At 50.4% G+C, this 68,510-nt stretch overlaps 7 protein-coding genes across 9 annotated transcripts; 4 read left to right on the forward strand and 3 right to left on the reverse strand.

Annotated features, from left to right (window-relative positions):
* The first annotated feature begins 13,440 nt into the window (after positions 1-13,440).
* Positions 13,441-18,390, forward strand: LOC125951051 (mucin-5AC). The gene is made up of 3 exons (XM_049679561.1): positions 13,441-14,726; positions 14,799-15,719; positions 15,759-18,390. Exons 1-3 carry the CDS (start codon positions 13,441-13,443, stop codon positions 18,388-18,390), a joined length of 4,839 nt encoding a protein of 1,612 aa, XP_049535518.1.
* A 1,164-nt stretch (positions 18,391-19,554) lies between these two features.
* On the reverse strand, positions 19,555-20,714 carry LOC125951211 (coiled-coil domain-containing protein 124). Its single transcript, XM_049679878.1, has 2 exons — positions 20,364-20,714; positions 19,555-20,301 (listed from the first exon to the last, which is right to left on the reverse strand). Exons 1-2 carry the CDS (start codon positions 20,517-20,519, stop codon positions 19,819-19,821), a joined length of 639 nt encoding a protein of 212 aa, XP_049535835.1. The 5' UTR covers positions 20,520-20,714; the 3' UTR covers positions 19,555-19,818.
* A 203-nt stretch (positions 20,715-20,917) lies between these two features.
* LOC125951125 (xaa-Pro aminopeptidase ApepP) lies at positions 20,918-31,114 on the reverse strand. The gene is made up of 7 exons (XM_049679727.1): positions 30,533-31,114; positions 24,252-24,352; positions 23,113-24,174; positions 22,264-22,711; positions 22,126-22,194; positions 21,882-22,054; positions 20,918-21,808 (listed from the first exon to the last, which is right to left on the reverse strand). The coding sequence occupies exons 1-7, from the start codon at positions 30,609-30,611 to the stop codon at positions 21,569-21,571; spliced, it is 2,172 nt and encodes a 723-aa protein (XP_049535684.1). The 5' UTR covers positions 30,612-31,114; the 3' UTR covers positions 20,918-21,568.
* Positions 31,115-35,832: 4,718 nt separating this feature from the next.
* LOC125951190 (lachesin-like) lies at positions 35,833-37,373 on the forward strand. Its single transcript, XM_049679851.1, has 4 exons — positions 35,833-36,028; positions 36,172-36,425; positions 36,494-37,157; positions 37,253-37,373. Exons 1-4 carry the CDS (start codon positions 35,974-35,976, stop codon positions 37,276-37,278), a joined length of 999 nt encoding a protein of 332 aa, XP_049535808.1. The 5' UTR covers positions 35,833-35,973; the 3' UTR covers positions 37,279-37,373.
* A 1,388-nt stretch (positions 37,374-38,761) lies between these two features.
* LOC125951083 (intermembrane lipid transfer protein VPS13B) lies at positions 38,762-54,168 on the reverse strand. Its single transcript, XM_049679621.1, has 7 exons — positions 50,958-54,168; positions 47,713-50,886; positions 47,481-47,637; positions 45,709-47,400; positions 44,970-45,638; positions 41,952-42,169; positions 38,762-41,890 (listed from the first exon to the last, which is right to left on the reverse strand). The coding sequence occupies exons 1-7, from the start codon at positions 53,966-53,968 to the stop codon at positions 38,851-38,853; spliced, it is 11,961 nt and encodes a 3,986-aa protein (XP_049535578.1). The 5' UTR covers positions 53,969-54,168; the 3' UTR covers positions 38,762-38,850.
* Positions 42,965-44,782, forward strand: LOC125951174 (alanine--glyoxylate aminotransferase). The gene is made up of 3 exons (XM_049679821.1): positions 42,965-43,855; positions 44,008-44,103; positions 44,175-44,782. Exons 1-3 carry the CDS (start codon positions 43,182-43,184, stop codon positions 44,596-44,598), a joined length of 1,194 nt encoding a protein of 397 aa, XP_049535778.1. The 5' UTR covers positions 42,965-43,181; the 3' UTR covers positions 44,599-44,782.
* A 3,088-nt stretch (positions 54,169-57,256) lies between the features above and the next one.
* Positions 57,257-67,524, forward strand: LOC125951159 (facilitated trehalose transporter Tret1). 3 transcript variants are annotated; one of them, XM_049679794.1, is made up of 6 exons: positions 57,257-57,385; positions 63,607-63,734; positions 63,851-63,982; positions 65,154-65,339; positions 65,413-65,657; positions 65,727-67,524. In XM_049679794.1, the coding sequence occupies exons 2-6, from the start codon at positions 63,629-63,631 to the stop codon at positions 66,498-66,500; spliced, it is 1,443 nt and encodes a 480-aa protein (XP_049535751.1). In that variant the 5' UTR covers positions 57,257-57,385; positions 63,607-63,628; the 3' UTR covers positions 66,501-67,524. The 3 variants fall into 3 exon arrangements, with proteins under 3 accessions (XP_049535751.1, XP_049535750.1, XP_049535752.1); XM_049679793.1 differs by lacking the exon at positions 57,257-57,385 and adding an exon at positions 59,230-59,478; XM_049679795.1 differs by lacking the exon at positions 57,257-57,385 and adding an exon at positions 63,277-63,369.
* The last annotated feature ends 986 nt before the right edge of the window (positions 67,525-68,510 follow it).

Here is a 68,510-nt window from a genome sequence, read left to right on the forward strand (position 1 = left end):
TAAGCCGACTTAAGCGTTCAATGGGAGGTATTACTCATTCGGTCCTGGTGCGTCATATGATCGCGGCGCACCAGCGTAAACGACGGCATAAATAATGGACAATATGAAAACGGAAACTTTCACCGGAAACATCCGGCAACGGCTGCTAAGGCTCACCTCACACGCGCACCCTCGCTCAATGACATCATTTGGCAAAAGGCAACACCAACGCGAAGGACCACTCCTGCGAGTGGGAGACCTCACGAGAGCGCCCCTTGTTGGTGAATTGTCCTCCAGGCAACACTCTGGAACATCGCGCACCGCGTTCGTGCCGCGTTGTGACACTTCAGAGGCGGATTTCCGCCCAATTTCTCCACCAGGAACCATACCCCGTACCGTACCGGGTGGAGACTTCGTTTTCTATTCAATCACGCCGGAAAACGGCCATTTTCCCCTAAAACAATTCTTCTCTCCGGCGAATGGCGCGCGCGAGAAAAAACGAAGAAACTTCTCCGGTTTTCGGGCTCGTTCCGGCCGGCCCTAGTGCGCGAGCCGAGACTCACGATCGATTTCAATTCACATTCCGATAGCGCGGTGCGTGCGTAGGCCGTGGCCCGTGGGGGATGCCGATGGCGGTGTTTTGAAAATGAATCAACACCCATTAACCCAAATTTCACCGCGGTCGCCATCGCGCGACTTGGAGAGATCATCGACGCGCGCACACACACACACACGAGCAGACAGGCGTACACGATCGCCGAGAGGGAGTCTGTCACCCGGAATCGTTGCGAAATGTCAACCGAAACGGGCAGGAAGCGAAATGGAATCGTCGATGGATTTCGATCACTTTCGCTTCTCGGTTTCGGAATTTCGATTGCTGAGCGGTGTGCGAGAGAGAGCAAGAGAGAAAGAGAAAGAGAGAGAGAGAGAGAGAGATGGACTCAAGAGATGGAAAGGAAATGGATTCATCCATTTTTGGCACGGTCACTATCATCCGGCGGGCCGCATCCGGGACCGGGTCAATCCGCCCGAATGCTGCGATCGCGGCGATCGGGATGAATAATCAATTTGGTGCGATCCGTGGTATCCGTGGGCGCACTCTCGAGGCCAAGGGTATCTCTACTCGCACTCACCCACACACACAGCCAAAGACATTCGCCGGAACAAAACAAATCACGGACACGATCCCGCCAGCTGGCGATGGTGGCATACACTTTCACACACCCGGGCCACCCGTACGGCGGCCAACAGCCGAACTGCCGAACTTTCGCCGGCTTTCATGGGCCGGTTGATGGGCGCACATGGGAGGACCACGCCAGGCCGCGAGGGCCACCATTATTGTGCACGAACACACGAGAACGGCCGATGGCGAAGATCGTCTCGTGACGTTGCGGTTTCGACCTTTCACGACGACTCTACGCCACCGGCAGAGCAGCTTCTTTGCCAGCAGAAGAAGAAAAAACAGAAGAGGAAGATGGTTAGTTCCGTTTGGTGCGCCCTCGCAGGTTGCACGCGACAACACTCCAACAACAACAACAACGACGGCGAGGCGGCAACAAAAGATGCACTTTTTTCCACCCAACCAACCGGCCACCGAAAAGCCACGACCTCGGGGCGATCCGCGCGGCGGAAAAGTGCGGCCCAAGTTTCCCATCATATCCCCGGCTGGTGGTGGTGGTGGTGGCCGGTAAGAGAGGAAAACAGAGGCCCCCTCCTCGGCGCATAGTGGAGGAAAACTTTCATTTATTTTAATCTCCAATCTCCAGGCCATTGTCTGTGGAAGTGTTCCTTCTCGCCTCCCCCTCCCCTTTGGGGTTGCTGACTGGCTGCCTGGCCGCTGCAGTAAAGCATCTTCAGTTTCGCTTTCTGTTGGTGTGAGGCGTGGGATGAGAGTTTGCGTCTTGCCTGCCCGGCCCCTCCCGGACCACCGCACGGATTCTTGTGCAGAATCGAGGAAGGTGAAGGTCGACAGTTGGGAGGACGGTACGAGCGGGTACGGCCATTTCCCGACAGCTAATGACAAGCCGGGCGGTCGGGATTGTGGTTGGAGACTCGAGCTCTCGAGTCTTTCTGCCACCCAAACCCCTCCCCCCACACCCGGGGGGCGTGAAGTCGGCAAAAGATTAAATTAATTGTCTTTAATTAGAAGATGATGGTGCTAGTGTTGGTGGTGACGATGATGGTGAGAGTCGCAACGCGTTTCACCGGCTATGGACTTTCGGTTTTGTTCTGATGTTACCTGCCGGGAGGTTCTCTCGCGGTTCAACCTGCGTCAACGCTTCATTTGTTTTCGTTGACCAAAAAAGGAAGAGAAATGACAACAGAGAAGTGTCAACAGTGACCATCGTTCACAAATTTGATGTTCCCATTACGATGAAGTTGCTCGCCGATCGTCGTATCAGTTGTAGAAAGCTTCTCTGCGAAGGTTGGATTACAATCCATCGAAACGAATGACGCGTTCCTCTGTTTCAGGTTAATCCAAGTCGGCTATTGGTTTTCTAATTGTTCGCCGCCAACTAGACAGAAATCCATACACCAAATAAATTCTCAACGAGATCTTCTACTTGATCTGCTTTAAATCCGGGAATAGACTTTACGAATTCTACTGGTTAACATTCTTGTACTATTGACAAGGAGAAAATGTTTAACCTATAATGAAATCGGTACTTGATGGTGTAGCAATTTCATCTTTGAACTTTGAACCCTGCCCATCAATCCACGGGCCGGTTTTGAGCTGTGAAGCGCAATAAACAAAGTGTCAAATGACTTTCAAATTACATTAATCGTCCTGATGCGGCTCGAATCGTCTACCGGTTAAAGGCAGGTACAGTCGACATTATAATAATTGCGAGCCCGGCACAGCAGCAGGCCATTTGCATAAATCAATGCCGTGTGCCGAGCATAAAACTTGATTCCCGTGTGACGGGACAGGAAGAAAGGCAGGCGATTGATTGGAGCTACTAAATATGTATAAATCCACCATAAACGATGGACGATCGTTGGACAAATATGTGATCAGTGGTCCCGACATGCGTGTGTGTGTGTGTGTGTGTGTGTGTGTGTGTGTGTGTGTGTGTGTATCGCGTGTCGACCAATAAATGCGCCAGCCAGCCAACCAGCCAGCTAGGACAGTAGTAGAAAGTTCCGGCGGGAATGTGACTAAAATGAACAGATTAGTACCTCGTCGCCACCACCACCACCCGCCGTCGCCTATCATCCTTTTCGTTCATTAACCTCCGCCGTGGCACGTGCCTTATGGCGAGAGTGTGAACCGTACAGGAGATGCAGTTGCCAGACAATTGCAAAAATGCATAAATCAACAATCGTACCCCGGCTGGCCGGCCGGCTGGCTGGCTGGCCACTACCGAACACCGAGCGACACCACGCGACAGCTCGGAAGTAGAAAGTGTTTTGCGGACATTCCTCACCGTGCGGTGCGGTGCGCCGGTCGATGATCAGCCGCGATGCGAAAAAGATGAATAATCAACTCTCTCATCATGGCACACAGGCAAAAGGAAAGCCAGCGCGGCCCACGGTAGATTATTAATTGGTCAACCTCTAATTGGACGTGGCTGCGAAGTGGCTGCGGTCTGGCCATCAGCGGCATCACCATCAGCATTCGGCACCCACCAACTCTATCGCGCTATCGGGCGCGATGGGAAATCGCTTGTTGTGCCAGTGTCTCCAGCTGATGATGATATGCCTGATAAGAAGCGATGACGATGACGACCGCAAGGGGAAAAGCCAACCGGCCCGAGATTGATTAATGGCCTGACGATCGTTTCGCCGTTCGTACAATTGACGGTGGCCGGCAAGATGCGGCCGTTTCCCACGCACACGACCATCGGCATTTGGGTTTTTTGGGGTCACTGTCACTTCCGGTGAGTGCCATCAATCATACGTTGTTGGCGTGTTGTTGCGTGTGTGTGTATGCGCGGGAGGCGATTGAGACCCGGTCCGAGTAGAAACCGCTGACCGTCAATGCGCCAAATGACAGTTCATTGCGGCCTGAGAGATCGATCTTTTGGCATCTTGTTCAAAAGATCTAATCGATCTTTTGGCATCTTGTTCCCGAGGGGTGTAACTACGTCGTCTTCATTAAATCTGAACAGAGCGCGATGCTCGCGTTGCTTTGATGATCATGTTTTGAGTCGCAAAATGGCCTGCCGGCGGCAAGTCGTCATAAAATTGTAATCTCCGGGTGGGGGAAAACAATAAAACCATAATGCCATCCCAGACCCAAACAATGCGCTGGTACGCAGCCACGTTCAACCCGGGGATAGAGAGAGAGGGAGAGAGAGAGTCGTAAAGGAATTTCGCAGAATAAGCCATTATCTGACGAGCAACAACTAGCTGCGGGAGTTGCCTTCTAATTAGTGCGATGATGAGCTGCCAAATGACCGCTTGCCAAAAAAACGCGAATGGCGGAAACACAATGGTGGACGGAAGTGCTGCATAAACGGTGGACCGGAAGAGATCTCAGATGTTGTGGCCATCGAATGACGGTGCATCGCAAGATAGGATCGAGGTTCGAGTGCATCCAACGGAGCAGCGGGACCGGGAAGAATGCAACTTGCCGTTAGGTTCATGAACTCCGGTGACCACAAGCTTTCTATGCTACTTGACTGGCCGTCATGACAAGTCGGACATAATAAGCGCACAAACCGCACGACAGAGGCATGATTGCCCGGGACCGTGTTTTGACAAGCTTAACAATCTAGCAAACGACACCGAAACCTCGCTGGCCGCTGAATGGCCATTTGTTTCCGCGAAAGTAGCGGCCGAAAAAACAAAAACCGTAGTTCCCAAGGTTCCGGTGGCCGTCCGGAGGCTTGACACTCTCTTTCACTCTCTCTCTCTCTGGTGTTATTGTTAAACGACGGTGCGTGATGATGCTGTTTAGCGATTTAGCGCGCCCGGGACAGAACTGTCACTTTGGTTGGTTCCGGTACTGTGCTGCGCACACACACACACGCTACATCGATCGATATGATTTGAGGTTAGGGGTTTTCGACGCTCGCGACGATGACGTTTCTCGCTTTCCGGCCTGAGGGGGGATCTTGTGATTTCCGGTCCGGGCATCTTAAGTGTTGGACCCCGAAAAAGAGCGAAATCCAATCCCCAAGATCTCTGTCAAGAGCCTTTCGCTTTCCAGTGGAACGATTTAGCGACAAACACACACATACACACAGCGGAACAGAGTCTGTTCCTTCACCGCAACGGTCGGATGAACTTCCTTCCTCTTCTACTCTTTCCCGGTGGCTTTAGGCTATGGAAAGCGTTTTGTTTCCTCCCGCTCCACTCCACTCCACACCGCTCGCCAACGTGGCTCCAATTGTCACATTTTCACTTCGGCATGCCCAGCAACTGGGTGATAATGCGACCCAAATGGAGATCAAATTCAAAACAGAGGTTCAAGGGATTGAGTGGCGTGGAGCGTCTTGTTGCGCTCTGGCGACCGTCTCGGTGTCAGCGAACGGACGATCGGTCCAAGGGCCTACACACACTTACACGTACATAGATAAATTGGACAACCGCTTCATTAATTGTGCAAAATGTGATCTCGTTTGCGTTAAGGCGAAGGTGTTGATCGTGGCGATGGACTTATATGCAGAACCGTCCGGGCAACCCCCCCCCCCCGGACACGCGGTTTTCCCAGAGGAAACACACCGTTTCGTTGGCTGGCTAGCTGTCCGGGACCAAGTACCGTTCGTACTCGTACTCGACTCGACTTCTCGTTAATGTGCGCCGCCACCATTATTATTATTATTGTTATTACTATTTTTAACATTTTTGTTGTTGTTGCTACCTTCAGCTTCTTCTTCTTCTTCTTCTCCTTGTACTCCACTTGGAGGTGCGTGCGTAAACACTGGCCAACGGACCACGCCAAGAAGGTTTAACTGATGCACGACGGCGTGACCAGCGAAGCCAGCAATTTCGCAAACATGTGTCTTTATGCGTGTGTGTGTGTCCGTCGATCCCGTGAGATCATATGAGGTCTTCACTGGTAGGGTTGGGCAAGCACAGCTGAAATGAGAACGAACTGTGAGGTGCCGCTGCTTCGGACCGGGAACTGAAAACTAAAAGAGAAGCCATCGCTGCACCGTTTAATACCGTGGCCGATGGTGTTGATAAGTTGGTTCTCCGACAAGCACCGTTCTCTCACGTCCTCTCGAGACACCGTTAGCCGCAGGAAAATTGATGGAGGATCACGACGCGTAGCGGCTGAAAATGGTCGCTTCTCGACTCCAGTTTGTTGCAAGATCGTGGCGACATCGTGTCATGACAAGACCGCTTGAGGGGTTGTCAAAATGATGATGACGCAGATGATCTACTGTAATGTCTACCCGCAACGTCATACGGATAACAATGGATGTCGCTGCTGGTGCCTGGTTTTTGTAATCCCGCTCGGCGTTTAAACAATTAACGTGGTGATGGAGTGTCTGTCACGGTTGTGCATCCAGCCGTACGAAGTGCTGCAGATGCTTTGCACTGACAGTGGGTCTGTGGTTAGGACAAAGCCATCGTCCAGGTTGACGATTCTGGAGATCTACAAAAGCTTGCCTTTCCTTTCATTTCAATCCGATTTCAACTCGGAGCGCACATTAATCCGCTACTAAATCTGCTTCTCAAGGGTCTCTAGCCCTTCTCCGTTCGCCCTCGCCACTTCACCGGAAGCCACCATGACAAACAGGCGAAAAAGAGAGAGAGAAAGGGAGAGATTTGCTTCATGGAACGGCGCAGATCGTGCATTTAAAACCACTCCAGTTCAAGACGAGCACCAGGTGTTTTAGCGGCGGCCTCGAATCGCAACGGCAGCAACGGCAGCAACGGCGGAAGGGCAGTAATAACTATCATAAACAAAACGTAGCAAAACAAGCAAATCGGAATAGGATGAACTAGTTTCAATGGCCGCAAACCCGGCCGCAACAAGCGAGTCCGGCGCGCAGCGTAATGCAGGTTCCGGTCGCTCGCTCGCTCGCTCACTTACTCTCCCGCTTCACAGGTTTTTATTCCCTTCTTTGGCCGCCGAAGACCGTCGTCGTCGGCGTCATCGTTGGAGAAATGTTGGTCACATCGTCGGGAGTCGGGCTTGCCGGGCCCTTTAGCGCCTTATTTAGTGCACCATGGGCTGGGCATCATGGAGCGCCATAGCGTGCACGACATGCTTTCGGTTCGGTTCCGGGTTCGTCACGTTCGTCCGGTTCAAGTCTTTCATTTTCATTGAAGCAATGAACGCGAAAGCGTGGGCCCGGTCGTCGGTCGGTCGGTTGCGGCCGTGTTTGTCCAGATTCTTCGATAGAAAATGAAAAGCGGCTCGAGCGAAGCGGTGCAAGTGGAGCATCGCCGGGGACACGGGTGTAGATCATGCGCGCAGCTGGTTTATCGCGGTAGCCGCTGCGTGTAGATCAATTGACGACACAGCCTGGCGGGGGGAGCTACCTGGATGGCCACGTATCGGGTCGGGTTGAATGAGTGCAGATCGCGGAAGAGAAGAAAGTGCTACCGAACGTCTCGAAGGGCAACATTGGAATGTATCGATTCATCTCACGTGGCTTGGTTGTGATCGCTTGTTTTGGTTTGCTTTGTCCACGATGCGTGGTGCATGATTTTCGGTGATTGTGTGGATCATCGAAGAGTCATATTTCATGGATTGCTGCTTTCTGTTAATAACTTGATCTTGATTAAGACAACATTTCTGAATAAAAATCATTCCAATTTCCAGAGCATTGTCCCATTTGTATCATTCGAAGAGGGATTTATGAACTATGAATACACTAATTGGCGAAAGGATGCCCCATTGTTATAAAGAGTACTGCGACCACCGAGCCGGTTCAAAAGACTAGTTATTTAATAGTTCTTTTGAATATTTAATAATTTAGTTGGAATGGTTAAACACGTCATGGCCCAACCCTCAAAGTCTTGGTAGAGCTAAACATTGAACATTGGCGTGCTGCTTAACATTGCATTTGCGAAACTACGATTTTAAACATTTTCCATTGCATTGCTAATTGTATAATTGTTTGAATTTAGACATTTGATTTAGTTTAGACATTTGATTAGCTTCCTCTCTGAAAAAAGAGTAATCCAGCTGAATCATTTATCATCATTTGATACTATGGACATCAACAACTAATACACAACAATCTATGCAAATGTTGAGCATTTTGAGACTGTCTGCTTTTGCTGCTCACAGACAGATTAATTTTTTTCTGCCATAGACACAAAATGCTTCCAGGTTTAACCTTCACTTCTCAGGCATTAAGAATTGCTTGATTCGATCCTTCTGAGAACTGTAACAAGAACATCAATTTATTCTTCGCTTTAACTACGATTGAAGAGGGAATGGTGAGGGAAAATACCATCAACTTCAATTACCTCTGATCTAATCAACCACCAACCGAATCCAAGGGGAAATGAAAAACGAGAAAAACGTTCTCAAGAAGTGCCCTCCCTTACTTTGCATTCCACCGTTCCAAGCTTCCTAACTAACCTACGTCGAATAATGAAAAAGTGAAACCCATTGGAATCAACTCCGATTAGAGCTGCTCGTTAGGGTTCTGCTTAGTCCGTTGCTTCGCTTAACGTAGCAATTACCCAAAAACTGCGCTGCTGCTGCACCTCGTTATAGTAGTTGTTTCGTGCATACTCATTACGCCGCTAGGCTCCATCCAACGCCATTCAATTCTCAGCATTTCACTCTACCACAAGTCGATCAGACTGAGTGTGTGATACGTCCACTAACGACACAACCAGCCCCGTCTTGGTGTGTCATTTGTAGTAGCGAGATTCGAGCTCCACCTCGAGTCGAGCGGGGCCAACCATCGCATTCCAATCGCAATGACCTAACCCCTCGAGCGGTCTGATGAGCTCGGGTGGGCGAGAAAGCGCGAGATGCAAACCGCGATAACCCAGACTACCGGAGCGCCGCACACCATCCGAAAATGGTTAAACAAATGGATGGACGAGGCGGAAATTACAGGCAGTCAGGCAGGCATCCAGCCAGCTTCGCACGCCACCCGTACTCGTCGTACATTCCGCATCTTCTCTTCTCAGATTCTCAGCACTCAACACTCCGACGATGCCGAGATGGATGGAAACTTTCACCGCGATAATCAGAATCACGGAACACGAGAGGAGATTCGTTCGTGGGATTGCGTGTTGTGCGCGAAAGCGAGGAGGGTAGAGGTAGTGGGAAGGTGGTCAGTGGGGGGGGGGGGGGTGATTTCGTCGATCATCCTCGAAGGTGCTTGGAATCAGTTTTGGTTTTTGTATTGTGGCCAACGCGAAGCGAATGACCTCAGGGAGCTCAAGGGATCACGAGATGAAAAGTGAAAACAACGCCGTTCTGGACGTTGTTCTGCCGCCGGGACACGGCAAGGAAACGAGTTTTCGATGATGATGCTGCAGCGTCAGTAACCTAGAACCGAGAACGCTGTCTGCAGGAGTCACAACTTTCACTCGACAACAACTTCTCCTAGAAGGGCCGCTGCTGCTGCTGCTGCTCCGATGATGGCGGCCGCTAATCAGGGAGAACCATTTGGTAAAAACCGGTTCTATCAGGCCGGCCCTTGGCTGGAATCCCAATAAAAATGTTTATTCCATTGTGCCAAGGCATCAACTCCAGCGAGGGAGAGGAGGCTTTCACGTCCGTTCCTTTGGAGTGAACCTTGATCTACCTCGATCCAACGGCCGGATGGACGTCATCACGAAGCCATCCAGCAACGGCAAGATGGCCAGCGCGATGATGGTTCACCTTGACCCATTTCATGCTTTCACGACGGGAAAGCCACAAGCGCGTCTCACCAACGAGCGATGATCGAGCGATCGCGCTCGCTCCATCAACATCTCATCTCAGAATCGAAAGCCCGAACCGGACACCGAAGCGCACCGATGGCGATCCGATCCGCGGCTGCGGTTCACGGTCCACGATCCGGTTCAGTGCGGTGGAAGTTTAGGGAAACCTGCGATCGTCACGCATCTTCACTGATCAAGTGATCATCGCTCGCTCGCTCATTCGGTCGCCATCTTGCTCAGTTGCTCGGTGCGTAATCATCGCCCGGGCACTAAACGATGGTCAGTCAACTTTCGATTCGCAGCGGACGGTGTCGGCGTCGTCGTCGTTGTCGTCGTCGGAGCGAGTCTCGATTCCGGGCCAAATGGTAATGCAATCCCTACCCTCCTCCTACCCGTTGCTGGTCTTTTACTTCTCCTCCTCCATCTCTGCAAACGTTTTGGACCGAGGGGAAAACGGTCATCATATCAGCCGTCAACCGGGCGCAGCAACTCTTTCGCTTGACCCAGTTGAGCGCCGAACATGGACGGTGGACGGTTCAACAGGAAGTCCGAATACCGAGCCGAAAACCACACAAACACAGACATGCGTACGCAGTGAAACCGGAGCATCGTTTCTCGCCGCGATCCGCTGTTAGGAATAGTAATTGGAGGGTGTCCAAACGATCATGATGATGATGATGCGGATGACGTGGATGACGTGGATGATGGTGGCGTAGTGCATTGATACCGTGGCCGTAGCCGTGAATTCATTAGGGTACGTCAGGTGCGTCTAGTAGAAGGTTCGATTCCCGGTGGGGATTCTCCGGAAATATGCCTCTTCTGGATTCGACATCGCTCTCCTTCTTGTGTGGGGATTATTTATGTTTCCCGAGACAGAGTGCCGGTGCTCTTCCGGCCGTTTAGATAAACGGTGATGCGGTGCCTGAAGCTGGAAATCACTTCCTTGGGGAGGGGATTAATTAGAGGATTCATGGAGCGGATTGACATCTTTCTCTGCTCGGGCGAGCTTACCGTTCGGGGTTTCTTTTCGTGGGAAAAGAATTGGCCTGGAAGCTAGATCCATTTCGGGACCTATTTCGGGGCCGGAATTTCAGTATTTTGTCTACACGGTAGACGAGGGAACGTCGATCATTTCGTGACCTCTTCGTAGGCAAGCAGCAAGAGAATAGAATCTTGGATTCAATCAATTAGTGCTTGGAGTATATGTGTTCGATGTTTCAGCATGTTATGAATCTATTTTTCATTTGAAAAAATTATCTATTAATCAGTATCTGTTCCAAATATAGTATTTTATGAGTATTTTGACAATATTAGATCTCACAGCCTACTTTTCATTGTGAAATTTCAACTGATAGTCGAAGTTCGAATCAAAATTCTAATGGTCAAAGTTTTCTTAACTCTTCCGTTAGTTTTTTTTAACCATATATAAGAACGAACAAGCCGTTAGCCCTACATTTCTGTTAGTTATGGATTGGCAATTCGTAAACGCTTAAATTACGATAAGCGACGAGTTCTATCACATCTCATGCTGGCTTCGTTTCCAAATTTTTGTTCTCAAAAGTTAATTAACAAATCAACGAGGTAATTTAATTCCAAGAAGACATCTCACGGCCCGCTCGAAACATCTGTTTAGTGGTATGATATTTTTTTCAAAATTCTTGAATCAGCTATCAGTTGCTTCACTTTCACAACCACTTAGTGCTGTTTGTTCCTATCCTAACTTTCTACCATTTGTGACCTTCAAAATCCTCACAAATCCTTTCAACGCAACCTTCCTAATGACCTTATGAAGAATCTTCATCATTTCTCCAAGCAGAATACGCAAACGAAAGGCGTTAACTTAATTGACACCTTCAATACTTCACCCTCCTTCTTTTGCCACGCCGTGATCGAGGGGAGTGTAGCTTTCACTCGCGATTCTTCGCGACAAATAGTGGGCTGTTCGTTGTCGTACCACCTCGTATCGACATACCACACCTCAACCCCCCCGAGAAAGACCTTCTTCACATTGGAATGCCTTCCAAAGTAGCCACAACGCTCCGTACAAACAGTTCTCGAGCGGAAGGAGGTCACCTCCCGCACTGTCGCTAGTGGACAGAGCGAACGTTACATCCTCCCGCAACCCATCCTGCACGCGGAATTTGCCAAATAGAAATATCGATTTCATATTTACCGCTAACCGAACCTGGTGTGGCCGCTTGGGGCGGCTTTCCCAAATTCGTCACGTTCGCCACCCAAATACCACCGCACGGACGCACCGCTGCCGGGACAGACCCGCCCAATTAACATATTATGCTGCGCCACGAATCGGTTTTTGGCCACCGGAGAACGAGGTCTCCTTGCGGCCAACACCACCCGGGGGGCATCGCGGATCGATGATCGTTGACGATGATGCCGCGTCAGGTGTCAGCTGTCCGTCAACGTCCTAATCGATGTTCTTCGGCCGGGTTTACTATTCCACGTGCGTTCCACCGCCATCGCCGTGACGTGAGGCCCTTCATTCTTTTCGGAACTCGGTTAGCAGGTTACCGAACGGTAGATCGCGATGACGTAGTTGTCCTCCCGCCCCGGCGCGGGAGGTATCGCCAATTCCCGGGTTCGATTGATCGATTGCACGGTAAGGGATTTATGCAAATTATGCTGCAACTCACTTCAAAAGTCCGTGTTTTTTTCCCACTTCTTTGGCACTCAGCTTCTTTACATTCATCATGGCCTCGCGTGAGGTTCATCATCGTCGTCGTCGTCGTCGTGGTAGTTCTCAGACCCCGGGAGAAAACCATTGTGTGCCTTTCTTTCACTTTTCATTTGCTCTCGCGGGGCGAATGCGTGTTGCTGGCACCACAATTAGTCCAGTCTGCCGCTGATTGTTTGACTGACGACTCTCGGAAACGATAACACTGGAGAGAGAGAGAGAGGAAACGGGGAGGTGGACAATTTCGTGGAAAGGGAAAACCCGTGGTGCCGCCACCGCAGCAACCACCGAATGGAAAGCGTCGAGCCGTGGTCTGTCGCACATTTTCACGCAATTGATCTGGCGCTCGATTACCCTCGTGGCGAGCCAATTGACGGCCGTGATCGTGATTAGCGTCCGTGTGTGTATGTGTGTGTGTGGTCGTATTCGATACTGATTGAACGCATCGTCAATGTTCGAATTTCCCTTTCAATGGCGGGCCGTGCTAATGGTCCGCTCCGCAACATCATCATCATCATCATCTTCTGGTGCGGCTGCGTGCGTCGTGGTTTATGTGAAAGCGAAAAGTGCCATCCAGTGGGTGTCGACGAGGGTGGAGGCGTGTACGAGCATAGAGAGCTGGGAGGGGGGCATGTAAATTTGGTTTCCGGGTCTTTAGAGGTCTGGCCGCCTGGCCTGGTGGTGAAATCGCGAACAATGATCACCGACTAATGTGCGGAAGCTGTGCGTTCGACTAATTGGAATTTGGCAGAAAAGCGTTCGGAGGATTTCCAGTTTGATTTCTCTAGAGAAAGAGAGAAAGAGTGAGAGGGAGAGAGACAGAAAGAGCGAAAGATGAATAGCGCACTTGATTAGAGGATTGGATTGTTTGATGCTTTAACTAAAGTTGATTCCTCTTATCATCCATTTCCAGCATCACCAGCACCAGGAGCAGCAGCAGCTGCCGCAACTACAGTCAACAGCCTCGAAAGATGAACCAACGGAGGGACTTCGTCGTGCCGAGGAGGCTCTGGTTGGTGGTGCTGCTCGCCATCGCTACCACCACGAGCGATAGGGCCCGTGCCTACAACTTCGACGATGATCTGGAGGATCTGATTGCAGAGGAATCGAACGTGGACGAGGAGCTACAGCTAGGCCCTGGTCACGCGGTACAGCTCCTCCCCTCGGACGTGTTCAACGATGGCAAACCGTTCTACGTCGAGCGTGATCCATCGACCGGTGCGATCGATTTCAACCACAAGAAAACGGTCAACCAGCTGCCGACGGACGATCGCGGCGGTGATGGTGGTGGACTGGCGGGACTGTACGGCAGCAAGTTACCGTTCGGTGCGTCCACCAAGGAAAGCTACGTGAGCGATAAGAAGGACGTGATCGTACACCATTCGACGCCCAATTTCCACGATTTCCTGAACCTGCCCAAAATGTACTCACCGGAGAACTTTGTCTCCATCTCGAGTTCGTACGCGAATCTGAAGTATCAGGGTATCAACAACAAGGGCTCCTCCTCGAACCATCGCGACCAAACGTTGACGCACATTGTGGCCGCTACGTCGGCCACAACGCCAGCCTCGACGACGACACACGCGACAACGACCACGGGTGCACCGGCGGCATCGACGAAGCACTTCTTTAACCGTCCTCAGTACAGTCCAGTCGGTCGACCGGGCGGAGGACCTACCTATACCTATCCCGTCACATCTGGACGTCCAATCACGACGTCGAGTACGACGACAACGAGCACAACGACGACGACGACGACAACGACGGAAGCTCCGATAACGACGACGGAAGGACCAGCGTCGAGTACGGTGAATCCGCAGAAGCAGCAACTGTTTACGCGCTACCCTTACAAGAGCACGATCAAGAACAAGTATCTGGAGACATCGGAACAGACGAGGAAGAAGTTCTTCCTTCCCTCGACGCTCGCATTGCCAGGACCAACGACAACGACGACTGAACGCGCACCATCGACACCGATGCGCTCCTCGACCTACTATTCACCCTCGGTGCGACCACACTGGCCAACGACAACGAGCACAACGACGTCGACGACGACCACGACCACCGCAGCACCTACTTCCACACCACCTGCCAATCCCGTTCGCTTCGTGGACGACTCGATCGAACAGCAACAGCAACAACTTTCCGGTGGATCGAAGATCAAGTTTACGATGCCGGCGCTCAAGTACGAGGGTTCACGGCCAGCGCCGTTCCGCCGTATGCCAACGCCTCATCCAAGCCAACAGCAACACCAGCAGCAACAGTTTGGCGGTCAATCGATCGAATTGCCGAAGAATCCGGCCATCATGTCCCTGTCGGATATCTTCAGTACGCTCGAGCAGAAGAAACGTCTCGAATCACAGCAGGCTGCGGAGAACAATCGTGTCGAGACGGTCGAGGAGGACGATGAGGCGCCAACGACAACGACGACACCAGCGCCTACGATCGTATTGTTGGACGATGCGGCCTACCACCGAACGACACCGGGAGGACCAAAGATTGAACAATCGATCGATCTGTCCGATCAGTACGTCCGCTACGAGGTACACCAACCGCCACCACCGTTCTCCGGTGCGTCAGTTCCAATGCGACCACCACCACCACCACCACCACCGCAGTACGGTCAATATCCAGTCCAACAACCGAACGGTCATCGTCCACAGCTTCCACCGCAGGTAATGGATGGTGCAGCCGGTGGTGGCCAGTACGTTCGCTATGAGGTTCAGCCACCGCAGCAGATGAATGTGGTCAAGTTCGGTTCGGTGCCGAGCATGAACAACGTTGTCATCAGTCCAAACCAACACTCGGCTACGTTTGTGCTGGGATCGCATCAATCCGTTGGAAGCAGTAGCAGCGCCAGCAACAGCGGTAGCGTCGGCCACGTCGGTGACGGTCTTGGTGGGGGACACTTTGTCGGTTCGGTATCGCAGGATTCGATGCAGGCTGGTGCGTCGGCGGCAGCGCTCAGTGCGCCGAGGCCATCGTACCAGATGGGACAGGTGCTCGACGAACCGAACGAACAGGCCGCCATTGTGGGATCCGCTTCGGTGAGTGTTCAGGTGAAACCCCAGGACATCATCAAGACGACGAGCGTCCGGTTCCCGAGCGAATCGGATGATCAGTACGACAACGCACCGATCATCAGTGGAACGCACAAGAGTGAGGTGTTGCCACCGAACGGGCATTCGGCACCGGTCCGGGGACCGGACCAGATGTCGGTCGTATTCCCACCAGCTTCGTCCTCTTCGGCGTCTTCCTCGTCGTCCTCCGTTGATCTGGAGACGGGCAGTACGTTGCACGAGGTGTCCAATCGGATCGTGTTCGATTCACCGTCGCCACCGGCCGAGACGCTCAACCGGAATGAGCTAAACATCGCACCGAACCCGAACTATCCGGCCGATTTGCCGGAGCAACTGACACCACCGGTACAGCAATCGACGGGTGGTCCGGGTATGCAGCGTCCACCGCGGCCACCGGTCCCATCGCAAGGACCACCATTCCGTTACAGCGAGATCCAACGTCGTCCAACGTATCCGAGTGGTGGTGGTGATCGCGTACGGCCAACGCTTCAGCTACCGAACATACTGCCCCAGTTCCGTCCGAACGCCAAGATATCGCACGGTCATGGACCGTATCTGAAGGAACCCGGTACGTACCGCGTTCCGGCCACGGGTATGCTCGTCAAGACGGGTCCTCCGGCACTGCGTAAACCGCCTGGTTCGACGTTCCGGATACCGGCACCACCGACACGCATCATGACCCGGCTCGGTCCATCGTCACCCAGTCGGCTACCGACGGGAGGACCACCGGTGGCATCAGCGGAACTGGAGAATCGCCGCTATTACCGCCTACCACCACAGCCACCGGCCATGATCAAGGATCGTGTCTACAACATTCAACCGCCACGTCTACAGCCTCCTCCTCCGCCTCCTCCAGCATCACCAGCCACAAGCGGAGCATCGTCACCGCAACCACCACCGCAGGTCAACGGAGTGTCCGAGCAACCGAACGAACCGCTCGAGGACAACGAGTTCCACCGTAATCCACCGCAGATCCTGAAGAACATCCTGCGGGACGAACTGAACCAGCAGCGGCCCAAGCTCGAACCCGTCGTTACACTCCAGATGCTGCAGTCCAAGAAACAATCGACGGCCAACGGTCCGAACGGGTTCCAGCAGGCGGCTGGACCGGCCGGAGAGACCGGTGAGCAACCGGAGAGCTTGCCGTTCGTTGGTGCCGCATCGTCTGCATCACCACAAGCACCACCACCAGCCCTTCGATCGGCCCATCCGATGGCAACGGCACAATCCGAGAGCAAGGATCGACCCGTGTACGTCGTGTATCCGGTCAAGAGTACGGCGGGTGGTGTGCGACCTCAACACGCGGCAACCGATGCACTGATCGGTCAGCAGCCACCACCGATGATCATCAGCCCGGGCACCGAGTACCAGAACACACCGTTCTCGATCGCGTCCCACTTCGAACAGGAACCGATCCTCGGGGCCAAGCACAAGAACCGTCATGGTGGGCATGCACCGAAGCCCAACTTCCCCTACAGCCTGGAGAAACCGGATCCGTTCGCGTTGACGCAGCAGACACTCGGCGATCATCATCACCAGGCGCCAGCGCAAGATCTTTCCGATGGCGCCGCGCTCACCTCGGAGTACAATCTGGGCGAGGAACCGACGGGTGGCCAGCAGCAGCAGCAGCAGCTGCAGGCGCACCAGGATGATCAGGATTTGATTTCAAGCAAACTGCAACGTTTCCACGGACTGCAGCAGGTCAACGGTGCCTCGGGAGATAGCACACCGATCGCGATCGCCTACACACCGACCGAATCACCGAGTGTACCGGATCGAACCGGGGCGAACAACATGCGCTACAACAAGCCGGCCAACGGTGCTGGGGCCAATAGCTATCCGTACTACTCGGTGTACGGTGAAACGCAAACCGAGGTGTCCCATCTGCGGATTGACGATGTGGACGAGTTCGGTAATCCATCGCGACGGTACGAACAGAGCTTCCAGGCACCGTTCCAGGCTAGCATTAGTCTCGATCCGGTTAAGGTAACCAACCCGTACGAGGGTTGGGCGGTTGTGACGTCCTCGCCGTTGCAGCAGGCCATGCAGCTTCAGCAAAACCCCAGCAAACCGGCGGCAGCACCGGTCGCGACGAAGCTTGTCGGGCTGGAACCGGTAGCGGCGGCACTAGGTGCTGGTGAGCTACAGAATACGATCGATCGATCGGACACTTCATCGACCGGAGCGGAAGAGGAGGAAAGGGATCAGGAACAGGGTGCCGAAGGTCATCAGAAAGCGTCGATCGTGACACCGTCCTCGTTCGATCCGAATAGCTTCCAACCGGAACTGCAGGGTGGCTTCCGGCCGATCTACGGTGCGGACATTAAGCTGAGCGAGCAGCAGAACCCGGATCCACAGCGATCGAGTCTTGCGGATCTGTTTGCGGTCGATGATGCAGCGACGCAAGGGGAGCAACATTCGGCCCCGGAGCAGCCAACGACGGAAACGGAACGACCGCTTGCGACGAAGCTACAGTTGGTGACAAAGGACAGTAAACTGGCCACGGTGGCGTCGTCGGCGGTGAAGAAGTCACCGGAACCGGAAGAACATTCCGAACCGGCCATGGACCTCGATTTGGAGGCATTTTTCGATCAGTTCACCAAGGACTACGAGGATGAGGATGGTGGCGAGCTGGACGATGTGACGATGAGCGATGAGACGAACATGACTGGTGGTAGCAGCGAGCAGCGAGCGGCCGCGGTTGGCGAGAGCCGCAGCAGTAAGGTGACAATCGATGCGGAGAGCAGCAGCACCGAGAAGGCCAGTGCAAGCACGGCATTGGTAGATGAGACGACGACCAGCGCTGTGGCCGGTAGCAGCACGACGAAAGCGACGACGTGAGGGGTAGTGGAGGGCCTCCGAACCGGACATAAGCCGGTCAATGTGAAGTTTAGCAAGGTACTAATTTCCTCCCAAAAAGGGAGGTCACTGACTCGTACACTTCCGCTTCTGCAATGGAAGATTCATGGTATTCAAATACTCTAACAACCCTTACACAGGCACATCTCATGGCAATAGACCATCCCGCACACTGGACAGACACACTATCAACGCCGACGCAGCGAAAACCGAATCTTGAGTATCTAATGTTAAGCTAACGCGGTACGGGGCGGCCAGCATCCGTTCGTGGTTCCAGTGAAGATGGAAAAGAGGGGTTTGGGGCACGTTTGGGGTGCATCCTGCACCGTGCTAGTCAACGGACGGATTCCACTGGGCTGCAAAAACGCCTGCGAACGACAGTCATAAGAAAGGACGACGCCAGAAGCAAAATGCAATGTAGAAGTGTAGAGACAAGCAAGATATAGCGCTCTGGTGGGCTTAATATTGGATACTTGATAAACGATGGACGAAGGTAGAAGATGTACCTCCCCTCCCGGAAGAATCCGAATTTTCCGCCGACATACACATACACACAGGAACAGTCGAAGGGCGATAGTGCACCACGTGGCAGTAGGAGAATCGTAGAAATACGTGGTTGTAGTGCATCGAACGTCGTCTGCAGCCTTCTTAGGTCGCGCTGCTAGACTGCTGCGATTTAATTTATTTATTTATTTAAATTAGCCGTATAGCGTATTGAATGGGCTATGCCTTAAGGGAAAGAGACATTAAGCTCGTCCGCGAGAACATTGAAGCACGTCGTGTAGAGATATTAAACCAAGCAGATTCACCATCGGGTATGGGAATGACTACCCTAGATGGGAAGACATGTAGACAGTAGTGTAGAGAAACAGAGAGAGAGTGGTAGTGTATTAGGGTGTTTTGGGAATTCAAAATAGCATGTGGTGAGCTGGATCGCGCATGCGATGGAACCGCTCGACACGGCTGCCGGTTCTTCATTAGCCAGTAAGAGCTGCTTTGATAATAATTTTGTAGGACATGCGTACCGTACAAGCGGTCGTGCGTATTTCTGTAAGAAAGCGAGATAAAAGAGAAACAATAAAATAATTTATGAAGAATGGCATGTGGCAATTTCTTAAGACAGCATTCAGATGACAAAATGTACCATAAGTCTTAGACTTGCAGTTCACGGTTTATTTAGATCATTTCGAGCACAAACGCTGCCCTCTCGTTGGTACGGGACCGCAGCACAGGCAGTGCCATCGGATAAGAGCAGCGCCTGCTTACCATTTCGCAATGAAACAATGGATTTCTTGAGCTCGGAGAATGAAAATTGTGACTCGACGTTGATTGCACTGGCGCACAGCACAGCACCGCGAAGTATAGTTCATCACACAATCACACCTGTACCGGACACCGGCCGCGGGGTGTTCAGATTTGGTTCATTGGATTCTCCGGTGCCTTCTGCCAGTTCTTGAAGATCATCTGCTTCAGCTGCGAGAGCTTCAGCGAGGGATACTCCTGCTTCAGTCGCACCAGTTGCTCCTCCTCGTACGCCTTGTACGCGGCCTTCATACGCTTCTCGGGATGTCGATCGGTACCACCTTCCCCGCTCACGCTCAGCACCGCGATCGCCTGATCGATGGTTTGGGCTACCTCCGTATCGGCCATCACCCGGTTAAGGTTTTCCTCCAACGGTGCCACCTTCGGTTCTGCGATGGTCTTGGGCGGGTGAGAGCTTAGCGTTTCAATCGCACGGTTACGCTTCTCGACCTCGGCATCGATCTGCGACCGCGTAATCTTCTGTACCGACACCTTGGCCGTTGTCTTGATGGAGTTCATCTCCTGCTCGAGCAGTGCCTTCGTTTCTGCCTTCTTCCGTGCGGCTTCCGCTTTACGGCGGTCTTCCTCCTCCTGCGAAGAAACGAAGAATCCACTTTATATTCAATTCATCCGCAATCGGTCGGTTGAGCTACCTTTTGTTTCTTTTTCTTCGCTAACTGCTTGTCGTCGTCCACCCAGAGGGCATCTTCGGCAGCCTTGGCCGCCTTCTCGGTCGCGGCTTTCTTGGCATCCGCCTTCCGTTCCCGGGCCTCGGCGGCTTTCGGGTTGATTCCCATCTTTTTCGGCATCCTGCAGCCGGTGTCGCTACGTGGCTAAACGTTCACAATCCGCAGCTACAATTCACGTGGTGTACCCTAAACACAAATCATTTCCGTTTATCCGTGAACTGACTATCCGTGAAATAAGGATTTCCCACTTTTTAGAGAGATTCCGGATTCTTAAAACGCTGGAAATCACAAAATCCTAAAGTTGTTTTGCGAGACTTGTTTATTTTGTTTTGACAAGAGAAAAGTCGAGCAGAAATATTCGAGCAATACTTCGAGCTGCTGCATCATCGAAATTTGAATAACCGTTGCCCCCACGTGGTCGACCGTTCAATATTCTCGATATTCCCAAAAGACTAGTCATGGAAAGCAAGTCTTTTATTGAGCAACTGTACGCCAAAAACAAAAGAACCACGATGAAATAGTATTGTAGACTAGTTTATTGCATTATTATGTCGATAATCTACTCTCTACTGTATAGCATCATCGGAACCTGATTGTTGAAACAAAGAATAAATAAAAAATATCACCTTTTCACTTCCGACCTTCCGTTAGAATCGCTTTTCTCACAAAGCGAAACACCTGCTACCTCCTACATAGTCCAGCTGGTGGACACAACATGGATGAGTTGTAAATATTGTTCATCGTTTCGATTTCTGGTTTTCGAGTGGCGGCTTGGTATTTCTAGTCACCCATTCACTCAAATACATCTAACAATTATTATTGCCATTTTAACACTGAACAGCGCTTCTTTCACCGTTGTGCGGATGAGTAATTCGATTCTCGATAGCATACCGATAGGCGACCGAGATGTGGTTGTATAATGTGCATTGTGCATTACAGCTTCAAGCTCTAACACAGCGAACAACGTGGCAGACATCAACGTGGGGAAGGACAGGGGAACCTCCCTAGGACGTGGTTAACATGGTAATGGTTTTGCTTAGTGTAGTCCCTTCCAACATGGAACAGGCCGGTGTTTGGTTGGTAGGTTGGTTGGTTGGTTGGTTTGTCAGTTGGCGACATTGGACATCTGGCACTTCTGGAACCCTCGAAGACGATCGCGACAAGCGAGTTTAAAACAGTGCGATAGCGTACTTTGTAAGCAGCACCACGATCGGTAATATTAGTTGCAGTATGGCACACGGATTGCCCATGCTTACGGCTCTACCATTATAGTCCGATTCGCTAATGTACTCCGGTACGTAGCGTGTTTTGTTCATCATCCAGTAGAAGGCATCCATCTTGTGCTTGCGCTTCAGCTCTTCGCCAACCTGCTGCCGGATGCGGGCGTTGTACTCATTAAGCCACTTTTTCTGCGGAGTAAACACACACAGTCTGTAGCTGTAGTCCTGTGCTCCGTGTTAGTTGATGTTCTTCAAGGCTTACCTCTGGCACGCTAAGCAATCGACGATCGATGAGCTTCGGTTCAAACGGCACCAGCGTTACGTCGTGGAAGGCGAGGAACTTGTGACCGGTCGGATGAATCTTTCCCGTATCTATGACCTCCAGCACATTCTCCAATCGGACTCCGAATTCTCCCGTTTTATAGTATCCAGGTTCTGTGAAAGCAAAGCAGAGACAAGCAATGAAGCTTAGGAGATAAAAAAAACCCCGCGATGGGTTTACTAACCGTTTGAGAAAAAGTATCCCTCTTTGAAGGTGAACCGATGCTTCGTCGTGTACGAGATGCTAATGGGAGCTGCGAGAAAGAAGAGACATTCATAACAAGGTACGCAATGCAATCAAACCTAGTTATTCCGATACTTACACTCACGAACTGCCGAATAGTACCCGATACCATGTCCCGTTCCGTGCGGATAGTCATACATCGAACCCCAAATTGGACCGCGGGCCAGCGCATCCAGATCTGCCGGTTTCAGGTTCTCGGGGAACGTTTGCATTGACAGCCGGATCATACCGCTTAGTACGTTCGTGTAGGCTCGGATCTGGTCGGGTGATGGATCACCGAGGTGTAACGTGCGGGAAACATCCGTCGTTCCGTCCTCGTACTGACCCCCGGAATCGATCAGCAATGTACCGTGCTCGGTGATCTCGATGTTGGTGCGGTTCGTCGGGATGTAATTGGGCAGAGCTGAGTGCTTCCCAAAGGCAACGATGGTCGGAAACGCAATGCCTTCCGAATTGTTCTGGATCTTCCGAGCGTGATCGATCTCCCGGACTAGCCACAGTTCCGTTAAGTGGTCGCCAGCGATGAACTGTGAAGTGATAAGCATGCAACGGAGCTGTTACTAGTACACTTTCTCAGATATGGACCATGGAAGAACATGGACACTACATCTTGAAGATCTATCTAAGCTGTCTAAGCGACACGTAATTATTTCGATAACGCGATCTTCGGTTTTGGGAAAGTTATCTTATTTACGAGAATAAGCAAAGATATTTATGCATTCTTAGCGATGATCCTATCCTTAGCGAAGATTCGTTTGAAACTCAAAAAGGGAAGCACTAGATACCGTAGACTAGATTTATGCAACTCATTCTCGCGTCAACATCAGCTGCTACTAATTATCAGCCGTTCCGAATGTGTCAATCAGCTAGCCGTTTAGCGATTACAGTAGATGGTTATTACTTGCAAGGAAACTCCACGAGCACTTACCCGATCCTCCAACCGACTGAGCACCTCACACGTGGCCACACCATCGCGAATGTGCGACCGGCGCATACCCTGCTTCTCGCCCTCGTTCTTCTGCGCCCGCATGAAGATGATCGGTGACGCTCGCTCGAAGACAATGTTGCGCGGTATAATTGAATAAATCGCCTCCGAAGCGCCAGTATCAAAGACGATACCACTTGGCACCAGCAACCGATGCCAATGTTGAGCCATAGTCCGCAGATCCCTCCACACATCTCCGTACTCGCGCACCTGCACACAGTTCTCATTATGGCACGAGTGCGTCTTCAGATGGTTCTTCAAATTCAGCGTCTCCCGGCTCGTGTTGGTGTATAGCAGCAGTTCCCGATGAGTCACCAGGAGGTACGCCTTAAAGACGGGCACATGCGATATATCGCTACCGCGCACATTCAGCAGATACGCAATCTCGGTGAGTGACGTTACGATCATACCATCGCAGCGCAGCGCCGTCAAGTTCGAGCGCAACCGAGCCACCTTACTATCCCACCTTTCCCCCGCGAACCGCACCGGATGCACCCGAATAGCGTTCGATTTTGGGGCGGGCCGCTTCGTGCCCCACACCAAATCGACCAGATTACGCTGGACACGCACCAACCGAATAAAGTCCGCGCTCAGATCGGCCTCGAGGTGTTTCCACATGGTGTGCGGATAGAGCTGCGGATCGACACCGACCAGTGCTTCCGGAGTCAGTTCCGATATCAAATACTCGGCCATTGAGGGTCGCTCACCGTGCCGGAACAATCGCCAGGCGCAGTTTAGCTCCTGATCGGCCTGCTCCAGGTCACGCTCGTTCACCCAGAAGGCGGCCGAACGGAGGAGCACAACGGCCGTACCCTCGGTACCGGTAAAGCCGGTCAGGAAGCGAACCCGCTGGTCCGACTCCATCAGGTACGTCGATTGATGTTCATCGTAAGACGGAACCAGATACGCATCCAGTTCGGCCGTTTGCGTCGATGTGCGAGTACGCATCTCCGTTCGTAGCGCCTGCAGTCGCTTCATCAACACATTGTCCATGCCTTCGAAGATCTGTTGGTGAAAAAGAACGGATGAGCGGAAATAGAATGACGTCGTAGGGACCGCAGAGAGCTGCACTGGTGACTCACCTGTGTACGATCCCGACTTAGCTGACATTTGGCACGCCGGATCCCATTGAACTCGTCGTTGGCAGCCGTTCGCTCGATCGATGCCAACACGATGACCGCAACTGCCGGTGAGTGAGAAGCGAAGAACGGACGGATCAAGACAAAGAGGTAAACAGTTGTGTATGTAGAGCACTCCCACCTCCCCTCAATGCGCAGCCTGTTCCCGGGGGTTATGCAACAAAACAGACGCCGACCGCCGCATCATGCAACGCAGCGTGCAGCTGCGTCACTTCCTTCCTTTCTCTTTGCTTCCATCATCCATCAGCACCTTGGTGCCGGAATGTGGTCTATGGGTCGTTCACACGTGTCGAAAGCATCCGATAATCACCGACCGACCGCCATGTGGTGTTTATTGGTATTTCCTTTGGCCCAACAATGACTTCGCCTCGGCACAGCGGGGCTTTTAGAGACCCCGGAATCGACTAGCAAAGGCTAGTTCTAGTGGTCAATCATTCTAAACACATTAGCACAGGTTTCGGTGCACGATAGGTCGAAGGAGGCCATACCATGACGTGACATGACGTGGTTAGAACCGACATTACCCGCTATGCGTCAGATTATGCGCCCGAGGGATCCGAGGAGTGATGGTGATGGATTGGATGATGTGAAGGCTCCACACCTCGTATCATATGACGAGCGAGAAGGTGTGCCATTTAGCCGTCAACTAGCCGGCCAGGCATCCAGCCAGTGAACTATTACTCCATCGAAGCCCCTCTATCGTAGCCAACAACCGCAAACATGATTTATGCAAGAGAAAGAGGGCAGCGCAGGACGAAGCTCGCCTAAAGCGTGGTCGCGGGAAGAAACGTGGAAAATGTGATGGAGCTGGTTCATATTTCTTGCGGCTTTCGTGTCGGCCGGATTGGAATGGATTGTAAACTAATTTCGTTATTAACGAGCTAATGATCGGGGAGGATCGAAGAATGATGATTTGTGGGTGGCTTGGTGGTCGCACGACCATCGAACGTCTCTTCCAGACTGGGCCATAAAGTTAGTAAACACCAACGGGCGGCCTGGGGCTATGCTTCGCTATGTCGTTAAGTATAGACCGATCGGAAATGATAATCACCTTGAAGACAGATCATCATCGCCGTCGAGGGTTGAGAGTCACACGGACTGTTCTTTGTGCAAACGTTTTCGTTATTCCTGGCCAAGTGGCCATATCCTAATCGGTGCGAAAACAAGTGTATTTGTTTTGGTTGTAGCTAAATATGGCCCGTGAGTTGATTAGTTAATTGTAAACGCAAGCAATAAATCAAATAAATTCTTCAGAATGTTTGTCCTGACGGCATCTTGAACATTGTGGTCTAAGTTTAGTTGTGCCAACTTGTCAGAAACAAAAGTTGACGAAACACAGATGACATAATGTATATTCCATTTTAGTGGATCTTACTGTGATTCGTTCCCCGCTTAAGGAGTGCCTTCGCTCTATGTTTAGCATGGAGTTGATTAACGTAACCATTTAGCCACACTGATATTGATCGAGGAATGGACAAAGAATAATTTTTAAGTTCGCCAAACACATTTTAGAATCGTTGTTCAGGCGCTAAAAGATTTACGCTAAACGCGAGGAGTTGCCATGCCCCAATAGACAGAAATGTAAAGAAGGTTTGACATTCTTCGGTATCGAATTACAGTTTTTCCTTATCTTTATCGTATCAATCTCAAGCTAGTAAAACCAACGCCCTCTACATTATGTTACGAAGCCAGCAGTCGACTTCTGTTATTCTCATGCTGCAGCTGGCCTCATCTGCTTTCACTCCTGCTCTCATCGGCTGGCGGAACCTTACTGGAATGCAGCCACCGTTTGTTTATTTTTTACATTAAAAAAACGTATCGACGATCACGATACACTCTTGGATATTGCGTTCGAAAAATTCGATTCCGAAATCTACGATCGTGAAACGATAAATGGTGTTCCATGTTTACACAAGCAACACCTAGAACACCGCCACACGTCCAGCAGCACTGATCGATCGATAAAGCATATCGGGACTATCGTTGATCAAAACCTGATTAATGGTGTGTTGGTATCATTCAAGTTAGTAAATTAATTGTTTTGTGCGTGCGATTCAATTGTTTTTATGCCGCGAGGATTAGAAAATCGCGATGCTGGTCTAGGCACTCGAGATGAAACAAATTATCACCAACCAACATTAATTAATGTCATTTGCACGTTGGTTTATAAACGATTAACACCTCACCATAGAACTCCATTGCCAGCTGAAGAAGATAATCACCGTAACCGCCCCATCGCTTGCTGTCACCGTGGAAAGGTCAAGGAAATTTATATACAGCATCGATTGAGCGATAGGCATCGTTCGCGCCCTACCGAGCGTAATGCCAATCTACTGGCTTCACCGGAACTAACCGATGATGAAGATGCGCGCATCACCACACCCACTACACACAGTGAAGTGGCCCATTAATTGGAGCAAAGCCCAGAAGAGTGCTCTGTGACTAGCAAGTGATATCATGCGCCACATCTGCGAGGTCATGGAACCGTTGGTCATCCGAGAATATCCACGTTGCTCGGTAACCTCAACGATTACTCGGATTGCTCGGTCAACGGTGGATTTGACATTTAATTGAATTTGTGTTGTGGCCTTTAATCGTACCAGCCAGGATGCCAGCAGCGGGCAGCGTGGGTGTGAGAATCGCGGTTCTGCCCAGCTCATCTTTGATGCCAACCATCCCATTCCCATTCCCATTCCATGCCACACCGCGCCACCGCGGATCGACTCCGACACTGGCATGGCGCCAGAGATTCTGGTCCCATAAAATCCCATACCGAGCGTCGCGCTGCCGAGTGGGTGGCGTAGCTGCCCCCCCCCCCCAACAAAAAAAAAAGAAAAGAAGGAAAACCACGAGTGTGAGAGAGTAAGGGAGAGCGAGAGAGATAGAAGCGCGATACGGATATGGCGGTGGACGAACTCCTCGTCTTGGCGTCATCTATTAGAAGTCGATGCTTGTTGGTAACGCTGGTGCTGGTTGGCTGGCTGGCGTATTTGTGCATGGATCGCTTCGTCCCACCATCCGGCTTGTTTGTTGTCGTTTGCCCTTGTTTGCCCGTGTAGCAGTCAGCTAGGAGGGGTCTGGTTTTTTGAACTCCAAACCAAGGAACGTCCAGGCAACAGGACGCTTCCGGACGCAATCGGGCTGCTGCTAGTAGACGATGAAATTTATTGATCTTCACTTGGAGGATAAGAGACGGAAGGGAGGCCACTCTCTCTCTCTCTCTCTCTCTCTCTCTCTCTCTCTCTCTCTCTCTCTCTCTCTCTCTCTTTCTCTCTCTCGTTCGTTATCTTTCGAGGAAAGTCCTGCTTATCCAGTTACTGTGAGTGATAGTGTAAGGGCTGGGAAATTATCCAAAGAGAAACTCCAAACCCACACACACATCCCGAAGGCCCATTTGTCCAAGGATGCGCCCACCACACCTCGACCGGAAACGGCCGTTAATTTGATGGATATTTGATCGCGATAGTGGCGCCCAAGGACACAACTGCCTCCCAGATTACGACATCGATACCGACCATGGCCGAGGAAGTAGTATCACAGGGACTGCCCTAGTTACTTTGAGGTTAACCAATCGTTCCATTCGCATCGCCAACCGTCACCAACGCGCCTATCAAACTTGTCCGAGTGTGGGATCTCAAATGAATGCGACTTCGAACGCCCGATTTGGTGCGTGCTCTCGCTGTGTGTGGAGGATGCTGGACGTGAAGTTCGCTTAAACCGTGCCGCCCATTTTCAAGTTCAAGTTCCCTTTTTAACCAACGAGTGCTGGTCTTCGGTACTAGCCAGATCCCTGGACATGGCCTAACAATTTATGGTTGTGCTCCAGCTGCGTGATTCTCATACGTTCGATCAACCAACACATAACAGCTCCGGGTACTTTGCTGGGTAATATGTGTGTTTACTGGAAGATAATGCTCCAGCTTCTTCTTCTGGCGAACCAACGAGTGGTACTCGCGCATCCAACCGATGAAACTGCGCAGGAAGGTCTTCCTCTTCTCGATTTGGCATCTGATCGGCGATGATCGACAGATAGACACCGCTGGGCGCCATCGCGCCCTCGAATATGCGGCAGCCAATTAATGCTCAAAGTTTTCAAAGCAATCAAGATTGGATCGGGAGTGTATGTGTGTTCCGCTAACCACATCAAGAGCCAACAACTGCGAGCGTTTCATCTCGATGTTTGACTCTCTTGACGCCTACATGCCGGATTACTAGTGGAGGTCGCGTTTCGCTTTTAAGGTAGTCGAACTTAGGACGTACGTGCGGGTTGCCCTGTCAGCGACTTCCGGTTGTTTTGTAGATACACTTTTAACGTCCGATTCGACCGACCGAGTTGGAGTGTTCTCGAATCGTTTTGGAAAATCATGTTCTGTCCAAAAATCGATTCCAATCGATCGTGGGCACTAACGAGCATGCGTATGTGTGTGTGTGTGTGTTGGAGATGGCAAATATGTCTAATGACAACACCGTATATGCTGTGATTCCATTTCAGCTGGTGCCATTTGGTGATAAGACGGTGTGGTCTAAATTGATTTTGCTCAATCTCAATCGTGCTAGAGCACGTAATCTGGCGGTTTTAATGTTTCCTTTTCAGTGAACATCTTTCGTTCGTTGGTTTCGTTTTACAGACTTTCTTATCGCTTCAAAAATGTTAAAAAAGAACAGGTTTAATGCTGTTGAAATAGTTACACTTTAAACGTAGCACTGCCTTTAAGTTTCTTTAAGAGTTTTTGGTTCGAAAATTTCGGTATTAAGTTACCTTGCACCAACGAAATGATAAACAAAGGAATTTTTGAAAATTATGCAATCCAAAGTGTGTGACATTCTGAAATGAGTACGGAGAAACTCGGTAGAACCCTCAACAAACCAATCGTCAAGGGCATTGTTTCAAATAGGCAAATTTTTTACGATCATACGACCAAAAATCGATGAAACGTGTTGAATTAAGAAGTGTGATTAGGTTGTGCTTGACATTTTAATCAAATGGAAATTTAACTTGAAAAGAGGTCGAGAATGGTGATCTTGAAATAACACTGTAATGATTCATTTGTACACCAGAGAGCTTTAGCCGATTATATGGACCGAAAAGAAATCGAAATCTTACCCCATCGATCGTCCTTAATTCTACACGTCCTTAATTCTTAAAGGGTGAATGTGTCTTTACTTCGAGATACTTGTTCTTGCCCTTCTAAGCAAAATAATGTGCCTTTCCTAGAGTATCATTAACAGCATTTCCTGTTCTGGTCGAGGAATGAACGTGCTATCACATGCACAATTCCGAACGTGCAATTCCTCTAAGCAATAAATGACGTCACCATAGTAATTCGCAGTTACAAGAATATAATTATCGTGTATTAGTGAGTACAGAAACAATCATCGAACAATTTGCACAAAAGCCTACTGACGCATAATTTCTGAATGAATGTTCAAAGAGAAAATGTAATGTTAGGTAACATTTTTCACTTAAAAAAACAGGAGAATCATCTGCTAAGAGGTCTGGAGCTATCATCTGACAGTGAGAACCACAGGCACACACAGACACACACACACACTCTGCGGGAGATGAAAAACGATTTGCACTTGAACCGCACGAACTCCTGGAAGGGGCATGTGTTTTCAGATCAGAAGAATGTGTGCCCCCGGTTTGGTTCTGGATCCACAACCCCCATTCGCTCCTCACTTGAATTTACCGTCGACGACGGCAGCGGAAGGAAGGAAATACTCGATACTCAAACGCCCGGCTGCCTAAAACTACGCCGCCATCCGAAAATAACCCCCCGGACGGATAAAATCAGTCGTCTAAGCTTGAACTCGGGTTCAGTTTTTTGGAAAATTTATCGCTGCCACGCCTTAGCGATCGTTCCCCTTACCGAATGGCAGCGAATCGGACGATTCGGTTCGATTGGCAAGTTGACGATATAAGCATCGATCACAGATGCGCGCAGATACACAGGCCACGGTCACACATGGAATGTGGCGTTCCTTTAATCGCACACCCAGTGCCAGTCGTCGTCGTCGTCGTCGAGGCCTTTAGCGGGAGATCATCATCGGAATTCCGTCCGCAACTACCATCGACCGTGGTTTTGTGCGTCATCGTACACCAACCAAGCACTCCAATCCCGGGTCCGGGGCGGTCGACAAAATGCGTTTTAATTAAATGAAAACCGGGTGCGATCGTTGTCGAAGGATGCATTCCGCCTTCCCCGTTCGTTGCTTCCTCTTACCTAGTATCGATCTCAGCATCGTCACCAGCTGTCGACGATGTTGGTCCCGTTGGCTACTACTTCGCTGTCGTTGCAGCATCCTCTCCGCTCTCCACTCGGCTATGCGTCGATGAATAACAATTTTCCGGACGCTTTAGAGAGAATGCAACTGAACCGCAACCGAGAAAACGCAACTCGGACTCTATCTATCTAGAACCGTCGTGGCCACTGGCGGCAACCATAGCAAATTACGATTCCAAATTCCAAACCGACACACGCACAACGATCACACGCTGCACTGGGCCAGTGGCGATGATCCGGTCGAGACAGATGCTGATGCACTTGGCACAGCTGCACCGCGCGTTCCTTCAATGTCAAGGTTTTTTTTTTCGCGCGAATCACTCACAAAAGTGCACGGCACGATCGCGAACGTAAGTGTGTGTGTGATCAAGCGCGCTCGCGCGCACACGCGGAGTAATTAAAAGCCACCCTCGTAGGACACGGCACCAGCACGGGATAATTGCGATCGGAACGATTGGCTAAATGGGAAGCCACGGAACACCCCGCTGGTGGGTTCGCTTTCCGCGATCCGAACGGAGCGAATTCTGATAGAAGACTGAGCAGAGCAATCCGCGCCAAACCGTGGCACCCCCGGTTTGCTCGGTTCTCTCGGGCGTTCGCGGCTTCGGTTTGCGTCCGCGTCCGCGGGTGGTTTCACCGCGCGCCGTCGGCTTCCAAACGAATCCGTGGGTGAACGGGTGGGCGAGGTAGGGTGCGGCCTGTACACGGGTGCGGTGCATGGCCAGAAACCAGATGGTTGGTCGGTTGGTTAGTTGTGTGCATTACATCGATCAGAATTCGAGCCATTCGCGGTCGGGTTGGTGGGGCCGGGATGCCGGGTGTATTGGAAGATGAGAGAGGGTTTACTCCGCGATTGTGTAACGAACGATTACAGCCGCGTGCGGAGAAATAGCAGCAGCATCAAAGATGTAAACAGCGAACATCTCACTTCGATCAGTAGGCCGTAATGAATTAGGAGCTTCGATCCAAACGGGGATCAAGTCGCTCTGGGAGAGAACACTAATTTAAGAATACTTTCTATTACTGTACAATGTAATAAATGCCTTTAGGTTTCAAAATGTTGGTACTTTGTTACGCTAAACAATGAAAAGATGCGGTTAGTGTAGCTATTACAAATCATTTAATAATTTAAAATGTTCACAATATGTACTAACATTCGTTTTTGACATTTTATCAGTCGATAAAAATCAGACGTTCAGCTATAGAAGAAGAAATTGGCATCGAAATATCAGTAAATTCCATGTCTAATTCTAATTTGCTGGGAAGGAATTGGCTTCTTTTAATGTTTTTTTTCTCTTTTTTTCTGTTTCGCGAAGGGAGTACTTTGTTATGGTAATGATGATCTATGATCTATTGTGCCCAACTTGGCTCAATTTTCGCTTTACGCACGTGTTTATGTTAAGCGTGTGTAACCGCCAGTGTCTGCTAATGTCCACACGGAAGCCACTATTAGCAAACGATTACGCGCCATAACAAACCGCAAAACAGAACAGCTGAAAAGGCAGTCAAAGCTCATTGTGCAGCCGGCTAGTAGGTCACCCGGCAAATGTAGTGCAAAAATGTCACCCAAATGGTTCCCATTTAGTGGCCCCAAAACAGGTGTAAACTTGCTCGTTTACATGGTTTGTTACAAAAACAAATAAACATTAAAACGGTGCGCGGCCGCATGGTTAGTTTGCGTTGGCGTTGGGTGTGGAACCGATTTCCACCGAACCATCGTTGGCGTCATTGTCCCCTCGGTTCGGCGGTAGCTCCTCTATCCTCTTTTTCGTACTCACGCTCTCTCTCTCTCTGTCTCGGTCTGGTTGTCTGTCTCTCTACCAGCAGCTAGTGAAAACTCATGGGGGGGTGTTCTGGCAATGACGTCACGAGTGGCCGCAGGGCCGCAACGACGGTGCGGCAGTGTCGACGGAAGCGGAAGCAACATCTTCCTCTTCGCGAACGGGAAACGGGACGGTGGGAGTGGGACCTGCTATTGTGGCCACTGTTTATTTGCCGTCCGGGAAAAACGTTGATGCACGTGCGTGTGTGTGTGTGTGCGTATAAGTCAAACGGAATGGCTGTTGGCCGATGACTGAGCGACGAACGACGACGACGACGTTTTGGCAAAACCGGACCGGAGAGGAAGGGTTAGATTGAGATGGAAAGAAACGCTATTTTTGCCCTCCACTGGATGAAAGGATGGATGGATGGAGTAGAGCGATCTATCCGAGGCACGACACCCAACACACCCTCTCATGCACACACACACGCACACACGTCATCTATCAGCGGGTAGCATCAGAGTCGAGTTCGGTGCGGGGAGCGTCCGGGGGTGGTCGAGTTTTCCGCGTCGCCGTGGGAAACATTCTTGCCGGATGGTACGACGAGCGTAAGCACCATCACCCCGGCCAATCGTGGGCCAAGGTCATGCGGACGTCGAAAGGGGACGAGGGCGGCCTTTCGCATTAGTAGCCGGCCTTTCCCGTTTCGCCCCGGACACGTCTATTAGCTGATGATATGACAACATGCCACCAGCAAACGGTGGCGTGATGTGAGTGGAAAATGGAAAACAGAACATTATCGGTGACAGCGCTGTAGTAGCTCGCACCGATCGCCACTCGTCGCCCCAAAACGGACTCCGGAGAATGGATTACTAATTGGTTTGCAGTGGGATTGTAGACGATCCACGTATTTGAGAATGATTTGCAGTCTTTCGACGACGTAGTTAACGGAATGATGTAAGTCGCTGTTTCTCGACCCCGACGTGCTTTCGTACTGCGACGTCTTACGCCATTTTGGAAAATGGAAATTAATCAGCATAAACACCACCATTGGCGGCGGTGTTAACAGAGTCCATCTTTCCCATCCCGACCATCGATCGCTTTATGAGCCGATGAAACTATATTTATCACTTCGCCATCATAAAGAGTCGGTCCAGTTGCTCCAGTTGCTTTGGCTCGCTAGCACGAATGGAAAATGGAGCGCCCTGGCGTCGCTTGAAGGTTACAGCATCAAGCGGGAAGTGGAGAATCTCAGGAAAAGAACGCACTTTCCCCGGAACGGATGGTCTGGCGCCAGCAAAGATGGCGCGCTCCATTCTCTTTACATCCTCCTATGCTGCTGCTGCTGCTGCTGCTGCATGAGCCATGTGTGTGCTGCAGAGTGAAGCAAGCAGCAGGCGCTTTTTACGCGGACATCTTCTTCGTGACACTTTTCCTCGGAACTGATTTATGGCGTGGGATTGATTTTTTATTGCAATCCTCCCCATTTAATGTGCGTCCTCCAGAGCCGAAGATTAGGGATAGTAAACATGTGCGCAGATTAGTGAGAGTGGAAGTAGTATATCACTTTATGGAACAATACGCGAGATCATCTGTAACGGACTATAACGCATTGGTTGGTAACGCATCGATCATTCCAAGGGGAAACAAATCGAATTGGTGACCCGATTGCATGAGCCCAGTACCCAGTCTGATGCTGCTCTTATAGCCGGTCCTAGTGCTTGTACTAGTTGTCGCCTTCAATCGGAATAATTAATGAAGCAAAGAGCTGTAAACGCCAGACATCGTCTGGCGTTCGCTGGGCCTCAATCGAGCAAGCACCTATATATGTAGACGGCGTGTCTCAAGTACTGCCAAAGCCTCTAATCTCGGTTCGTGCTAGTAGTAACGACACACGCACCGGTCCAGACACGGCACACCAGACGCCACGGATGTCAACATAATGCAGCTTCCCCCCTCCTCAACTCGGATTCCCTAGAGTTTTCTTTATTTCTTTCAATCATTTTCCATTTTCCGCTCCATACACGTTTGCGCTGGTGCATGGCTTCGTATGGCTTCTCCTCTAATGGTTGGTCCGATGTTGCATGAGCGCGTCTACCCTCTCGTTCGGCACCTTTACCGACGGCGGACAAATGCATCTTGCATTCTCGCTCACTCGCTCCAGCCACCGCCGAGAATGCCGGGAATGTTACGTGTTGTTGCGGTGTATCGAGGGTGGAGAATTAAAAGGACGAATCCCGGTTCCCGCCACGGGTTACATCACCAACACCAAAACATCGTGGAAGCCGGGAGCGTGAAGCGGCGGGTTGGGTGGTTGCGGAGGAAGTAGGAAGTTTGGCGGCACGGTTCTAATGTAGGATAAAGAGCCGCATTTAGGAGGGTTCTGGAAGCTTGGGGATGGGAAGCGGAAGAGGTGTCGGGCAGAACAGGTTTTTCAGTTTTCCCTTTTATTATCGCACCGATGAAGCGGAGGGTGTGTTTGTCGGCTTGAGAAGAATGATGAGCGGCCGAGCCTCCACTCTCTTCTCCGAAGTATGCTCGCACGCGCGCGCGTGTGTGTGTACACATATGAGATAATTTGGAATTTAAATGATATTAAAAGAGATTTTCGAATCTAAAATATGCTAATTACGCTAGAAATGGGTTAACTTATTACTTTTCATTCATTCCTTCGTCGGCAACGCACAGAGAGCGTGAAGAGAAGGCGAAAAAGTGGAAAACAAGAGTCAAGTAAACAAATCCCAACTCCTCTCGTTCTGGCTTCGTATCCATAGTTACACCACGATCTCTGTGCATTCCCCGATTTCAACCATTTCCATCTTTCTATCTCTCTTGGTGCTCTCTCTCTCTTTCACTCTCTTATGTCTCTCGGAGCATCTCTCAGGCGCAGCATCCGCCGCCACATCCTCCGCTGCATCCTTTTTCCTTCGTTTGCGATGGGTGTGTGCGTGTGCGGCTGCCTGCTCCGTGTCCATTAGCATCTCCCTGCTTGCCTGGCTGGCTGGCTCATCATCGGCCGTAAAATATATACCTCGGCGACGGCGGCAGCGTTGGCCTCAACCTGGCGGGGGTGTCCAGTTCCATCCCGAACCTCGAGCAGTCGGCATCGAATCACGGAGTCGTCCTCGCCACCGCTGAAGCGCTCTGTTCGTCAGGAGATTTTTTTTTGCTGCGGTGGATTCTTTTTATTTTCGAGCGGCCTCGAGGCTTGGTTCACGCATTCTACTGATTGCAACTCCTGGTTCGTTGCCGCTCGGTGCGCCGTTTGATACCGTGTCGTGTCGTGTGTCGGGTCGATTGTTGCCTTATCGCTCATCTCATTCAAGCGGCTCGCCGATTTCAGCCAACGAAACGAAAACGGCGTAGCCAGCAGTCGTGTAGTCGGCCAACGACGCGTTGAAACTCATCTTTTCGAGGAGCAGCAGAGCGGACGCCGACGGCTGTAAGTGACACCAGCAGCAGCATCAGGAGCAGGTTCTTCGGCAACGCCAGCATCAAAGGGTAGGGGACACAGGATAACACGCGTCCACCCGCATACGCACTCACACACAGGCGCGCGCACGTACGCTCAGCGAACAGCGAAACATATACTTCAGCAGCAGTAGAGCGGGCAGCAGGATGTGGTTTCGATTGAATTTCCCTTTAATTACGCTGCTTGGCATCCTCACACTGTGTAAGTAGCCGAGTAATCACCATCGTCTGCTGTGTCTACTTATGAATGGGGAGGTAGCATGGTGGACATGGGTAGTAGATACACTCGTCCTCAGTGTGGTGCAGATTTTTAATCTATTTTTGTGGTTCTGACCTCCTTGATAGGCTCCGCACAGCAAACGGCCAGCCCCAGCATCGTGTTTATCAGCCCGGAGCAGATCAAAGACACCGGGGATCGTGTGACGCTCAACTGCTCCATCGCCAACGTAAAGAACTACATCGTCGGTTGGCAGAAGAGCAACCGGGATCGGACGAAGGAGAGCAACATTATCTCGCTCGGTGTGCAGCTGGCGGTGACCGAGGATCGTTTCTTTCTCAACTTCACCAAGGAGAACAATACGGCCAACTATGTGCTTGAGGTAAGGTTTCTGTGGTAAGCAATGTGAAGAACCTTTTCATCGTTTGTCTCAAAATCCTCTTCACGCAGATCCACGATATAGTGAACACCGATGCGGGACTGTACGAGTGTCAGATCCAGGTGAACAGTACGAGCAAAATTACCAAAACGGTGGAGTTGCAGGTTCGCCATCCGCCAATACTGCTCGAGAATCAGCACTCGAACATCATCACCAAGGCGGAGGGTGAAGATGCGGTGTTGGTTTGCCGGGCCGAAGGATATCCGCGCCCAACCATCACCTGGAAGCGTGAGTACAGTGCTATTCTGCCGATCGGTGGCCAAACAATTGCCGGTAACGAACTGCGGCTGAACGGATTGCGGCGTGAGGACCGTGGCACCTACTACTGCCTGGCCGACAACGGTGTCGGAAAACCGGACACGAAGGCTATCACTCTGGAGGTGGAGTTTGCGCCCGTCATTTCCGTACCGCGGCCAAAGGTAGCCCAAGCGATCGATTACGATATCGAGCTGGTATGTGTGGTGCAAGCGTTCCCGGCACCGTCGATCTCGTGGTACCGCAATGGCAATCAGATGCACAATGGCGGTGCGTACAGCATCTCGCAGACGGGATCGCCGGACGATGTGACGACGTCGGTGGTGAAGATACACTCGGTCGCAGCGGAACATTTTGGTGATTACATCTGCAAAGCGTCGAACAAGGTTGGCCAAGCTGAGGCCAGAGTCAATCTGTTCGGTAAGTCGATAGGACGCAGCCTTTCACTATTTTCGTTATTATCATTTATCCTGCAAATTGTTTTTTGTCTTTTTTATTTCGGATTTTTCCCCCAGAATCGGTTATTCCTGTATCTCTGTGAAGGTTTCCTTTGTGAATCCAAACTTATCTACCTCCAGACGCATCAATATACCTTTCCGTTTCGATAGAAACGGTTCAGCTAGCCGTTTTTGTTAAGTTTTTCTGTGTGAGTAGAATCCAAGTAGCATTATGTTTTACTTTAATCTCTCTGTATCTATGGATGCCTTTTATGTTTGTTATAATAGCAAAGCCTTTGTACATGTGTACTAATGGCTATAATTTTACGATCTTTGCAGAGCAAAGTGTCCCCAATATCAACTTCTCCGGTCTGAAATGGTCCAACGGTGCACCGGCCTCGAACGTGTTGCTCGGTCACTGCTTTATCGTCGCGATAACGCTTCTGCTTGTGACGCTGTTGTGAATGCGTCGCCGGAGAGCCAGCGAGCAGCACCGAATCAACGTTTGGCGGAATGCGTGCTTCCTTGGATCACTGGCACGTTCAGCTCCACAACGAACACGACAGGCGTCATAGGATGACCACACAACGTGGTGACAAGCAGTCGGGCGACAGGACTGATTTACGTATAAAATTTCCCATCCCACCTTCTCCACTCATTTCCATCTTCCGTGGTCCTTATGGATAAGGATGCCCTATCCCCTTGAAACGAAAAAGTGCAAAATCGAAACCTAAAGTACACACATTCTGCCAAAACCGGACCAAATGATTGGTGAAAACGCTGCATTTTTTTAGCTGACCCGACACACACAAGTGTCTCCGTGTAGCTTTACAAGAAGTACAATTGACCAATCTTTGACGACCAACATGAAGATTAGCTAGGATAGTATTGTGCGAGGTAACGGACGGCAGCATATTTTGGGTATCATCGTGTCTACCGCCTGTAGGTCGCTGAGCGGTACTCGGATTCATCTGACTACTTTGTGAGCGAAAACAATTGCAAAAAGACTTAAAATTAGCGAAAATATAACATATTTAGATGAACTCGTCCCGCGTTTCACATCACACCATAAATGTAGAGTAGTGTATGAAGAAAAAGCGAGAAATGCTCGTGATCATTAACAGCAGGGCAAATGAACTTAGCCGGGGATCGAGTTAAAACAAGCTAACAATATCATGATATAGCGTAGACAACAGTGAAAAAGATTCTTTAAATGGTTGGTCTGGCGGGTGTTTCTTTAGATTTCCGAATTGAATTAACAAATAAATGCGACGGTACAACAAACTGGATGTCTCGCATGAATATTACCTTATTTGTAATTAAAATGGAGCATTGAGAAACTTGTTGGTAAGTGGAAACTGTTAGGTAAGTGAGACCTTGCTGCTTCTTCCTGTCCTCTTTTTTCTGCAGTCACAAAACAAAGTTACAATGAGAAAGAAACGAGGAAATAAGATGCAATGTTTTAATGCAAATACAAAAACGAAAAAACAAAAAAGAATATGTAGAAGACTGAAGCAAAGTGATAAAAAGTTGATGATTCGGATGAAAACGATGCACGATCACGATCAGCACGAGCTTGGTTCAAGTTTAAAATGTTTTAAATATTTTATTTTAACCCATAATTTGAATAGTTACTGATTGGTTTGGAATGTTGGGCTTCCATCTACACTTAACCCTTAATCTTCTGCATCGTTCCAGCTCTCCATTGACTGGCATTCGAACGCTCGTTGCAGTAGATTCACGTAGGTGACCAGGTACTTGACACAGTTCTCATCCAAGAACACAATCAGACGCCGCTCACTGTCATCCTCTTCGGACAATCGATCAGGCGATCGCGCCGTTCCACTATCAAGATCGCTTGATGATCTCGTCTCATCGGCCACCAAACCGACCGTATCCTCTCCGGGATCCCCATCTTCGACCGATTCCATCTCGATCACGACCGATGATTGCTGTTCAGCTGCGGTTTGCCCTACCACCTTACCACCGTCTGCACCGTCTGCCATCGTCAGCAATGGTAATTCCGTTGGCTGCGGCCATCCTGCAGCTGCTGTTGCCGTAGTCACGGGTGCCAGCGTCGTTCCTTTCGCCGATGGCTTCTGGGCTTTCTGGTAGTACTGTAGCGGTAGGGTCGCGCCGGAAATATGTGGTAGTTGCATCGTCGAGTCGCGCACAAACTCATACGTCCGGCTCGAGATCGGATACTGATCGTAGGTGGACGGTGGCGGTAGCTTCGGCTGTACCCGGATCACTAGCCGCGTTGCATCGCTTTCCTCGTCCGTATCGAAGCATAGTGTCTTAAGGTCGAGCACCTCTACCATCTGACAATCGTGTACATCGTACAGGGTAAGGGCATACCTATAGAGGGCGAGCAGTACCAGCCGGTACTCACCCTCGGTCAGGTGTGTTGCCTGAACGGTAAATAGAAGCTTACCTTCGCCGGCAAAATCCGGTTCCCAGAGTGCCTTATAGGAGATCGGTTCCGGAGGTTGCAGCGATTGGGAGGTAAGCCGGGGCGTCGGTAAAGTATTGTATCCCACACTATGCAGCATGCCTTGGCCGGTGAGAGCCACTAACTCGGCTGCACCACTGATCGGTTTGGTGAAGGCACCGACAATACCCTTACCCATGCCCGTTACTACCCCGATCGGGTTCGTCGCCTGCAGTGGATGATGCGCCAAACCACCGACCGCACCGAGCAAGCTGATGCCCAATCCGGTAAGACCCTGCGTGAAGCCATCGGTCATACCTTGTGGCCGTCGCCGTCGTAGCGCATCCGTGCGCTGTACATGCTCCGTATCGAGAGTAAGCCGGTCAAGATTGCGCGATACCGATTGAGCGAGCTTCGTCACCGAGTTGACCGTGCCTGCGGTAATGTTACGGATCAGTGAGGCCGATCCTTGTGTCACACCGACCAGGAATCCCCATGGACCGCGGAACAGTCCCTGGACGGGGAGTGAGACGAAATCGCGAAGACCACTCGTCACCGAGCGAGCCAATCCACTCGGGCTACCCAGAATCTCCAGCGAACCAATTACCCAGCCACCACCAAAGATGGCCCCGGACAGGTAGTGCATCCCGACCGCATTACCGAACTTGATCGGTAGCGTGCGTACCGACTGACGCTCAAACGCTGCGAACTCAAGCGGGCTGTGATCGAGCGCAATATATAGCCGCATACAGGCGTGCACCGATAGCAGTACGCTCAATGGTTCAATACGAATACTTCGGAACTTTATCGGTTCCGCCAGGTAGCTGGACTGTTGCATCACGGCACGCGGAATCAGTGCCTCACCCGGTTCACACCGGATACGGACGTTGGATGACGCTTCCGATTCATACACCATACTGGCCGGTATACATTCGACCAAATAATCGACCAGCACATTGATATACGTGTCTTCGATGTATGCTCGAATGGGCTGAATCTGCAGACGAACGGATTCGATACTGCACCACTGCTGCTGGTTCTCCTCATCCACAGCTAGATCACAGTTGAGCGTACAGAGTGCCGTACGACCCATTTGCTCCAGATGATCCTCCAACCTGTAATGATTCGGTAGATCGGCTATCGGTGTTCCTTTGCGCTGCTTCGTCTCATGATCCTCACTGCACAATACAACCGGAAAGTCGTACTCCCCATCCGAATGGAGCTCATTGTCCACCTGCACATTAATGCAGTGCAGTACGACTTGGCTTCCTTCGGTGGCAGTCATGCGTGCCCCTAAACCTGGTCGTTCAAAGCGCATACCGATGCGGTCAAAGTTGAACGATATCACGTCACGCTTCTGGCATCGTTTCTGCGGTTGATCATTAAACAGTGTGATCATGAGCGATCGGAAGTAGCTCTGCACCTCAACCGCTCGATCGCCAACGGCCGATGGGGTGAACGCTGTTGAATGTTGGGCACCAGAGCCAGATGCTGGCAGCTTCATAGTGTCATCTAGGAACGTCGGCACACCATTAGCGCTGCTCGTCCCTTCTTCGTCTACCATCGACTGTGGTTCCGCCGGGCGCAGTGGATTTGATAGGCGCGTGCGTATGTCTTTGGCCGAAAACTCCAAATCCTGACTGATGTAATCAATTACCAGCAACGTCGTACGGTTACGTATCCGAATGGCCACCTTCAGCTCACCGTACAGTGGAATGTTGAGGAAGATGCTCTTGTTCTCGTCCGTTCGCACTGGATGCGACCACCGGATGGCACTGCCACTGACGCAGGCAAAGATGAGCGCCAGTTCCGCTTCCTGTGGCTCCGGAAACCGTTCGTCCAAGGTCGGTGGAGTGTAGTGGACGGTCTGCCGTGGACTTACCGTCTGATACCAGGTGAAGTTGGATTCCATCACCTCCGGCACGGCCATCGCTGCCTTATTCGGTTGTATCGTATCCGATTGGGCGACGTAGATGTTGAAATCCGTCCGATTCTCGATCGCGTACGACGGACACGGATCATCGTAGATGGACACGTACGATTGGCCTTGGTGCGTCACGATCGACAGTGACAGTGGATGATAGTAAGTGTGGCCACCGGTGGTGCACGGAACGCTTAGCGACTTCCGTGAGACCGGTTTGTTAAGGTAGATCGGAGCGGAAAAGTCACTACCCTGTTCACGTCGCTCGTACACCGTCAGGTAGTGGTTAAAATTAGCCCCGGGCTTGGGTTTCGCTTTGCGCTGCGAAACGTTGCTCAGCATCGTTATCACGCTGCCCTTGGGACTGCAAGAAGAGGTGAGCTCATCAGCTGCACATTCCCTTTTCTCGATTGGATTTTACTTACTTGAGATCCTTTGGATCATTCTTTGGAAGACTGTAACAGCAGCTATGCGGCTGCCCGTAGTTGGTCATCTTGAACTGTTCGAGCCGTTCGTTGGATGGCAATGCGAATGACCAGCAGTGCAGATCGATGCTCGAGTAGTTGGTAACCACGAATTGGGAGGCCAGGATGAACACACGCATTTTGTTCTCCGTCAGTGAGCTCAAGACTAGATTCATGATCTGGATTATGTTTGAGAAGAGATAGAATGGGGAAAAGTTTTCAATAATTTCCGTTAATCATCAAGTATCATTCGATCTGTTGAAGTTTTCATGAATGTTGTGTTGGTTTTTTAACATCTTGCAGCCAACATGTGTTCCCAATTTGCCCATTGTAGTGCCTGATAAGTATGTGAAAAGGCAATATTGTTGACGAACTTCCGCCATACAACTCCGAACTGCTATGTTCTATCCTTAACCCAAGACTGAACCATGACCTATTCCTACCAGAACGGACGTATCCAGACCGCGAAAACCGCATTACACACACGCAGCGGATAACCGGGAACCATCTCGAGTTCTATGAACCCCTCCATGCGGCACTGAAAAGCTACATAATAGCGTGGACTTGCAGATAACGCAAAACGTGTGATAGAGCGTTGGTCAAGCTATAGTACATTCGAAGGATCATGTAGTCGAAAACACAATCTGATCTTCAAAAAAGAGTTTGTCAACATCATACTTCGACGTCAATCGGCGCTCATCCTCCACATTTCAATGCGCCTTGCCGCTCCTGAAAAACGAGCAACTCAGTTTACTGGAAAACAATATTTATGCTCATCTCGGGATAGAGCTCGTCAAACAAACAATACGAGCCACACGGACCCGAAACTCCGCCACACGACTATCGCACGCAACTGAATTGTTTGTAAAGACGCTCTTATCAGCGCTGTTGTCTCTCACGATAGTGTTGGAGAGTGAGAAACACCCTCTGTGCACCCTGATCATACTAGACCGCTGGACTGATAACTCGAGTCAATTCACCTCCTCTAGCGACGAGCGAACGAACTGGTTTGGAAAGGAACAACGAAGAGTTTCGCAAACCGAACGAAACGCACCCCATAAAACGTGGTCACGGTGACGAGATCGTGCTCAGTTAAACGGTGATCGTGGAACGGTGATCGTGGAACGGTGATCGTGCTTCGGTGGCAGTGAAAGTTACTTGTCGGTGATCGATCGGAGTGCAAAAGTGAAAATGGAAGAGTATCGAGTGAGTGCCCCGGCGGTACTACGTGAGCCACTGGTCGTTCCGGATAAGCTGCTGATGGGGCCAGGCCCCTCTAATGCTCACGCGCGTGTACTGGAAGCGATGAGCCGCCCTATCCTTGGTCATCTGCATCCGGAAACGCTGAAGATCATGGATGACATTAAGGAGGGGATGCGCTATCTGTTCCAGACGCGCAATGCGGCCACCTTCTGTCTTAGCGCCTCCGGACACGGTGGTATGGAGGCGACGTTGTGCAATCTGCTCGAGGATGGTGACGTGATCCTGATCGGTCATACCGGCCACTGGGGTGATCGGGCAGCCGATATGGCCTCTCGGTACGGAGCCGATGTGCACACGGTCAAGGCGGCTCCGGGGAAATCGCTTACTCTGGAGGAACTGCGCCAAGCCATGCGTACCACGCAGCCCTCGGTATTGTTCCTGACACAAGGTGACTCGTCGACAGGTGTGCTGCAGGCGCTGGAGGGTGTTGGGCCACTGTGCCGCGAGTTCAACTGTCTGCTGATCGTGGACACGGTCGCATCGCTCGGTGGCACCCGATTCGAGATGGATCGCTGGGAGATCGATGCGGTGTATACGGGATCACAGAAGGTGCTTGGTGCACCGCCCGGCATCACGCCGATCTCCTTCAATCATCGGGCCGTGTAAGACAATGACGTGCAGAAACGCAGAACGCGTTATCAAACGCGCCCACCTCCTTTTAAACATTCCCTTCGTTCTTTTCTTCTATCGCCACCCACCGGCATGTGGTGCGATAACCGGACCACCATTGCGCGTATCGCGATGCGCTTGACAGTAAGCGCTACATGGAACGGCGTACCAAGGTGAAGGTCTACTACTGGGATCTGGCGCTCATCGGCGATTACTGGGGATGCTTCGGGAGACCGCGCATGTAAGTGTAGTAGAGGGGAAAGAGGCCGCGTAACTGCAACCGACCGCTATTTTTCTTAATCCATTTCTCAGCTACCATCACACCATCTCGTCGACTCTGCTGTACGGTTTGCGGGAAGCGATTGCACTAGCATGTGCGGAATCGCTCCAATCGCTAATCACCCGTCATGAAGACTGTGCACGGCGGTTGTACGACGGTCTGCAGGCACTCGGTTTTGAACTGTACGCTGACGAGCGGGATCGATTGGCCACCGTGACAACGATACGGGTACCGAAAGGTATCGATTGGCTACAGGTAGCACAGCATGCCATGAAAACCTATCTAGTAGAGATAAGTGGTGGTCTAGGGCCGACCGCCGGTCAGGTGTTTCGCATTGGTCTGATGGGACAGAATGCTACGAGCGAGCGGGTCGATCGCGTACTTCAGGTATTCCAGGATTCAATTAAAGCGGTTAAACCGGATTTCAGTTTTCGTCGCGCTGCTGCCAAAATGTAAAGGTACGTCCCCAAGAAGACCCTGATTGCTATGATGATGTGATGGTGTGTATGAGTGAGCAAAGGTTCCAAATAAAATTTTCTCTTAACAACGCCTTCCAGTTGGACATAGTAGCCAGATAGAATGAACCCTTCTTATTACTAATCTTGTATGAAGTACAATCTGGCCAGGCATGATAAATTGTGCTGCCAAAAGTTATGTGATTGTAAATGGCAGTCTTTGATTTTATGTTCTATTCTTATGAACGGACCACCAAATGGGCTGATCATGTGTTCTTGGCATGGGACAATATGAACATCAGGTCCACCAAAACCATGTCCCCAATAGTAATAGCCCAGTACCAGTACACAATAATAATGCAAACTACTTACGCCACTATCCGTCCGGATGCTGAACTCGATCATTCCCTCTAGTGGCAGCACGACATGCCCGCCCGTGGAAGATTTTTTTGGGGCTTCGGTGCCGTTGATTAGAATAATTTCCGATTGCATCGTTTGGCCTACGCCAACGTTCATCTCGAGCGTGAACCCACTCCCCAGATGAACCGGCATGATGATGCTATTCGGTGCAATGATGTTCGTATCGTGGTTGACGGTGTTGCTTTTCAGCCGAACTTCACAGCCGAGCTGGTTGATGAACAGTGCCCACGGAGCTATACTAAGCATAAGACAGCAGGACATTTCAAAAGCTGGCGAACAGTGGTACACCGGGAACGTGGCCTCTTGGATCGAATTTTCGCGACGCCAGCGCTGCTCTTCCTCGCGCGAACAAGGCCACCCACTGGAGAGCTGTTGCGCTACCTTTAGTGCGTCGAGTGCTGCTTCGACACTGCGCAGTCGGGCCGGAACTTGGAAGAACGATTTACCATCGATCAGCCGGTACGAGAGCAATGCTTTCCGTTTGTCCTCGCCATGCAGCGAGTTGAAGTTCATCCGAAACGATAGCTCGTGTTCGTCGGAGAATGTCCCGGCGAGGTTTAGCTGCCGGCGTTGTCCTTGGCCGTAGATTGAGAAACTCTGTTCGATCTTCTCCACGTAGGCCTGTAAGATGGACAGAAAGAGAAAACCCTAGAGAATCAAATATCTCACGAGTAGTAACGTCCGTATTTACCGTAGTATTCACTGTAAGCAATGACTCGACCATGAACAGTGGCCACACGATCACTAACACACGTTCTAAAACTTCTCCGGCAGCTGCATTGGCAGCTCTGCTATCGGCAAGCTTCTCCCGTACTATCCGTACCCAGTAGCTAAGGTAGCCTTCACGGCTCGACGTTGTTGGTACCTTCACCAGATACGGCATGGCGCCACCGTTCATGATTTCGCGCATTGGCACATCTCCAGACCAGCCCACCTTTCCTGTCGTACTTCCTTCGCCGTCGATGGCAATGTTAATGGTCTGCTGGTTCCGATTGTTGGCAGCCGAAAATAGATTCATCTGATCGCCCGGTTCAACCAGAAAGATCGTTGTCGTATAGTTTCGCTCACTGTTGGGGATGACTTTGTAGTAGCGATACTGTAACCGCAACTTTTGTGCGGTCATATTGCAGAAACTAATCTGTCCCTCGATTATGATGCTGGTCTGCGCACCAGTCCCTGGTATACCACTTCCCATCGCTAGAGTTTCCACACGAACGAGCAGCATTCGCTCGTCCGCCAGGTCCTCTTCGTACGACGACTGAACAGCGACTTGCTGCAAGCCCTCCATCAATACATCGAATGGTTCGGTTACGATCGGTTTCGTACCACCTGCGGTGAAGCAGATCTGAAGTTGCTGCGGATGCCGGCAGCTACGAAATGCGTATTGACAGAGCTCGTTCGGAGTAAGGTAGATTGATTCCGTAGTATCAATCTGTCCAAATTTGAGGGCCACCTGAGTTCGATTGCACACGATGTACTTGCTGTAGAGGGTAAGCGGTTTTCCCGTCGCTTCCTCCGTTTTGTCACTTTCATGCCACAATCTTTGTGCAACAGAAATGGTGTAACCAACGGATGGGCCATACCGGACGGCTATATCATCGGAGATTGTCTTCACCTGTAGCGCATTATCACCAAGCCAACCGTATGCCTTAAGGCCGGTCACATCTAGAACCGTCTCGAACGTGAAATGATGGTAATCCAGCAGTTCACACTGCAGATTTAGTTCCACCCCAATAAACACCTCCAGTGGATCGTAGATCGAACATTGGCCACGCATCCGGCGTGCATTTAACATCGCAAACTTGTGCGTCCCGAAATCTTGGCATACCCGGTACCGTTCGAATGGTTTCGGAAGCGGCCGACGATTCTTGTCATTGTGGATAACATTGAATAGATTGATTTGTACGGGGCTGAGATCGATGGTGGCGTCCACGTTCGGTACCAGTGCAGCACTGAACATTGAGTCCACGCGCATACAAGCGACGAAGATTTTCGGGTGCAAGCGGTACGGCAGGCTGACCACGCGGTGACCGGGCAGGTATGTACTATCGGTAAGCACATCTGTTAGGGTGGTAAACAGATTCGATCTACCGCGTCCACCGTGCGGTTGATCGTCAGCATCATCGTCGTCATCGTCGCGGTTTGATCGCTGGCGTTGACTCCTACCGTTGGATGCTCGATCGCCTCTCTCTCGTGTACTATCATCGTAAACTACATTCTGTGTCATCACGATACGCCAGATAGCGGCTGCGCTCTTACGTTCAGGCAGCTTGAGGAAGGTTTTCTCGTTCTCAGACAGTGTAAACCGGCAAAGCTCCACGAACGTGGCGTTGATCTCGGAGTATTGCTCCAGCTTGCACTGAATGTTGACGGATTTTGTGGTCTGTCGAATAGAATGCAAAAAACAAAGGACAAGTTAGCGCTAGTCGAAGCACTTCGACCGAAAACGCTAAAAGGCCTTACGTTCATCGGAACAGGATAGACGATCACTTGATGCAAAGCGCGGGGTTGAGGGTACCGCCAACAGATCACGCCCACCTCACGATTAATGATCTTGATCTGATACGGTAGCGGTAGCTCGTCAATTTTCATTGATTCTATAAACTGGAATGCACCCGCTCTGCAAGAAAACAACGGTTTGTTTCAGTGCAACGAAGCCAGTCGAGTTCCCCGTCACAGCCACCCAACTACTTACCTCAAATCATCCTGATAGTACTCTTCCTGCATTTCTTTCGTCCTCTTGTGCTCAAACCGTGGCGGTACGATCGGTATAAGGTGGTCAACGAATGGGCATGCACTCATAGCATCGTGACTGACTGACCTTTTGGCCGACTCCGGTGCACTATTCTCCCCGAAGAGTGGTTCCATTTGCTGTCGGATAATTGTAACTTGCTGGAAAAGCGACGGGGTTATGTCGAGCTGTAGGTATGAGGATCGTAGTTTGATCTGCACCAGCGGATCCCGTTTCCAATACTCCTTAGCTATCGTCAGCTGAACATCGAACGAGAAGGGATGGAGTATGACGAAGTTGCCGGCGGTAAGCATCAGTTCACCCATCTCCAGACCGAAAAGAATACGCTCCGGACGTTCCTGGATACGGATCGAGGTTTGCACCGAAGAGCAGGATAGCTTCATACTATACTGCGGCCCTGCCGTTCCCGGTTGTACGTCTTCGTTCTTCAGATGCAGCATTACTTGCGAAAGACCGATCTGAATCTTTTCCATATCGTACAGCTGCGAACGAAGGATATGGAACTTGTTCCGACTCGGGAGTACCGGTTTCGGTGGGTTCAAATCGGATGATGGTCCGGGAGCATCCGTTGTGTTAAACACCTCTCCGAGTAGATTAGCAAGCTCGAGCAGAGCCTTGGTTTTCGTATGCGAAAGCAAAATGTTGATTGGCCGTTTGAAATCAACCCTCAACTCGCGCACCTTCTTGGTGTTCGAGTTGACGAAACGTGTTTTCACGAACGGTTGCGGTATGCCCAGCTCATCCGGTTCCCCAGTGACTGTTCCAAGGATCGGCAGCTCGTCCACTTCGATCTTTATATCGAACAATGACAACTGGAGTACACGCTCGAACAGGTTTAACGATACGAGCGCATTCGGTTGTGCAAACGCCATCTGTACCGTGGGACCCGTATACAGACTTTTCATGAAGAGCCGCACCTTAAAATAACCTCCTAGAAAACACACTTCGTACGGGATGATAAGCGCCGGTTGATGGACCTGGTATGGGCCACCGATACGACTTCCGGCATAGCCAATCGCTGGACGGAGTGCTGGATTGCTTTCAGACGATAGTGAAGAGAGTTTACGTTGGCGTTGACCATAGCTGCGCCGGCTGCTACTCGATGTGGCTCGTTTACCCTCCGACGTACGGTACGACTCCAATCCGGAGTCTTGCTCACACTTCGATAGCTTCGAGTGGCTGCGACGATGATACCGAGTGCAGGAAGGGACAGAATCGCGGAACGATTTAACAGAATCTCTCCCACTAGCATCATCGGTGTTGGTCTCGGCAATAAAGCTTTCATTACTCCGAGGCACCACAGTTGCCGCAACGGTTGAGGAGGACGAGCTTGAAATGGAAGCCGGAGGAGGCATCGTGGGCGGCTGGTCAGGAAACACGAGCAACCGGATTTGGGAAGCTTTGCGTAACAGTCGTTCCAACAACCGGAATTGTTCGATTTCGACATCTATCAGTAGATCGGACAGGCAGTTCAGTTCCATCGCGACGCTACAAATCAGTACGTTCTTGTAGATGATGCACGGTGCGTAGATGATGGAAAAGTTAAATTCCTCAAACACCGTTTCGGCCGCAAAGTGGGCTGCGGAGCGTTGTGCACCCTGCTGGAAGTTGTTCCACTCGAAGGCCGGATTGTCGTGGTGAGTGGAAGATGATTGCTGCTCCTGCAAATACCGCAACACATCCTCCCAGTCAGCGGTGCTGAGAGAGATTTCCTTCAGCAGCAGCTCGTACTGGCGATCCTCGATCTTGGAACCGGGAACGTTCAAAATGCGCATCTGCGCCGCTTTCGTATACACGTCCGGACGTAGCGGTACTCGGCAGATCGGATTCTCCACATTGTGATGCACCGTGATGGAGCTCACTTTAAGGATGTACACGGAGCAGGGATTCCCATCAATCGTAGGACCATTGCGTAGAGGTAGAAACACCGTCACGCCCTTGCTGGCAAACAGGATAAGCGGTAAGTCCTTGACCGCTACCATGGGTGGTGCAATGGGTTCTGCTGCCGTTATGTCACCCTGTACGCTCCTCACCGTGGGACAGAATGCTTGGAACATCTTCAAACATTCTCCCAGTAAATCCAAATCCAACCGTAGATCAACCTGCTCCATCTTAATCAGCACCTCCACCAGCGTTTCATTGTGTTCCCGAGACCGGCGCACCGTGTCCCATTTCGAGTGCACATTCTGCGTTTCCGCTCGCGTGATCGTCAAGCTGAAAAACGTATCGGTGCCGGTGGATTTGCCCGATTCGCTCGAATCACCCGTCTGTACTGCGATTGCCAGTGCTTCGTTGCGGCACCAGCTTTGTTCCTTTCCTGTGCCGTGCCACTCATAGCAAGCCCCACTCATGGAGCCAACTTTCGCTTTTACCTGCGAGTACACCTCCTGCTGATCGAGTGAATAAATTATGTCCTCGAACTCGATCGTCAGTTTGATGCGCTGCTGTCGTTGTTCATCACGCGTTATGCAATTCACCGTTAACCGTGAGAAGGTCCACTGTAACCAGAGTGAGGGTCGGGGCCTCGGTTCCCCACGGGCTGTTGAGCTATCTTTCAGAGTTTCGTCTGAGCCACCGGCACTTGAGTGGTGCGTTAGATCGAGAAACTCTTTCAAATCAACCGCAGCAATCGAACTACCAGCAACGGAAGGTTGTGCTATCTCGAGGAACTGTCGGTTCGTGTCCGCTGGCTTTCCACCTGCAGCGCTAGATGACGAGCTGGCAGAGTTCGTGATGGTTCGATGCTGTAACATAGGAAGGTTCATCAAGCGATCGAGCGTATCGTGTATGAGAGCCAGTTGTTCTTTCACGACTGTCACACGGAAGGGCGATGTATCGACGTGGAAGCAAATCGAGGAGGGACCCGACCGGTTCTTAGTTTCAGTATCAGCGGGGAAGTTGAGCACCATCGAAATGTTGGTCGTCGTTTCGTCAAGCAGCTTGTTCATCTCCCCATTCTGATACGTCCAGCTGGATGCATTCGCTAGCGAGATGGTCCACGGAAAGCTTTCCTTCTCCTCTGGCCAAATTACCTTCGGAATGCTAATCGGAAAGCGTGCGAGCGAGCTCGAGAGGCTTTGACACTTGAACGCAGAATTAACGGTGATCAGCGGCAGTCTGAAACGGCAGTGAATGCAATTTTAAGAACATGACTCCTTCCAAAACCCCTCCACCCCTAGAGTACTTACTTGAGCATAAAGATTTCATTTTCCCCGAACTCATCCTCCGTCGGTGTATCGTTGGAATGGAAAATAATGTTCCTCACCGGAAAGCAAACCGTAAAATGGCTTATCTCCAGATGGATGATGATCTTTTTGGCCAGCTTCGTCCAAAACTGGTCATTCAGTGCTCGAGTCTGATCGTTATCGCTAGGTAAAGTTCCGTCGGTACTGTTCTTTTGATCGACTTCGTCTAACCCGCCGACCGTGGAGCTGGGCCCTGGTACCGGACCAACGGGATCAGCAACGGGTCGACTAGCCTTATCCGTGCTCGAATGGACGGAAGTGCCCGGTAGAGAGTGTTGCTTCGCGTTTAATCCTTTGGCCAGCGTACCGGTCATCGTCGATGGTTTGGCCATGTTACTCGCACACCGTTGGGTACGTTGGCCACGCTGTAGGTGTCGGTGCGCAGTTTGCATCGCCAATAGCTGCCAGCCGGATAGAAAGGCGATGAAGTTGGGATCCAAATTGAAGCTCAGATCGAGCAGCTTAGCATACAGCAAGGGTGGATGTTCGATACAACTGGCGGTATCGAAGGATTTAGGAATCTGGAATATTACGGTAAGAAAGTCCTCATCCGTGGAGTGATCAGGCCAGAGTGCGGTAAGTGATCTTTGACCACCACCGGCAGCTGGCTGTTGACATGTGAGCAATTTCATGCTACGGGCCACCAGCTTGTAAACTTCCGTGCTTTCGGCCTCCACCTTGCGAAGCTGGACGTATGAAAGCAACATGTCCACAACGGGGAGTTGTTGTTGCGGTAGCGTATCATCTGGAATGTTATCTAGCTCAATCCACTGTCGCGTAGCATCTTGTTGCGCCACCAGCGACTGCACGACGGTACCGAGGGTGAGCGCTTGCAATGGGTTCATGATAAACTTCAAATCGGTAATGGTGACAGTATGTTCCGCTTTGTTCAGCTCGGCATTCGGCCAAAGGCTAGGATGTATTAGCAACCGTTGCTGGTAGTTCATGCTGACTGCCGTGCATATGTTTGATTTGGATTCGCCCCGCGGATGAATCAAATTAGCCTGCATCCGTTCTAGGTTGCCCGAAATCGATTGATAGCAAGCATCAAACAGTTTGGCTGGTGGTTCCGGAAGCTGGCAAGTGGTGTAAACCAAACGGTTCGGGTAGAGTGGCGTTAGAATGTTGCACTCGGCACGACTCAGCTCCACTCGTATGATCGGTAACGAAGATGCCGTTGCCGATGGTTTACGTGGAACTAGTGTCACCGGTGCGTGGTCAAAGGCCCGTAACTCGATCGTTGGATTTTGCAGCGTAATGTGAATCTGTCGCAGAGGGATTTCGCTCATCAGTGCATCGTAATCTTCGGCAGAAGGTGGTGGTAGTTGTGCCAGCGTTGGCATCGGCCTATCCTCATAGTACGGTGGATACTCGTAACAATTCCGATAGGAAGCCAGCGTTTGCAGACGGTGAATGGCATCGGCACACAGTGCTGCTCGGAACCGACCGACGTACACCCGGATCATATACTTTTCAGCGAGATTGCTGAACTCTAAATCACTCCCGAACTCCGACGTACGCCGATCGTCCGGTAACTGCACCTCGTGAATGAGATCGATGGCAATGGCGGGCGATTTTTGCAGTAGGTATTCCTGGCTATAGGTGCTGAGATGGTAGTTCCAGTTAACGTTATACTTCCGACCAGCGCTACCACCGGCACTGTTGCTGAAGAACGAGTGCTGTAGATGTAAACACTCATCGGCCGATGGCACCGGTGCCGTCGATTCGAAAAGCTCCTTCACCGTGGCTCGCTGGCCGCACGTACAGTCATCCATGGATTGCAGCTGGATGTGTGAAATGCCAAGCGTTACGTTGAACCATTTCATTCCGCAAGCGACCATCTCGCCGTAAAAGTCCTGAAAATCGAATCGCAGGATAGGCGTGTACTTGATCTTCTTCTGCGTCCCAACGATTCCGTCACCGATTAGTTCCTGCGTTTTGAAGATCATCCGCAACCGATCGACGTACATGCCTGCGTGCAGCACCCGAAAGTCATGTTCCTCCGAATGGTCGCTTTCATTTTCCTCCGGAAAGAACGAAGGCAGCAGATTCCAGGCCCACGAGAGCAGCGACTCCTGGCCCGACCCCTCCTCCAGTTCATGGCCTCCGTCGGTGGTGGGCTGGGGTGGTTCCACGTTTATCTTACCCTGCTTTAGCGCCAGCGCCAGGTCGAATAGACGCATCAGCATCGGGAACTGCTGCGAGGACACGTTGATGTCGAGAAAGTTCGAGTGCACATCGATGCGCGTCAGCGAGGACCGGTCCTGCGAGGACACGTTGTACCGCACCAGCATCCGCACCTGCAACGTACTTCGGTAGAGCACCGGTTCCTGGCAGACCTCGATTTTACCCGCCGAATTCCGTTTATCCAAGCAGATCGTCAAATCCACGATGTTGATCAACTTCCGCAGCGAAACCTTAGTCGGGGACAGATCGATGAAGGCCGCATTCCAGTTCGCATCGGCCGATTCCATCGACAGTTGCTGAATGTTCATCGAGACGACGATATCCTCTTCGACGTACTTCAGGATCACGTTGTGGCATCGGATTGTGATGTTGTTGGCAATTTTGCTGATCAACGACGCCGTGTAGCCCGGTGGCGGCACTTCGTCCACACTTTTACCCTTTCGGGGCGGTTCCCTTTTCGGCACGGTCCGGTCGTTGGGGTCGCGCAATTTCAGCACGAACTCGATCGTGTTAATCGTGATCACGATGGGCTCGGAGGCGATCTTCGTCCACGGCACCCGGATCGATAGCTCGTGGATGTGACCCGACAGAAAGTTGAACGGCAGCTGCAGCTCCTCCTCCAGCACGTCCAGTTTAAGGTCAAGGTTCTGGAAGACCACCTCGCCACCCCACAGTGACACCTGCGAGTCCTCGGGGCGCACATTCTTCACATACTTTTCCACGTAGCTAAGGATGATGGGCGTGACGTAGGATTCGATTTTGAACATCGCTCAGCCGGTGTCCCGCTCCGCGTTGCATCTAGGTCGTTGTGAATTCTGGGTGTTTGCCTCTCTAGGGCTACCTTTTGCTGACTCGATCTGCGTCACTGCACTCAGGTATCGGACGCAACAGAGACCCTACAAACCACGAACGTTATCGTCGTTTTATGACTGGATAACTGATAAGAACGGCGGTGAGGCCTCTCCAATTTTACGTTCGTGGCGCCCGAATACTAACACAAAGATAACTGAATAACAACAAACCCATGCAGCCGATGGCACCCTCCTTTCGCTGCATAGGCTTCTATAGGGGACGAGTGCGTTGGACGAGGCGACTCGAACGGTAGGGTTTGATTTAAAAATCAATTTGCAAAGAATGCTCCACGTGGTTTTAAATTCCCCCAAAAAGGCAAACAGCGGATAAAAAATAGTGAAGAAAATATGATAAATGTACAAACTTTATTGAATGAAACTCGAGGGAGTCAATTTCTACCCGTCGAATTACAGCAGCGACACGTTGTTCTTCTCCATCCCCTTCGCATCATTCATATTTTATTCATTCATGGCAGTGGAACTTGTCCCTTGAATCAAGTTCAACAAGTTAAGCACGTTTTGCGGGAGTAGCATGCATAGTTCGCATTCCTTAATGCGTGCACCGCCTATAAGAACGTACGTGTCTCAAAGGACAGCCCATCAAGATCACGGCCGGGATGGCAATCACGCATATTCTCGCTAACACGCTGCCGTCGTTGTTCTACAAGATAAACCTGCGACTAGGTTAACGCACCGACTGGCTGATCTACACGATCACATGTTTGTCTTAATTTCAGACCCACGACCACACATCGGTTCGTCTGTATGGGGAGGTTTTTTTTGTGATCGCATCCGTGTGTTTTTTGCGATCTTGGGGGCTCGCTTCAACTGCGTACGAATTCTTAGGCGGTGCAAAACGAACAAACGGCGCCTTGATGAGATAATGAGCGTTTTATTTATACAGCCGAATGGATACCACTGTACGCCCTCGTCTGAACTAGATCGGACAAGCGGTTGATCATAAGATATTGTGCTTCAACGCTGGTTCTCCGGTTGAAAACTATTTAATGCAATGTTCTCGGTCTACATTCTAAATTTCACCTTTCAAAAGGTACTATTTCGTCATTGTTACGCAAAAGTTCAGCCGATTTCCAACGCTGTTTTCCATTGTTTGGAGCATACGGCTTCGCTCTGGTAAAGCGTTCTCTCCGGAGGGGAAACGTGTTTTTCGCGGTACGACTCTCTCACTTTTCTCTCGTTGGCCTCGGCGTTTTTCCAACATTTGTTTTCCATCGGTGCGTCTCCATCGTTGGCGGTTTTGTGTACAGTATACCGGCAACAACAAGGACATTTAAAGGTTACAACGGCTTGGGCGTGTGGTGTAGTACACATCGCGTAACACGTAAATGGTCACCGCGTCAGCCGCCGTACAAGCGGGAAACTGTCCAGACACTCGCACCGTTTCGGAATCCCCACCGAGCATTATCCAAAAGAAGGTCATGGATTGCGTATTACATCGAAAGGGAGGACCATTTTACATCAAAACCAACCCGGAAACAGTAATATTTATTTCCCATTTGTTTGGATAGTTACTTGGACAGCATCCAAATTTGCTCCGTTGCATTAACAATAGCACACACTGAAACATTAAAACAATATACAAGATTCAGCTTAGTTTTCCGGAAAATCCATCAATCTAGCTGGTCGAGAGTAAATCCAGACCAGCTACTATTCCAGATGCCGGTTCTCCACATATTTGACACGTGGTGTTACGCACGACTGTGGAGCGTTAATGGGTATTTTTAAAAATAGAACTCCGCTAGACCGAAAAAGCATCATGCAGCGTGCATCATCCGCTAACGGATAATCGTAGTGAAGCTAGGCCGCGTGTTAGTTACGACATTGTAGCCACAGCGCCAGTCCATTACCGTACTTATGGAATGAGCTCAACAACGAAAATTACTTTTTTTATCACATTTTGACCAGTACTATACAATCGCAGTCCATAACTCAGTCTTTGACTTTCCATCATTTTTTTCCATTTTTAGGAGTGTCCATGTTTAGGAGTGTACAAAAATTCATTTTTAGGAGTGTACATAAACCATATAATTTGGTAGTCTTGTATATTTAGTTTCAATTACCGATATTTCGATAGTTAATTCATATGCAATAATAAATTACGTTTTTGTTACTCGTTTCAGTTAAGCTTTTGTTTTATATTTTTCGTATACTTTCTTTTATTTCAAACATTTAAGGGGCTTCAACTCTGAACTTTTTCCGCAAGTTTCCGCAAGAACTTTTTCCGAAGTTTTATTACTGTGAAAAGGTAGCTGCGGACTATCGCCAAGGCATGTCACGTGGCCGCGATCTCAGCAAATCAGAATAAATTCAATTCTTTGTGATTGCATTGCACTCCTCTTTTTGCCAAATAACAATTCACAAAGAAACTCAATGTGGACAGAGTACCATGAGACAAAACGATTCCACAGAATGCCAACAATTCGTCAGGAAGTAGTTATAATTCAATTTCCTGCCCACAGTATATGCGATGAGCAGAACATGACGAAACATTTTCAACTTCTAGCGACATCGGGACAATTAAGACTCGCACATGCGGCTTTTGTCATTTATTGCGCCCTTCTGCTCTGCCCTTCCACATTCGTGCTACCGTCAGCGCTCAGAGGAAACAGGAAGCGTGCGTAGAATTATGCTATAGCATCGGTCGGATCATGCAACGATAACGGCGTGTTGCGTGTGCGAGTACGCCTGTCCTCTTTTCATTCATTCATTCTTGTTCGTTGCGGCCGGGGACACAAACACATACAGTGGATTCGCTAGCAGCACGTGAGTTTCGTCCTTCGGCAGACAACGCTGAGCTATTTCCCCTTTTTTCAACAGAATTTGCCAACGAAACCCCATCACACACGCTCACCAGACCAGAATGTCGGAAACATTTCCCTGTTTCAAACCAAGGATCCCGAATCCTGTGCTGTTGCAGTGTTTGTGAAATGGCATTCGTTCGTGAAGCCGGAGCACGTGACGTCAGTCGGCAAAAGGAGCAGGATTTGATATCCTTCGGTTGGCTCGCGGCCTCGTGTTAAGCGTGGGATCTTTGTGGGCTCCAAGGACGACGGTGGTGGTCCGCTGAACTCGCTCGCCCCTTTTATAGAACTGTCAGTCCGGCGAGGAATTGCAAATATCGATCGTTGGAACACGGACACACGGTCCGTTGAGTGGGCGCGTTCGACACTATCACCGTCACCATCAGTCGTCTAGTGGAAGCGGAACAGAGTGGCCGATGTTGGCAGTCTTTGGCTGGTGCTTGTCTTCTGTGTATCTCTTCGCATAAAGCTCGTGCCAGCACATAGTGGAGTAATAAGTGAAAGTGTATAGGTAGGTAGGTAGAACGCGCCTTCCTGAATCGCTACCATCCGGTAGCTTGGGACTGGCGGGTGAAGGCTCCGGTGGCCTAGCATTTCTCTCCAACGTTATTATGCAACAATGTGACCTGAATGCCTAGCGGAATGGCTGGCCCTCACTGTTGATGTTTCACAGTCCGCCGATAGTGGACACATGCCACTGATACAACGCGCAATTAGTGATAATGTGCTGCGCTGTCCATCATGGTGTGCACCCCATGGGAGCTGGTATCAGGAGCTTGGGTCCGAAGATGATAACAGATTTGAATTCTCGTGAAAACCATGCCGTACCATCATCGTACCATCGTGTCGTCCTTACATGTGTGAACTTGGCATCGATACGTTGCCCTTTTTGCTGACGCAGCATTATAGTGAAAACACCAAAACGGCAGAGAGATATCGTCAAAAATTGGAAAATGGAATCGTGTGCGGCTGCAATAACAAGTGAAAGTCATTCCACCTTCGGCTCGAAGGGCAGGATGCACTAAGCCGGGATGGTATGTGGCCTCGGTCCCCCGATGAGGGGAAACAAATGCTATCCGTTCGTTCGGCCATAGCAGGGGAAGCAGGATGCGGTGTCAGGCGCATGTCCTGTGCCGGATCGTATGATTCCCGATGTGATTGTAGTGGGTGGCGCGTTACCATCGTAGTACGTACGAATCATACCTTATGGGTTCGGCTTTTGAGGTTTAAGAGTGTTAGTTTCCTCCGTTAGAACACGGCGTTGGACATGGAAACCTGTTGGTTGACGCGCCGTACTCTAACCTCATGACGCGGTAATACCTTGACCCCTAGGTCTACATAGTGTAGGGAATAGTAATGAAATACAGGGATAATCTGAATTGTGGCTACTATGGGAGCGTAGAAAAGAACAACAGTAGTGGACAACATCGTGCCAATCAGAAATCTTCGATCAGTTGACTAGAATGTTTTAAATTTGCAAAAATACTAAAAACGCAATTCCCCAAGCTCAGTATCAGTAATATTTCCATAATCAACGTGTTACATCATTTAAAAAAACATTTTTTTAAATCATTAAGAAACTATCTACATGAATAGCATTTACGCGCTCCGTAAACCACCTTCGGAAACTGCCCGAACCGGTTAATGGAGTTGGATAAAAAATGTGCTTCACCGCTCTGTATCGCCATATGAAAACAAAAATTAAAATCCGTCTCGAAATTCAGCTTCCAGCGTGCAGCTGGACCTTGTACTTGCCCACCCTCCCCGCAAAATCCACTTTCGATTTCCGGCTCAGCGCCTGGGGCCCAGATCTCGCGATCATATTTTATCATACGCGAACGTGCCTCCGGCTTTCCTTTCGTTCTCGGTTGACACAAACCATTGTCAACGTGGACGGCATGGACGTCTCAGCATATAATCAGGTCAACCGGAGGCGCGGCAACGGACCAGTTTCCGTCTCGACGAGGACGCCATGGCCCCAGCGATGCAGAAGGCTGGTACCGTGGGCGACCAGAAAACCAGAACCAACGAGGCAAACTGGCTTAATCTGTGCCTTAATGGCTGCCTGCTCTTGATGTCGATAGATGCTGCGCTAATGGTTTAGTCTGTTGATCCCGAATTTCCCTCCCACGGTCCGACTGCTAACTGCTCGAGCCACAAAGCCCGACAGAGAGAATGAGAGAGAGAGAGAGAGAGAGAGAGAGAGAGAGAGAGAGAGAGAGAGAGAGAGAGAGAGAGAGAGAGAGAAAGAGTGCGATAGAGTGGCAATCCTAGATGGCTGTACGATTATCATATTTCGGATCCGTCGTAAGTTGCAGTAGGTAGTAGAGACCGAATGGGACGAGATGGGACGGGACGGTTGCGTGCGCGTGTTTGCTCATCGCGCCGCTCATCGCCGGTATCCCCGCTGCTGCTCGGGGGCACAGCCGCGAAGCTACAATCGCCCCAGTCTACTCAGTTCTGTGCGAGCACGCGTCCCGATCGGATCGAGTTGTTCGGGTGGTGTTAAGTCCTTTCGCGCTGCTGAAAGTAGTGTAGTCTATCTAGTCGTATCAAACCGGGTCTCTAGCACAAGAGGTTGATCATTCGTCGATAGGAAAAAAGGTACCGAAAGCAGTGGTAGTGTCGTTGGTGGACTGGTGGGCTCGAAAGCGAACGATCCTCGTTTTCACGCCATTTTTCGGTGTTAATGCCCTGCGCAGACTACGCGATGGTGCGAGCGTCGGTACCGTATTATGTAAAGAAGGAGCTGGTTCAGTTTTGGTTGACACAGTTGACACGGAATCTAATTAAAATATGACGCCTGCATCACCAAACTGCCCGAATGCCAAGCTCCGATCGATCAGCGTGGTGATCGATCGGAATCGTGGCGCTGAAGGCATCGGAATGGCTGGATAAATGTTCAATATGTGTTGTGTGTGGCGTTCAATGCTCTATTTGTAACGGGGCTTCGGCTATGGCCAGACGAGCGGTTCTACTGTTGACTTTGGTGTCGCTGTAGCGTGTGTTTACCATCTGTTTGCCTTCGAGAAGCGCGTGGACAATCCGGCACGTAAGATGCGTAACACTTGGTTCAGCTGACAGTGCTGATGATGCGCCGCTCCACTGTATCTCTCTCTCGCGGGAAACCGGGAACAAGCAGAAACCGATAATACTCGTTTGTGATGGGTGGCTATCGGTTCGATTTTGTTTGTCTCCGTTTGTTCGACGAGAGAGCCAAAGGTCTCTATCGACAAACAAGCGATTGCCGTTCATGGATCTCGCTGACTTCAGTTCAGTCTCACGGTCACAAATGCTGTACTTGTGTATGCTTGTGTGGTGTCTGGAATGTATTTTAAACTCTTTTTACCGTCAGGACAATTGCGATTGGAATGCCAATTGCATCGCGACACGATACACTAAGGGTTTAGACCGGCCGGCAGTTTCATCAATTGATCGCGACGCATCGATCGAGATCGTTCAATCTTCGGCTGCCACGGTTTGCCGTTCGATGTAACTGCATCGAACCTGATGGTGCATATGCATGGCACTTTCTCTATGGCTGTACTCCAACAAACACGTACCACTACTATCGCACGCGCACGGGTAAATGAAAGCAGTTCGAACCTGCTCAAAACGCTCGCCGATCGTGTCATTGGCCGATGCGTAAAGGTCCCGCCGGTTCGCGGGGTCTCTCGAATGCCTCGAACTTCACCGCAAGTTAATCAATCAGAGGGCGGCACCGTGAAGGGCAATCAGACTGGAACACCAGTGCGGCCAAGGAGGGTCTGGTGTTGGGCACGCCAGACAGACCAAAAAATCCCGCATAACAATGCGAACGGAGCGCAAGAGGACAAGATTAAGCAATCACTCGATGTCTGTACTGACCCGGGGGCCCCACCGACTACCCCTGGCGCTCTCTCAGTCAATTAGCAGCATCGTTGGTAGCATTATCTTCTGCACTCGGAAGGTCAGAGATAACATTGTAACCTACAAGGCGCGGTTCGGTAACACGTATCTGGCCAAGCGGCCGTGATTACGCGGCGCTGGCGAGATGCTTCTGGAAATGTCCGGTGCGGCCAAGTGATAAACGTACGCGTGCTGCCATGCTGCGGTGGTTTGGTGGCTACCCCCGAATTCTATTATCTAATCCTCGTAGGACCCGGGATCGCTCGGGCTTATCGTGGTAACCAGAGAAGCGCAGTTGATTAGTCGGTCATCATGCTCGGATCATTCATAAGTCTCAGTTGGTCGCATGCATTTTGAGCGTGGCATTGCATTTACAGCCGCGTCATAATTCACCCACAAGCAGCGTGTGACAGATCGATATCGGAACCAAACAATTGCAACCGATAAGACTAAACCGGCATACGGACGCCAGATATTGCTGAAGAGATATCAGGATCGCCCCCTAGGATGCCCGTTGCGTTACATTCCGTCGGAACTAACCAACCTCACGCGCTGCGCCATTTACGACATGATCATCGACACACATTCGCTCGCAACAGATTGAACACAAATCATCGCGACGGATTTGGTTCGGGGTTGTGGCAACCCCTGCGACTTGTCTCTTATCGCTGTATTGACAATCTGATAAGCGAGGAGGCCTGAATCGGAGAATGGTCGCGCGGATGTTTAGACTAAAAACACATAGTGCCGCCAGCACAGATCAATGGGCACTAGGCACGGCGATTAGTAAATGCTACGGCACGGTTGACCTTCTAGGACAGCACTGCCGGAGAGCACTGCTGACGCCATCTACTATGACGGCGCCATAACACTGTTTACTTATTGGAGAGTTGCATCCCATGGAATTGATCTCCTTTGAGGGACACGTTTGAAACGACCCACGATGTTGCTCATTAAGGGATGTTAGGTCTTCTGGCGTTGATGCGCCTGTCTCCTGTCTTCGTCTGTATCCGCATTCTTCCGAGCGATTGGCCGTAACCAGAGATGCACTGGTAATCGCGCCGTAATCGATGGTCTCGGTCACGAGCGAGAATATTTTTAAAACAAACCAAAGTCCTCAAACGGGAAGAAGGTGGGATGGATGGATGCTGCTGAGAAAAGAGCTGTCAGTAGTAAGGATTTTTTTTTAAGAAATGATTCTGTTCGGCTATCGACCTCATTCAATAGCAGCAGGTGAAGATCGTAAATCGAGAAAATCGAATGACGTAATGGATCATTCCTATTTCTTTAGATTAACATTAGTGTTTTTATATGGTTTAAAATGTTATTCGACGTGTTTTAGTGGTAGACTACTTAAGGTCGTCCACCTTGAAAGATTAATTTAAATTTTAGAAAAGAATTTTACAAAACATTTTAAAATCATTCCAAGGATTAAATAACACCGAGCTCCTGCTTAAGGTTAGTACATCGTCTAATCAGCTAAGTGGTACTGTCGGTGGTGAACCCCAATTAGTCCTCGTCTGGTGCCGATTCTAATCGATGCCATCCCCTCTAAACTTTGCGATAATCCCACGTACACTCAGTACGAGAGACAAACAAATACCGATTCAAGGTGATCCAACCGGACCGGTGGTACTGGCATCAAGGCGAGTAGCGCATCTGCAGCGTGTGTTACGTAGGTAAACAAACGGCGTCATCGGCGGACGCGGCGGCGGTGTCGGCAGTGTGCCAGCAAGGCATTCGACCGACCGAATTTCCCCGGTGAAAATGCGACCATCCGTGTAGAGGTCTTTCCAAGGACAAACTTTGTGGCCCCCGTGCTGCCTACTGCTGCGAAGGGTGTGCGCGTGACGTGCTACGGGGATGAGGAAAACCAATTTCTTCCTTTTTCCCTCGGTGCGTTACAGAGGGGAGAAAAAGGGTGTGAGTGATGATGGTTGATGGACGGTGTTTGGTTACTGAATTAGACGCGAATTGGCGATACTCTAGGCCGGACCATAGTCTGGCACGCCTTCATTTTGTGCCTTATGGATCCAATAAATTATGAATAACAACCAGAAACATTGTTTCAAGCACGGGCGACAATGTGGAAGAGCTGACGCGACATTCTGTTGGAGCCAGCATAAGGAGTGGCAAACGGCGTCACCAGTAATGGCGATAATATTATTCAACGCGATCGGTTATTCTGTGGTAAATTACCAGTTGAGTTAAATGTTCGTTAAACGTGTCTGTGTGGCTTGAAGACAGAAGACGGACGGCTAGACGAAGCCAAAAAGGATGTAACGATCGGTTTGGCTCATTAAGCCGGGTGCGACTGGTTTATGCAACTGTACCAACCGGTCGCTCGTACACGAGGTACACGAAACGTAAACTTGTCCTAATAGGGTCGGCCACTACGTGATCTTCCTGGTTCGTTTGGGCCATATGCCGCCCATGTTTACGCCTTTCGGCTGCTTTCGTGGGCGAGACATTGGCTAATGAATTGCTCGCCGATGGGTCTGTTTGTGAATGGTGCGATGCAGTTTGCAAGTGCACGCTACACGGTCCGTAGGTAGAACCTAGTCACGAGTCGAGAAGTGACAAGGTGTGGTGCGAGTTTGCATGCTGGTAATGGGTGTCAGGTGTAGTTAAATATTGAGTTTTCACTCCACATCGTCACACGATCCATGCACCACGAAACGAAGGAGTTGGAGTGCGGTCGAGACGCAGAATGGATCGGATGTCTCGTAGATCAAAAACTCGTTCCGCAGTAGAAGAAGCCAGGCCGTGGCTGTGTTGTTGATATCGGAACACTCTAACTTAACCCTGCTTACCGTTTGGTTTCGTCTCTATCCTCTTCTACAGGGCGTCTAACTAAACAGTAACCATGAGCAGCAGTCCACCCGGGGTTACAAACCCCATGCTTTATGATGCGATCCCCGAGGGTTCGGGTACGACGACGAAGCGCAACCAATTCATCGCCGCCCTAGGAAGTAAGTGCAGCACACACATGTCACCATGCTGGTCATCATCTTTGATCACCTCTGAATGAGATAATGGACAACCGTCTTTTGCTTCTACCTTCCTTTCTGTGCCTGGTCTTCGACAGTTTGTATGGCGGCCGTTAGTGGCGGTACCGCACTCGCCTGGACATCGCCGGTTCTAGCGCAGCTAACACCAACGAACGAGAGCGATACGAGTGCTTTCGAGGGCGAAAGATTTCTTCTCACCAGCGATGAAGGTAAGTGAGCCCAAGTTCAAGACATCGGTCAGTGCTAGTGGCTATCGCGTTGTTATCACATTGAGCAGAGGAGTCTTATCAATCAACCTTTGAAGATCGTAAAAGAGGTTCCCCCGTGCTGGTGTGTCAGTCTACACTAATCTACGGCAATTGACAGGAGAATAGGCTACCCAGGCAGCCGGGGCGCATTAAACTTTTAGTATGATCCTGTCTGATTGCGATGGACAAACCTGGAAGCACAATAAAAATCAGTTCAATTAGCTTGTTTTAGCGATAAGCTGACGTGCTGCTGCTTTCAAGTACCAGCCGCCATAAACCGTTTTTTATTGCGTCACTTGGAACTATTGTAAACTGTTTCAATATAATTTTGTGGTAACGATCGAATGGCCAACGTGCGGTAGTTCCCTGCATTTCATGATGCAGGACTTTCCCGGTTTTTGCGGTGATCCCTGACTGGGTTCCTGACTTTCACAATTTGTATGCCGGCGTGTCTTCGGGATTTACCTTCCGAACAGGTTTAGTAGAGTATTAAAGGAAACCCCCTCGTCGAAAAGAGCGTAAGGGTGGTGTTTTTATACGTACACTCTCGTTACAAACGTGTTGACCGATGATACCCGAAACATGAGAACAACATTAATATAAACACTCTACCGCAGTACCGGCGCCATAGCCATATGTGGAGTATACTGGTAGTGGTGGTAACGGTACGACTGATGCATTTATAATCGATTCCGTAGTATATTTACTTCCGAATAAGTAGCTTCCACTGATAGTGACCTCGCCAATCATGACCAGCTGTCACTAATGATTCACGAGCAAACGCTAGCTGGATGCTAGAGCGTACGATGGATCGCGGATGTGAGTTTGTGCAAATGTTTATCCAGCTCCAAGCGATAACCAATAATGGAGAGTGCAGCTACGATGATGCAGCAACGCAAAAGGGCACTCGCAGATATTATGGTATCCACCTTCCGATCATAGTGTCGACAGCTTCGGCTGATGCATATTTATTTCTAATTAATCGCAACCCGCTATAGTGCGCGTAGTAGTGCGAAATAGCTGTAACCTTCGCATAGCGGAGCTCAGGCGTTGCTCCAAAGGTCGATCCAACAGCTGTTGGATCTCGTTAATGGTAACTGTATTCAACTTCTGTTTTGGGTTCCCTTTACAGGTACGTGGGTTGGATCGTTCCTGGCCGTGGGCGCCTTCTTCGGAGCACTTCCGGCCGGTTTTCTGGCAGAGAAAATTGGTCGCAAATACACAACGATGTCGCTGGCCATCCCATACCTCGTTAGCTGGGCGCTGATCATCTTCGCTAGTAATGCGGGAATGCTGTACGCAGGACGGTTGATTATTGGTATGCACCCGCTTCACATTTTCATAGGAATTGTTCCGCTAAATCTCGTTCTTTATTATTCTATTGGATGCAGGTATTGCCACGGGTGGTTCGTGCGTGGTCGCACCGATGTTTATATCGGAGATTGCGGAAACTTCAATCCGCGGTGCACTCGGTGCATTCTTCCAGCTCCATCTCACCGTGGGTATCCTTTTCATCTACGCCGTCGGTTCGTATACGCACTGGGTTACGCTTAGCACACTGTGTGCCATCTTCCCGGTGCTGCTGATCGTGGCCATGCTTATCGTTCCTGAGAGTCCGGTGTATTTGGTAAAAACGGTAAGCTATGGTTTTGCTTACTACTACCTCGTCCGAGCTTTGCCTAACCGAATCGTTACTTTCTTCCAGGGTCGAAGAATTGATGCCGGTGTCGCATTGAAGTGGTTCTGGGGTCGTGATGCTGATACGCAATCGGCCCTGCAGACGATCCAGTCCGATCTGGATGCGGCTTCAGGCAATGCGAAGCTATCTGACCTGTTCACCAACTCGACCAACCGGGCCGCGCTTTTTATCTCACTACTACTGATGTTCTTCCAGCAGTTCTCCGGTATCAACGCAGTCATCTTCTACACGGCACCGATCTTCAAATCGGCTGGTAGTACCATGGATCCCGCCATCTGCTCGATAGTGGTCGGTGTCGTACAAGTCGTCATGACGCTCGCCTCGTCCGTACTGATCGATAAGGCTGGCCGGCGGATACTGTTGCTGCAGAGCAGTTTCATTATGGGCTCATGCTTGGTGGTGCTCGGTATTTACTTTAAACTCCAGAACGATAAGGTCGACGTGTCAAACATTGGGTGGCTCCCGCTGGCCTCGGTTGTACTGTTTATCATCAGCTTCTCGCTCGGTTTCGGTCCGATCCCGTGGATGATGATGGGTGAGCTGTGTGCACCGGATATCAAGAGTCTCGCATCGGCGCTGGCCGTCATGTTCAACTGGACCTTGGTATTCCTCGTCACCAAGTCGTTCGGTATCATGCAGGAACTACTCGGTTCCGACTGGACCTTCTGGTTCTTCGGTGCCTGGATGGCCGTTTGTACAGTGTACGTGTTCATTAAGGTCCCGGAAACGAAAGGCAAAACTAACGCACAAATCCAAGCGATCCTCTCCGGCAAGAAGTAAACTTGTGCCATTACTAGAAGGTGTGCGAATGTATCGCTGTAGAGCTAACTGTACGCGTTTTGGTTCTTATCTCTCGTACCGTCTCCACACATTCACGCTTTAAGATTTTTTTTGTTTTGTTTATCTTCTATACCGTGTTGTACATATGTTACTCCTTCTTTTGTCGTATCGTTGTTTTTTTTTCGGAGAGCAGAAAGATTAGGCTCTTTAGTACAGGGGTTAGGCAGGAGGTTTATTAGTTTGCAAACAGAGAGGGCTACTACTAATGGCAATCCATGGACTGAGAGCAACGTAAAATAGGCAATGAAACGTTAGTAAAATGTTAAATCATCGTCATATACCAGGCATCTTTGTAGGAAGTAAGGCATTATCTAAGCAGGAGGTTTCAAGGGATATAACCGAGTGTTACTAAATTTTAACGTTTTAGAGCAGACATTGTTGATTCCACCGCGGTTTGCGCTTTGCTAAAAGGCAAACAATTATCGCAACCGAAGCACTTGAGGCACATCAAGTGCGTACCGTACTCAAACCGTACTGACATTCACCGTAGCTACATTCAGTCGGCCATAGTTTGTCGAAGGAGATTTACATCTTTCGGCAAAACACTGAGTTGTGTTCTAGGTCGCCCGGCTGTTGTCAGTTCCTTCCATCGTCTGTAAAGTCATGCTCAAAGGTATAAACCCACTGATAGGGATGTCACATGATGATGGATAAAATTTAAACCTTAGCCCTCCTCTGATACCGATAACGAAAGTGCAACAGCCGGTTAAATCCCAGCCAAACAAGAACCTCATATCAAAGTCCCGATAGTCTATCGGGTCAGAATTCGCCATTCGCAAAAGAAAACCACCAACCAAACCTCGTCGCCCAACAACTGCAAGTCATGTCAAGCAATTCTGATCATTTCCTTGTTTCGGATTATGGAACATTACTGTCAACAGCAGGATATTTCGTTCACTGTGCCATATCAATGTCCGCAAAATGGCACTAGAGTAGCAAAATAAAGTAAACGTATTCTCAGTGATCCCTGGGCTACTGCTTCGTTTGTTCGGTGATGATGATGCGGCTTGCGCGTTGTACATGTCGCAACATTGATGAGCATATCGCTATCACCCCCCACACATAGCATAAGCTTCTAATTATCTGCCGCGGAAATGTGTTATGTCTAGCTTTATAAACATTCTTCATCATTAAATATCAGAGCCTCCCACTGGACCGAAATATGCGAGATGTGCATAAAATCATGCGAGTAGACGATAAGAAAGAAATCTAATCACCGTCTGGCGGAAAGCGTGATGAAAGTGTACCTACCGAGAAGGAAGATGCAGCGCGATATTGTAATTAAAGCAGAGGGAACCCATTACTGTATGATACAAAACTAATAAACTCGCCGTTTCACGGAGATGGCTCATGCATTCGAATGCCGAGTGCTGGGTGTCACAAATGATGAACATTATCCGTGTTGTCGTTGGTTGACTAATTACTATTCCTAATGCAGTAGCAAGCGAACCTAACGAGCCACACGGCATCATGCGGCGTATTAATCATCGATCGACGTTCCATTCCACGCGTGCAATTCTCCGATCACAATGGAGCTGGTCCGGTATCACGTTGCATACCGCATCATAAAAGCTGCAAAAAGTGCATGAATAAACGAACGGTACCGGTCATGTCGCGTGTGCCGACGGAAGCACATTAGAACTCGGGAGCCGGACTGAGGTTTCACGGTGACTAGGCCAATTTCCGCTAGAGGGCTAATGGTTGTACCGTTTTTCCCGCCATATTTTCTCGCTCCGGAAGCTACATAGTAGATGTGTGCCGCACATGCCGCGCGTGTGGCCACTTCATCTTCCATCATCGACACCGGCAGCACGGAAGCATTTCGATAAATATTGGACATACCGGTTGTCTAATCGATTGGTGCGCAAAAGAGGAAGATACGTGTTTGTATTGCGATATAGAGTACAATCATCGTGGCCCGGTTTGCGACAGTTCTCTCCCCCTCTCCAT

Source organism: Anopheles darlingi, chromosome 2 (genome assembly GCF_943734745.1).
Source record: "Anopheles darlingi chromosome 2, idAnoDarlMG_H_01, whole genome shotgun sequence".
Lineage (NCBI taxonomy): Eukaryota > Metazoa > Arthropoda > Insecta > Diptera > Culicidae > Anopheles > Anopheles darlingi.

What these genes read in the sequence shown, in the direction of transcription:
- LOC125951051 (XM_049679561.1), top strand. Translation starts at nt 13,441, where the DNA reads ATGAACCAACGGAGGGACTTCGTCGTGCCGAGGAGGCTCTGGTTGGTG. An exon ending in AGCCAACAGCAACACCAGCA is followed by an intron (nt 14,727 to 14,798) that starts GCAACAGTTTGG and finishes GGATATCTTCAG; the next exon opens with TACGCTCGAGCAGAAGAAAC. An exon ending in CCAGCTTCGTCCTCTTCGGC is followed by an intron (nt 15,720 to 15,758) that starts GTCTTCCTCGTC and finishes GGAGACGGGCAG; the next exon opens with TACGTTGCACGAGGTGTCCA.
- LOC125951211 (XM_049679878.1), bottom strand. Translation starts at nt 20,519, where the DNA reads ATGCCGAAAAAGATGGGAATCAACCCGAAAGCCGCCGAGGCCCGGGAA. An exon ending in CGAAGAAAAAGAAACAAAAG is followed by an intron (nt 20,302 to 20,363) that starts GTAGCTCAACCG and finishes GTTTCTTCGCAG; the next exon opens with GAGGAGGAAGACCGCCGTAA.
- LOC125951125 (XM_049679727.1), bottom strand. Translation starts at nt 30,611, where the DNA reads ATGCTGCAACGACAGCGAAGTAGTAGCCAACGGGACCAACATCGTCGA. An exon ending in TCAGTCGGTTGGAGGATCGG is followed by an intron (nt 22,712 to 23,112) that starts GTAAGTGCTCGT and finishes ATCACTTCACAG; the next exon opens with TTCATCGCTGGCGACCACTT. An exon ending in GGGATACTTTTTCTCAAACG is followed by an intron (nt 22,055 to 22,125) that starts GTTAGTAAACCC and finishes TTGCTTTCACAG; the next exon opens with AACCTGGATACTATAAAACG.
- LOC125951190 (XM_049679851.1), top strand. Translation starts at nt 35,974, where the DNA reads ATGTGGTTTCGATTGAATTTCCCTTTAATTACGCTGCTTGGCATCCTC. An exon ending in GCTTGGCATCCTCACACTGT is followed by an intron (nt 36,029 to 36,171) that starts GTAAGTAGCCGA and finishes CCTCCTTGATAG; the next exon opens with GCTCCGCACAGCAAACGGCC. An exon ending in GGCCAGAGTCAATCTGTTCG is followed by an intron (nt 37,158 to 37,252) that starts GTAAGTCGATAG and finishes TTTTTCCCCCAG; the next exon opens with AATCGGTTATTCCTGTATCT.
- LOC125951174 (XM_049679821.1), top strand. Translation starts at nt 43,182, where the DNA reads ATGGAAGAGTATCGAGTGAGTGCCCCGGCGGTACTACGTGAGCCACTG. An exon ending in TCCTTCAATCATCGGGCCGT is followed by an intron (nt 43,856 to 44,007) that starts GTAAGACAATGA and finishes TGCGCTTGACAG; the next exon opens with TAAGCGCTACATGGAACGGC. An exon ending in TGCTTCGGGAGACCGCGCAT is followed by an intron (nt 44,104 to 44,174) that starts GTAAGTGTAGTA and finishes TCCATTTCTCAG; the next exon opens with CTACCATCACACCATCTCGT.
- LOC125951083 (XM_049679621.1), bottom strand. Translation starts at nt 53,968, where the DNA reads ATGTTCAAAATCGAATCCTACGTCACGCCCATCATCCTTAGCTACGTG. An exon ending in AATGAAATCTTTATGCTCAA is followed by an intron (nt 50,887 to 50,957) that starts GTAAGTACTCTA and finishes CTGCCGTTTCAG; the next exon opens with ACTGCCGCTGATCACCGTTA. An exon ending in AATGATCCAAAGGATCTCAA is followed by an intron (nt 41,891 to 41,951) that starts GTAAGTAAAATC and finishes CTCTTCTTGCAG; the next exon opens with TCCCAAGGGCAGCGTGATAA.
- LOC125951159 (XM_049679794.1), top strand. Translation starts at nt 63,629, where the DNA reads ATGAGCAGCAGTCCACCCGGGGTTACAAACCCCATGCTTTATGATGCG. An exon ending in CGCAGGACGGTTGATTATTG is followed by an intron (nt 65,340 to 65,412) that starts GTATGCACCCGC and finishes TATTGGATGCAG; the next exon opens with GTATTGCCACGGGTGGTTCG. An exon ending in CGGTGTATTTGGTAAAAACG is followed by an intron (nt 65,658 to 65,726) that starts GTAAGCTATGGT and finishes ACTTTCTTCCAG; the next exon opens with GGTCGAAGAATTGATGCCGG.